This window comes from Varroa jacobsoni, unplaced genomic scaffold (genome assembly GCF_002532875.2).
Source record: "Varroa jacobsoni isolate VJ856 unplaced genomic scaffold, vjacob_1.0 scaffold_859, whole genome shotgun sequence".
Taxonomy (NCBI): Eukaryota; Metazoa; Arthropoda; class Arachnida; order Mesostigmata; family Varroidae; genus Varroa; species Varroa jacobsoni.
Genome location: NW_019213761.1, coordinates 415223 through 477648, shown reverse-complemented (window position 1 = coordinate 477648; position 62426 = coordinate 415223). Strand labels below are relative to the sequence as shown.

Sequence of the window (62426 nt, the reverse complement as noted above, 5' to 3'; positions counted from 1 at the left end):
TATATATATACTAATTATTGTAAACAGGTATATGTGAATCAATAAATTATAAATAAATAACATTTAATACATCTCATTTTCACTATGTACATACAACACGCTTAAGAACAATTCCTTAAGAAAGAGTTTAAGGCAGCTTAGGTTATTGCTCACAGGGGGATAACGTTCTTAAAATCAAGACGAAGGCTTCTCTATTATTATAGAAGAAAGAGCTGAAAAAAGCAGTGTCGGTTTCACAGGGAAACGATTTTGACCGGTGACCTTCAGCCCGAGTAGTCATATGATGGGTACATGCCACTCATTGAAGAATAACCGTAGCCCATGTTTAGGTTTTGCTGATAGAGCTGGTAAAGCTGAGGGTCAACTTTCTGGTCCTTAAAGGCCTGCTGAGCCAGCGCAGCTGGCAACGGTGGGGGTGAGTCTGAAGATTCCTTGGCCATTTCATCACACGACGAGTAGGCCGATTCCGGTGTACGGGGCTGAGGTGAAGCTGATGCAGAAGACGAGGACGCCTGATTTTGCATCTGGGGTAGACCCATATAGTTCATATAGGGAAGTGTGAACGGATTGTAAGGACTATTCTGGATATGTGACATCATGTTTTGTTGTTTGGCTGTCACGCTGTTGATGTCGTTGCAGAAACCGGGTGAACTGGCGTTTATCTGGCCGGACATAGTTTGAGCTGTGACTCCGATGGGGGACGACGCAGCGGGGCCAGCTGGCTTTGGCTTTCGGCGTGGCCGATATTTATATTCGGGGTGATCCCGCATATGCTGCTCACGCAATCGCTTGGCTTCATCGATAAACGGGCGTTTGTTCTCTTCCGTCAGTTCCTTCCATTCGTTTCCAAGGCGTTTCGAGATTTCGCTGTTATGCATTTTGGGATTTTCGAGCGCGATCTTGCGCCTTTGCGCTCGTGACCAAACCATGAAAGCGTTCATGGGTCGCCTGATATGATCAGGGCCACGACGAGAAGAGCCCACAAATTGGCTCAAATTTCCCATCGATAATGAATTCGTCTTGGCACTAACACTGGCTGGCGACGCAGGTGCACTATCCTCTGAGACATCGTAATCGAGAGGTGAGTTTACCAGTGCGGGCAACTGTTCTTGGTTCGAATGGGTCGGAACACCGGGGAACGCCATGGTATTCGCGCTCTGGGAAGGCTGTTGACCGGAGCTATTCTGAACATGATTGTTTGATATACAGGAAGAGTTGTTCGACTGAAACGATGGCTGACTGAGTTGCTGCTGATAGCCGGTCATTTGGCCCATATGGGACATCTGGCTCGCCATCAGGTGACCCATTTGCATGGGACCCATCAGACTCATAGGTCCCATTTGCATCGGAGGCATCATCATCTTCATGTAGGATTCAGAAGGTGAGCACTGGCGCAAACTAGTCGTTGGTAGCAAGTTGTGTCGGTGGCTGAGACTCACTGTCACTTTGTGGTACTAGATCTTGCAGGACGCATACACGTTTGAGCAAGCTGGCTAAACCGTGAGCACCAACTTCTAGACTGAAGTTCCTGGTGAAGTGCACTTTACTATATGCAACCTACCTCCTCTCCCTCGCTAGCTCCAGAAAGGCGGAGCCTGTGACGTCACGAAGAACCCCGGACCTTAACCTTCAGGTCTTCACATTATGATGGGGTGGAGATGCTGAAATGAAGCTCGCAGCGTTCTTTAGACTCTTTTATGGATGATCAATGCTATTTGCAGCAGGAATAGATTACTCTGTCCGTAATGTACACCTACTATGTACAATGTTCAGGATGGCTCGCGGCCATCCTATTTTCAGCAATAGTTGAAAGATCCAGAAGCGAGTCGAAATTGTCGATTGAGTTTGCTTCGTGCTTTGTAGCCTACAAAGCGTAAGATGACCGGACAACCACATCGGCTTGCTTCAGACGACTGCAGTTGTTTTGTTGAAAATTATAGAAATCGATCGCTACGACGTTAGCCCTGAATTGGAACGTAAATACACGATTTCGTACTCGAAATTGGCACACGTCGGCAGCCGCTTTTGTGGCATAATAACAATGATACGGTACAATCAAACACTTTTTATTAACCCCACGGCAAATGCAATAGCACGAATAACAGTTTATATAGATTTAACAGGTAGACGGTACAGACGAGAGCGATCTGGAAACATTTTGGGTGTATGTTATATTGTATGCTATATTAATGTGCTTCAACGAAATAGTAGTAATTAATAATTAAACTATACTTATAAACCCTCATCCGAAGCAGGAAAACAATAAGGTTTTGAAACTTGTCCTGTGTTCTCGGCTACTAATTTAGCTCCGCTTCATAATAGCTTCAAATTTATGTACACAATGTTCGCTATGAGGCGATTATATGATCGCTACGAAATTTTACAGGCTCACCTAGGCAACATCTTAGTAAGCCGAGTATTCATTTAAATTGACAGTCAGGTAAATGTTATAAAAGGCAAAACGTATTAGAGGCAAAGATAGTAATTTTTTTGTTTAGATCACACGTGGTTGTACACAAGCTGTGTTCAATAGAACGCAAAGAAAAATCGATCTATCAGCTCAGTGGGGCCCTATTGATATTTCGACTTGTTACTTAACTTGCTACGGATGTTCCTGTCTTCATTTAGGAACAACTAATTAGCTTGAGCCGATCGGGGATGCAAATGATCAATGAAACCATGATTTTACGGGTGACACGCCGTTTCCGCTAGAAGCACGTTCTCAAAAGCCAGGAAGCTATTATGGCCAATCACTGGCAATAGCCAGCAGTCCACGAGCCCAATGAAGCTGCTTGCCATTGCTGTATCGCCTAACATTTCCCCTATTTTCGCTTCAGCTTTTCAGTAGCCGCTCAAGGGACGCTTGACGGTGCAGGTTGCACTTAGGGTGCTCGCATACACCTCACTAGTTGGCCCGTGTTCAATTCTACCCTCAATTCCCTTCGGCGCAGGCACAGCGGGGTGTTCACGGGGCTGGGGATCGTCGAGTGACACCGTCCGATCTGCGCAGGGCTGAAGATGTCGAGCAGAGCGATCCGACCAGAGCTAGAATGCAACGGCACCCCGTGGGACGCCAATCGATCGCGTTGCTTTATCCTTTCTCCTATCGTGTGCAATGACCGTTGCAATTGGCGCACCATGAACTCGAGGTAGTTTCGAAGTTCGAATGAGTTAAGATAGCTCCTTTGCAGTAAGGACTTCAAACTCGAATTTCGATCTTGAGCAAACCGACTTCTATGACGCTGAGGGCATAAGGTCTGAGCCAAAAATATTCTGCAGAATGGATTGCATATATGGCGTTAACGTCGGATGATGGTGTTGACCCATTAGACCCATGACCCATTGGGCGAGACACATCTATTGATAAGGTAAGCTTTGTGGGAATGCAGACATTTTTATTATAAAATCGTTAACTTATAGGCACGCTAGTTAGATGTGCTTATGAATTGGATGGTAAGGCTCCCCATGCCTTTAATTTACACACAATTATAGAACCTTAGCTTTCGCTTTTAAGCACAATTGGAATCGTTAATTATGTCTTCCTTTGATCTAGATCAATGACTGACAAAGTACGCAAAATACTCGCTTATTTTCCTATCCCATACTTTCTGCTAGACTAGTTGGCGCTTAACAATGAGGCACCCTTAACAACTGAGTATTAAAAACATCATACACTCAGGTTGAATATTGCCTTTCTTCTGCACGTGTTTATTTTTCCATCTAGTTCATTTTTTTGAGATAAGTGCTCAATAAACTGAAATGCTAGAGCTGAAATCTTGGTCAATTGACTGTCCTACATCGAAGGTAAATGAGACGTAAAGGAATACATACATTTGGCTTCGTAAAAGCATCAACGGCCTTCTGGGGAGGTGCTGACTATTTCATATTGTTATTATTATATTATATTCATATATATAAGTCTATCATCATGCGAGATTTTGAAATGGCCATTTTTATTTGGCTTGGTTTAGATGGATTAATTAATAGCTGCCCATTAGACCCAAGATGTGTGGTCACAATTGAAATAGTGTTCAACCTAAAATAGATGGTCTAAAGCGTTACAGATTTTAGTGATAGGTGTAAGACAAGGACTCCCGAGAAGTTGCCCTTGATGACGAATGTTTAGTCTGGTACCCGTCATTATATTCTGATAGTCCCAACTAGTTGAACTGCACTTTGAGCCACTTAATTAGATTGCACTATCCTTTTCACCCGCATAAGTGACCCGCTTGTCTGTGCAGTAAGTTACCTAAGGCATCGCTTTCTCCTACAATGTAGATCATAAACGTTAAACACGCCGCCGCCTTCACAAGCTCTGATCAATTTGGCTACAACGATTAAAAAGTGCTCAGAGTCTTCCATATTTCATAAAAAAAAAAACCTGAATAAGGGGTTGTGTTTCAATGGTATTCATCGTTGAGGTCGTCTTAACGGATTACTCTCGCCTGTTCTTCGGGTTGATCTACGAGCGAATGACAGCTAGCTCGTTGCTGGCTAACTGAAAACCCGGCAAACAGACTTGTTGGACGCACTTGCTGAGATAGTTCCTACCCTGTCGTAAGATCTAGCCTTCGGGTCCTAGAGCAAGTACAAGTCCTTCCTGGTTGATCCTCGAACGCTTCACGTCATCATCTCTTGCTTTTGGTGTCACTGCCGACCGTCGAAACAGCCAACGAAAGATGAACGAATGCGAAAAACACACGCCAATGTCGCGTGTGTCAATATTTATTTGACGACAAAATTACAGTAGCTACACGAAAGAACGAAGAAAGAGCAAAGGCAAATCGAGTTAGCAGGCCAAGAGAGGCCACACACAGTCACAGATGGCACAAATCGTGCTCTAGTTGAGCATGATCAACAAGCTGAACAAGCCCCAGAGTAGCTGTTTACCGATTACGGGGTGTACGCCGCTGTTTTTCAAACAAAACCCTTGACTGAGTGACTGCCTGACAGGTAAGTCCCTTCTGTTTTGATGTGCGAAGTGGATTTTGTGCCTTAACTGAATGGTATCGCGGAGCGGAAAATGCTGGCATCGTCTGCTAGCGTCGAATACGAGGACGTAATGATCAATTCCTAGATCTCGCGTGCGAACGTCAACAGTCGACACCTCGAACGCCGTACTTCTTGAGGTGTAAGTAACAAACACTCATTTGTCATGGCTTGGAGATGGCATATGTTTCATCATTGACGCTTTACGCCTCGGAAGGGAGACGGGCTCTTGGTTAAGTGGTCTACAAGTGTTAGTCTATACTCTTGCGATTAACCGATGGTGAGCTGCGAACAACATGAGCGTTAAATAAAGCATCAGGTTTGGAGAGGCTTGAAGCCTTAAGGGGTTTATCAGCGGACTTTTTCCCACGGCAAAAAACTACTCCATTTCTGATTTACGACATTGATAGTTATAGGTTTTCGGTGCAGCAGTACCCACCGCGCTAGGCAAAATTCCTCAGTAAAATGCTACGAACTACCTACTATAAAAGTCTACATTCTGCACGTAAAGGGCACTTACAAGTAGGACTTGTATAAGCCAACAAATAGCCTAAAACTGATGTTAAGCCTGTCTATTCGTTTTTTTTTTTATACCGCGTGTTAGTAAAATAGATATAAGAGATATTAGTGTTCCGCAAAAAGCAAATATTTGCTGATCGGGTCAGTATCTCGGAAAGTTCTCGGTTGCGGTCAGCCTGAACGGGGGCTTGTGTAGGATGATCTCAAGCGGCACAGTTTTAAACACATGAATGACGCGTTGATTGAAAGCTTCCGTGTTCCATGTTGGCGTCAGGTATTACCGGTTTCTTTTCCGCATTTATCGCACTCAGCATGCACTGGTTAAACGGTAAGGTGAGTGCTACTGCTCGTAATATTAGTAGCTGTCGTAGAGAAAGCCCGAAGACGGTAATGGGTGCTCTCCCTAGCCTTAGGCACACAGTCGTAAAACGTAAGTTTCAGTCGGCCAGAATGACCAGCTGAAACTAGATAGACGCTAGTTTAGTAGTATCGCACGCGATGCATTACACGGTAGGTTATCTCAATAGGCGAGTGATCGAAAGGCGTCGAATAGTCAGAACTGCCACACTAGTCAGCAGAGTCCTCATCCAATCTAGTTGTTATACTTGGAAGTGACCAGCAGTTGTCAGCAGGAGTAATTTTAGAGAAGCAACACCGGCTGTTCTTTGTTGCTGTCGTTGTCAATTGATGACAGGACAGGAGAGGTCGTTTGGGTCAGAGCCCACGGTTGTACCATGGTGCAGGCCAGAGTTACGACCAAAAAGAGCCAAATAACCAAAAGCTCATAGCTCCATCGCTTAAAGAGGGCATTGTCGAACGCTAAGTGACAATAACGAAAAAGACTTCTGACTGATCTCCGGTTAGTGACATACGTAAGTGAGTGAAGTTAACCATGCCGACGACCGAGCTCAGTCAAATATTTAAATGCAAAATATAGCAGCAGTTCACAATATTAAGTAGACAAAATTTATGTAGTATTTATTAATAGATAATTAACGTATTTCGCCGGAAAAAAACGTATCTAATAATTGTCGCCCCAAAATTCTGCCGGAGCAAAAACAAAATAGCAAATTCTCTTTGCGTAATAAGGTAGTCATTAAGTAAGTTTTTACTCCGTTATGGTAATTCCAGTATTTGTAAGAACGCTGCCAGAACGTAAGATCAACACAGTCGTTGAAACATCTATGTAATGTAAAACAACTTTTGGCTCTATAGAATGTATACTATTAACATTAATTATTTGGCCCATTTTAGACGTTTGCGGGTACTACTAAGTGAATAGTTTGAGGAGGAACCCCACAACGCATATAAAGTACGGAGCCGTTGACTAATCTGACATGCAGTTAGAACATTTTAGAGAAATTTCTATCTATATTTACCTAGTATTGCTATTATCGAACGTGCGAACGTGCCTCAAATGTCAGGAATGCCCAAACAGCAACAGGACAACCGTTTTAGTGTGTCCATTGTAGTACGATAAAGTTATCGTGATAATAGACTACAGATGTTATTAGGAAAACAGGACAATATTTATGTGTGTACTCATAACGTCCAACGCCGCCCAGTCGGGAAACGCTTCCAAGTCGGAATGTCGCCGTAATCTACGAAATTTCTCCAGGCCGGTTTCTTTAGCCGGCAAATAACCCGATAACCTACCATCGCCACTGTGGCCTTTCTCCAGTTCAGATTTCTCTCTCTCTCTTCGAGAGAGATACGCCTTTCGGCTTGTTGCCTGATCGCGTACTGCTTGATGAAGACGTTGTTCAGATTTTTCGACGCTCCTGCACTCCTACTGGCCTGCGGTCAGATCAGATCGCAGCTTCCCGTATAAACATCGTTCGCTGCTGGAGCTCATACTAATGGAGCAAGAGATGCAGGGCAAACAGCTCGTGTAACAAGTAACGGCGACCATTCCTTCTTTCGATACTCGTACACATCTAAGCACAAGATAACATCGATACGCGCTTATTCTACGACGCAACCAGGCGCTTTATTACGCTTGCCATAAATTTGTCACGCGCAGCAGATCGTTGACGATAACATAACCAACAGAACCTAAAGGAATACTATTAATAAATGAGAACTAAAGAATAGGAAGTCGTAGAAGAAGCTGAGATCGTACGATGTCGAGCTTGGAAATCAATTCAGCTACGTAATTCGGAACTATGCTTACCGCAGAAATAATATGACGTTACATACGAAATGAGACTTTTTGACTGGATATGACAGACTTGACTCGAAGCATGAGAGGACTTCGCGGTATATAGACACTCAATTGCTACCGACTTGAAAATGCTAAAGAAACTTTAGGTTTTTCGTATAGCCATGCTTCGGTAGAGTACAGAGTCGCGCTCCTACCTTCGTACCATAAAATGTGTACAGTATACAAAAAATCTATTGAATTTTAAATCTAGTTTACGTACATTAGGGAAGGCTCGCACTCCTTTGAAACTGTGGCAAAAAAGGCCAAAATTTGAATTTTCCATTCTACCGATACCTACCTTTTAGGTATCGTGGCACAGAACGTAATTGTAGTCCGGCCTGAAAAGCCAACTTATTGATCACTGTACATTCTAATTGAAAGGAGGAAAACAACTTAAGCCTTCTGACAGCATTGTCACCTCGTAGCCCTGCTAACCTTGAAGGGAACTATTCCGAGCGAGTGCAATTGAATAAAGAACAGTAATCGGATTGAAGTACTTATATGAATAACCGAAAATCACCGTGTTTTCTTACTTCTCATAACGTAATTCTTAAATGTATTGAAAATAAATTTCCAATATGTCGGTAATAAATCACTCGTAGACAGTACCGTGTCCAAGTGCCGTAAAGTGTACAAAAGTCAACATCTGTGTTGTGGAAGGATGCATTGTTTCCATACAACCGAGCCACTGTGAGGCGTCAGTTTCAAGAATTAGAACGTTAATGGCACACCGCTGTAGCCGGTGGCTTTGTACGGGTTCGACCAGGAACCAGTCCCTAAAAGCCTTAATTGACCTGACTTTACGATCCACACAATGCAACATATAAAGACTGCCCAAATCGGGAGTAACTCACCAAGACATACCATTGTAACAAGGACAGAAGAAATCATCTACCAAATGTTTCATTAAAAGTCGGTAAAAAGCTTTCAACAATGGATAATCTGCGAATATTGCTTTGCAAATGCACACTGATACGCTCTCCAGTACATAAGCGCCAAAGCACATTTATAGGAAAGATTAGTACTTAGGTGTACAAAGGAAAAAGCGTTATCGAAAGGTCTCAAGTGAAACCGAAAGTATCATTCTTGCTTGATACACGTTTGTTTCTACGAATCGTTCTAGACATCGTGCAAGCCTATTGTGCTTAAGTGTTATTAGATATTAATATAGTTATTATAAGGTAGACAGAGCATGCGAAGTGTTTAGAGAGAAACAGCATTCTAGGGTGCTGGGTAGTATCTTGAAAGAACTTAAAACGAACTGCAGTCCTCGACACGTTAGGTATTATCCCTATAGCCGCCTGCGTAACTTTGTTGGCCATTAAAAAATTGCGTGAGCTTGTATAGCGATGACTGCAGCTTTACTACAACCACAGTAACACTTCACAGCTCGTCTCTGTTTTATGATATATTTTGTTGAACAGGTAGCCAGTGGCCAATCAAAGCGCAGCTTGGCACTAAATGCGGCCAGTATAGCTCACCATCAATAGTTGGCGGGTATGAAGCTTATCAGTGTGAACACCTCTTCGTAACGCGATGTCTTTATGACTTCACCGTCCTATCGCAAATTTAAGCTTCTCCGGTTTAAGTAGAATGCAAGTATAAAGACGAGCGACGTTCTGGCGACCAGCAATTCCTGATGTTGTCTGTGCAGCCCGCTTGACCGGCAGTGCAAGACGCTTGCATATACTCCCCTGCAGCGTGTCAGTGTTTCGATAGGAGAACTCCCGGAGAGTGACGAGGCAACGTGTTGTCATCGCTATGATTGAAGGCTGTCTCCGGACCACAAAGAGAAGGTTGTCAGTCGGCTATTTTGTTTGCGAAACCTGGTATTTTTCTATGACAACATCCATCGGGCGCCGCGGGTGTCGAGAATCACATGCGGAGGAGATGAATCCATAAATGTGAAAAGCTTTTTTTGACGAGAAACAATATTCGGTTTGTCAACTGTGCCGTTGCTCACGGTTTAGCCTGTTTAACTGAACAAAAATTCACTACTGAATTAACTAACACCCCCTATAAATTGTCCGAAATTCGAATAGATTGAATAACTTCGACGTTCAAATGACGAATGCTTAGTGATGGAAGCTTCAAGGTTAACTTAGGAAATTAAGAAAAAAATATTTCTCTTTTACCTACACCAACTTATCGGCTATCGTCTTCACGAAAGTTCCGTGCAGAAGCCGTATATAAAATGACAACTAAAGTAGCATTATCTAATCGCTCAGGTTGACTTATTCTCAAAAAGCTTGTATTTAATAATCATAACTGCTAAAAGGTGGGAAAGCTATTTAGAATTATCGTACTTAACGGAGCTGGAATCTCGTGACCAGCGTATCGCAAGCTAAAAAGTACGCAAAGCTAAAAGGTTTTACATCCAGTGTTGCCGTTGAGCCTTCTTTCAGGTGGGAAAAAGACTCGGTTCCGACTATCTCAAAATCTCATTCCGACTATCCCGAATTCAGTAGAAATTTATTAACATCTGTCCCATATAAACAGTCTTGAATGAAAATAAAACGCTTATGTCAATAAAAAAAGATTGTTATTTGAAGCCCATTAAGTGTTACAAGATTTCAAAAACGATAATACATTAGGCTAAAAGTAGGACAACTTATCTGCGCCACAGTATTTTATAACTTAATATGCATATTTCTTAGGTAATAATATAGCGCAAGTCCACGAGAAGGCCGTGCGTAAGACGACGCATGGATATGCGAACATGATAGCTTACCGGTAATCGTTGACCAGAAGATCAGTTTTTAATGATAACCTCAGTACGACATGCTTTTATATTCCGCATACGGCACTGTTTCCATTGTGTCTTAAAAGCTTTTACTTTTTACAGTTTTTCAGTGAATGTAAAATGTAACTTTTAACCACTAAGTCGTTAACTAAGTCGATCTTTTATTCGGAGCTTTTTTGAATTATTATGCCTCCTGTTGCTGTTTGTGCTGCTGCTGTTGTTGTCGCGAGATCGTCAAGCAGCAAATCTTATAGACGGCCAACGCGAGAAGGTCCGTCCCGCTGCGCTGATCCCTTTGCTCTGTAAAGACCTATTTCCTATACATAGCTTCACTTCGCCATATCAAGACCTTTCTGATTTAGGCAAACCTGTACTACTGTTACTGTCGTCATTATAGCCGCTGCTGCTCTACGATGCATTGTGCCTCGATGACAATGCACACCTTGGGTAGAGTTAGGTTAGGTTGGGTTGTCGGCCATCTGGAGTGCCCCTACCCTGGTCCGGCGGCAGTAGGGACCGACTACGAAACCATCCGGGCTAAACTAAAACGAGAAGGATCCATCGGAACTCTCTGCCCTCCGCTACCTGCTTCTGAAGCGCTCCCGATTGCGCTCGTCGACCGGCAAGCAGGATCATTTCTGCATTCAGACTGATCGCCGACCCTCTACTGCGGCCAACGACAACAGCGCCGCGCAGACGGGGCTCTATGCGTACTTCAAACGAATGACGCATTTCTGCAGCGCACAGAAATTATGGGTCGACCGTCTGCGGACCAACCGTGTCGTTTGGTCCGGTCCGACTGTGTAAGCGCTAGCATTAGCGAACATGCCCGTTGCGTTAAATTTTACTCTGGGCAGCTCGTACCAACTGGATATTGAGTTGCAGTAGTAGTGCCGAGAACTATCAAGAGTCTCTACCCGTCTCGGCCATCGAGCAGTGGCGAACGTACCGGAAGTTCGAGGCTGAACATGATGGTCATTAGCGGTACCCTTCTTATCGAAGAGTACACGTATGTGTGCGTCGAGCGCTAGCGACATGTAGCAAAATTGAATATCACACACACACATATATGTATACACAACTGTACCTATATATATATATATATATATATATATATATAGTTACAGTTGTTTAAATTAATACACTAAGGGTTTGAGCGAACTCGATTAAGTGCAGCTCATACGTAACGGAAGGAGTAACTTAAGGAAAATAATAATGATGTTATTGCTTACCTTAACTTTACCTACCCAAACTTGAATAAAATATATAACTATTATTGCCGGAATTAATTTCATATTGCCCGCACTTTCGTGGCTTTTTTAGGTGGCTGCAGTACCTCCATATGCTTCATCAAAATCCGCGTTCTTATATCATGCAAACTCTAGTCGTCTTCAGAGGCAAAACAATGATCTTCAGAGTTTAGATTTCATTGTATAGGCTTACATCCGTCAAGTTCGACGCTGCACCAATCAGCCAAGTTAGCGACGAAGGAAATACTGGCCGGCCGGCGGGCCGGCCGGCCAGGTGTACGATGTCTTCGGCAAAATTCTATGACGCCGGACCTTTAGGGTCCATGTCGTCTTTGCTGGAGATCTGTTTCTCTGTCACAGCGTTCTCTCGGTCAACAGTAAAGAACAGGCTGGGCGATCAACCAAACGGTCACATAAATACCCTATCGACGATAGATACACGCTATATGCGAATCCTTTATTGTGAATAAAAGGGGTAGTACATAATTTGCAGTTATTAATTTACATGTACCTTAATCGAACAAGCAATCAACGAGAAATCTCATACCTAGGCAGTGGCTTGTTGAATCTCTCAAATATCCGATCAGGGCCATGCATGCATTAGGAAAATTTATATATGTCTATACAAAGGCTGCAGTATGTACCTGCCTACAACATGCAAGCTCACTCATGAGTGAATCGAGTACTATTAACTTATCATATTTGACGATGTAGCGATGAGCGGTGGTCAAGTAAATACCTAACGATAACTAATACGATAAACGATAAATAATAACTAATATTTAACTCTTAGATAACTATATACCTTTACATTTTGCTGATTAGACATGATGTTTGTTATCTTTTATTTTTTGCTTGCGTTAAACCTGAGTGTTTATTAAAAGGAATAAAATGTGTACTGGTCAGCTCATAGTAAAGTTAGAAGTTAAACCAACCTACTGGTTTCCGGAATTTCAATTAATTTCAATTCAAAATCAAAAGCAATCAAACTCGCGCCAAAATACGCAACGGCATCTATAAAGTGAAACGGAAATAGATTACTTTTGTCATTACCCAAAGTAATAACTAATTCAATTTAAGTTCCAAAACACCAACAATAGATGTGCGCAGTACAATCTAATGCAGTTTCTTGAAGAAATCGAAGGAAGATGTTCTTTCAAGGCGAGATCTTTCGTGTAAGAACACAATACATACGGCCAATTGAAGTCTTAAATCTCTCAACCTATAAGCAGATAATGCATAGATAGGCCGAACATATTTAATTTATACAAACGACTATGGAAATTTCGTAAAGTGGCTGTTTTAAAACGGTTTCGACTTCAATCCACTATGAGTAACTTTTTTTCACCAAGATAACGTATGGTATCTTGTGTTTAACTACGCTGCCGCTATATTTTCAAAGGATATTTTCGACCGATTTTTAGGTTTTTTTTTTCTATAGACGGACACCTGTTGTTTGCAATTACAGTATGTGTACACAGTTATATTAGGCGTCTGTTATTTTGTTTATTAAATTTCTATCAAACATTAGGGCAGGAAAGTGACGATCATTTGAGCAAAGGTGGCCTGCAGTCCTCTGCATGACCCTGTAATCCTGAATAAAGTTGGCTAAAAATAATAATTCGAATAAGGTCTGGTCGACTAAAGAAAGGTTTTTTGAAAATGGGCTTCCTACTCCAGCTTCTTCAGTTTTGGTGATCTGATTCTCACAAATAATTCAGTTTTTCTCTTTTTTTTTTCTCATCTTTTTCGACTTCTCGTTAAGGGTAGCCATTATCGGCTTTTTCATGGAGGCTCATTTGACCTTAACTCGAAGGGATAGATTCGTACGAATTCTCTACGATTGGAACTTGTATCGGTAGATTGAGCGAATATCCGATTTCCTAGACTTCAGCAGAATAGCTATATAATTAGCTTAAACGAGGCTACAATAACCCGATCAATTCAAGCAACACGATAGAAGCTATACGACAAAAAAATAGGTCGCAAATATTACACGAGTGCTCGGATGACCCATATTTTAAGTTTCGAGACGTATTTCTCGAATCTTTTTTTTATTGATCAACCCAATCTCGAAACAGCTATATATTAGGTTTAATTACTAGAGATCTAATTATTTACTGTGTACATATATATACACTGTCTTTATTATTGATATTATTTTAACGCTTATGTATTTTATCACTTATGTACAAAGAGACGTCCTTTAATAAATATACCTATTTTATGGGTTATGGGTCACATAATAGACAGTTTTAGTTTGCAATTATCAACAATCAGATTCGAACTGAACGTGCGGGTCCTGCTCTAAATAACTTGATGCATGCGCCACATTTTCTGCGACGAACTACGCTCGGCACCGAAGTCATTAATTAATGTTGTGTGTCATTTACCGTTATAGATACCACCCTAGAACACAGCTATCTTCTTGTAGCTGAAGCTCGTGCTTTTTTTTTGTTAGCAGTAAAAATAGTAGGCAACAAACTCGCCACTCGACGATAATTAGTTGTGCTATCAACTGAGGTAATGTCACTTCTAAATGAAGCTCCCACAATTGCGCATAGCAGAGATAAGTTTCGAGTGATTCCAATCCTTTGGCTACGTAAGTTTGTTAATTCAAAATTACGCGGCTTCAAGTGCCACCATACAGCACGGCGAAATTTGGTGGCTTACACTGAACAGTAAGTATCCAAGTTCTACACTGTCAGGAGCAGAAGTAGACACTTCTTGGAGCTGTTGCATAACCCTGAAAACGGGTCATTAACTACCAAATGCCGATAATCTGTCGGCGATTACTCCTGTCATTTGTGATTTTGGCTATGAATGTTATGAGTAAATTATTCTATTTAGATTTGTGTTTATTAATTCACTTAGGAGTAGTTAGAAGAAAAGTAGTCCGCTTGTATCACGAAATCACGCTGTAGGATTGGCAAGTTAAGGATATTCCGGCATGTAGACACCTAAATTAGAGTCATGATGTCCGCCATATATGAAATGTTTGTATAGTTTAAGTGGTTTCCACGAGGCTTTTTCAAAATTGGATCATTACGTTTACCTTTTTACCATTTACATAGCTAATCGATAAAGCGAACCGGAGCTCTGTTTCTGCTCGCCTGTTACCTAACAGATTTTGTCCGACATTTTAATCTCAGCTGGCGGAAAAATTAGATATTAAGAGCTAAATTTTTAATATGTTAACTAGCTGTCCTCATTGCATGGCTATAGCAATTTAACAAGTAAAATAACAAAACAGGTACAGCTACTGTAGTTTACCTATCTTGTTGACCTAAGAACCTCCGTCTTGTCTTGCCGTCAACTTACCTCTTGTTGCTCCCACTGAATTAGCTATTAATCTATCATCGCCTTACACCTCATCATTACACCACTCGTACGAAAACCTGGGATAATTTTCTATCTTTAAAGAACGAAGTACTTCGAGGCAGAAACGTCTCGCACTAACCATTTCCTAATTTTACAAATAACACTTATTTAATAATGGCACTTCACTACACCCTTCCTAACTAAACTACAATTATGCGGGTTTATCAACATGCTAGACGCCAGCATCGTAAAATTATAGAAATTGTTATAATAATTGTTATAATAATAAGATTATTTCATTCAAAACACTTTTTAAACGTTTCTAACATCTAAAAAAATAATATGCGATAATAAGTGAATTATGCGACATTTAGGACTCAATTTTAAGAAAATGAGGGGAGGTGATATCAAACGGTCCATATGTGCGTCTATATTCATTAAACTCACTTCTTCAAGAAGATCTAACTCCAATAAATGCCTTTATCAACAGAAAACGACAATGTAGGTATGTCTGAAAAGTAAGGAATAGTGCAACATGAGTACGTGCATCTTCGGTACGGTCGAAAGCTTTTTTTCGAATTGTAAAAGCTAGTTGCTCCATTTTTCGCTAGTTTTAAACATAAATGTCAAGGAATCACAGTATAAATAGTCTTAGTAGAAACAACGAAATTTGACTCACATGTTTATGTGAGTTTTTTAATCGCTACACCCTAAAAACGGCGACCAATGTGACACACTCGGGCACAATATCGATATATAACTGTTACCATCAAAGCTCTAATAACGATAGTTTTTCTATTTCATAACAGCTGGAGCAACTGAATCCCAAGGGTAGCACTGCATCATTTCTCTCATTACAAAGACCTTTTATAAAGGTTTTATAAACAGAATCGTGTGTCTGGTGCAATTACTCGACTTCTCGGGACTTTCGACATTTATTGAAAATGTAAAAATGTCGATTTGTTTAAATATAAGATATTGTGGATATAATGCAAAATAAAAATTCAAAAAAATCGATTTGACGATTACCGGATCGCCTATCCGATCTTGAGATATGGTAAGCTATTTGTAAGGCTCAGCGTTTTACTATAATAAACATAAGAACAAAGTGTTACATGTTTTTCCCGAAATACCGACGACTCTTGTCCTATACGATCAGTGATGCCTGATTCGTCAGCTGGCGATTAAACGAGCATATTAAAAACCACCCGGGATTACCATATATTTATTCAGGGCACACATCCACGCTAATTTAAGAACTAACAGAGAAAAAAGCAATCAGTACTATGTGCATTTATTAATTGGTATTTATGGCTTCTTGATATGTTGCAGTCTTCTACTTGAAACCGACAAGGATCGCAGAAAATTTCGACTACCTTAAAGATTTGTGGGTAATGTACTTTTATTTTCATTTTACAGGTAATTAGTTCGTTATGTTCTTATTTCAATGAGCGATTCATAATTTATAGATTATATGGCTTTCTTTTATTTTTCCAACAGAATCGCTACGGCCAAAATGTTTGTCGTTTCTGTCAATTAACTTAGCAGACGATGTTTTGGCATCGTTAGAGTTTCGAAGCTATGACCTACATGTATCGAACTGTATTTGGTTGAAATGGTCGGACAAGCATTAGGCGTGGACCCATTGGGCTTAGCATTGTCGTTGCTTTGCGCATAGCGACATCCAAAAATGCCTTCCTATTAATAATAAATAATAAAATAAAAAGCCGGCAAAAGCAGCGCTGTGGAAAACGGAAACGCGTTCTGTGTCTCGGTTGTAGCTGATTCGGGGAGAAGTTAATTTACTCAAAAATACAATTATTCTACATAATCTACACATACATAGTAAATTTACATAACATAGTAAATAAGATGGTCCAACAATATATGGCAAAATTGATTAAAAAATCAAATACAATACTAGGCTTTTCTAATGGTCACTTCTTGGTCTCCTAACCTGACGAATAATTAAGGCATAAATTAGATGACTAACAATAGTGATATCGCAATAGCTTTCAAGCTTAAGTGGGGTACGTGCCGATGACTTGGCCTACGCAGATGACTGAGGCAAATTTCAATTAAAAATACTGTCAGCGATGTAGGTATAGGCTCGGGATATGGTAATTTCTGAAATATGGAGCGGACCCTTTTCAATTTTCCAGCTAAGGGTCTTTCCAGAGGAAAGAAACATAAGGAAACCATATAAACGAAAATCAGTCAATTCAGATTACATACAGGACCCATGATGTTGTACACTGCTAATCACGTTATTGTATATCGAATCGGTGTGTTCTAATACTCCAACATTCTTTTTTTACCGTGCATCAACTGAGTTCAATTTGGCTTTCATTTCATATAGGTGAAGCCAGTTAATTCGTATTCACGGTACCTCAACGATCCGCTCGACCGATGTTCATTGATCCATTCGTTTTCATTTCGTGATAATTTTGAATAAAGCCACGTGTGGACGTAATATAAAATTTTTCTATTTCGTCTACGTTACCACGAACCAAAGGCCGGAAAACTTTTATATTGGCGTTTTATAGACACCATTACCACGCGGCGTCAATACCAGTCTTCGGGTATTCGTGATCGTCGGTTATTGTTGATACATCGCTGGGAGCACCGCACAAACACTTCCGAGAAGACCACCTTCATACCGCTGTGACCTCAATTTGTTATACCATAGTTCTAAATCAACTGAATTCACCTACTTACTATATCTTTATCGAACGCCAACCCTATCTAAAGTTGTTGCTTTGGCATTTCAAAGATCCTGTTATTTCGATCAGGCAGAAGGAAACCGGTGCTTGTTAAGGAGGCCTTATAATTTCGACTAAATAGCTGGTAGCGCTGTTCGATTAATGTTACTTTCGGTAGTCGTGGCGCTATGGCCACTCCAGGATCGAGTCAGTGCACCGCTCCATCGTACACCTATAGAAATATAGTTATAAATGCGCCTACAAATGAACACTCGCCCATTTGTTCAATCTACTTGACTTCTTAGATACACACCTATATCTTCTTCTCTTTCATTCGCATTCGTTTTTCGGCTTCGTTGTACTAAACCGTACCGGTTACTATAACAAAACCATCATCTGAACAGTAGAGTATCACCATACTCGCTGACAATGCTCCAGTTAGGCCAGGGTATATCTTCTACAAATAGAACAGTCGTTACTTACAGAACCATCGATACAATGTGGTGCAGTAGAGTCGCAGGCTATCCAATCGAGGACTTACTTCTTGAACAATACACCTGGCCGGAAGAAGCACTAAGTTGACGGTAAGCACAATCGAACAGCAGCTTTTTTTCTTGCTTCGATTCGCAAATGTATGTTTGTAGGTCACGAGTACCTCTAGGTGAAAATAAAATCAAAAGTGACAACGATGCGGCGCACTAGGACTCCGCACGCTTACATTTTCTAAACGATTTACAATTATGAAAATCGCATAATTATAAATCTATGAAAAAAACTAGCTGAGTTCTAAGGGTCTGCTTAACTTTTAACAGCCGCCTTGTATTAATTGTACCAAAGTTTTCAGATCCACGACAGATAAAACGTTTTTAGATTTCGGAGAACGCCGACTAAATCTAGGATTTATTGTGTCCTTTTGACTCCGTCTGCCCTAGATCAGATTAATGTAGAAAATAATATATACATTTAATTACATTACAATTAAGAGCTGACTAACTGCCAGAATATCAGAGTTTTTAGTGCGTACCTCTTACGGTAGGTTTCAGCTTACGACATTGTTGTTTTGAGTATTTTATAATCTATACTCTCTGATGTCTTTTAAGACGTACTGCTTTTTTGTTACACGCGTCATTTCTGCACTGGCACAAAAAAATGTATCCCAAGAAATCGGAATACTAGTATATGAAGACGACTGAAAGATCCATTTGAAGCTCACAGAAAATCCTTCGACATGTTATAGGTGACTGCTTCGTTCATTCGTTAGCGTGCGATGGCTATGCAATTTTGCAGTAAAAACATGTTAAGAAGTGGAGCTTCTAATGTTGGCTAGGTACAATGATATTGAGGCGCTATCGTACACCGTATCTACAGAACAACATGTCATCAATTCTTAGCATTTAAAATATTGCATTTTAACAAACGCTTTTGTCAACTAGTTCGCGCTGCTCGCATTGTTTTATAATAAAAAATAGAGATGTATAGCTTCAATTGTACAGAGCCACTTTCCTATCCCAACGACAAATCTGCGAAGTTTACAAATATAACAAGTCATAATTTCGAATTTACAGTCAATCATCTTCGTAGCAAATTTATTCTAGCTCGCGAAACCATTGAGTCAACCGAATGTATAAACAATGGATATGTGTGGAGAATGTGTAGGTAATTATCTGCATTCTTTGCTAATTAATCTATATTACACAATACGTTTTTCATGTGCCATACATTCTCGTTGGTATTAGTAAAGGTGTAAATCAATTGAATATATAATTCATACACTTACGTGCATAGTATAACCTAAACGACTTCTATTAGAGATGAAGGAAAATTGTCAGAGAGAACAAAGGGTTGTTTTCTCAATTGAATTCTTGTTCTCTGCATAATACTATTCTAATAAAACATCTCAGACGCTCATTTACATACACTAGCTAATGCTTATCGATGACTTATAGTCCTGTATGTCTGCCCCACCAGGCTGCGCCGACTACCAGCAGCAATGGTGTCACCGTTGAAATCAGCAGCCCGCTTAAATCGCGCTCAGTCGCACTATTCGTTCGTGCATTCTAGTACGTACGTTAGTCTATGTCAGCGTCACAGAGCTTCCATGTGATTTTACTACGCCACTATAACTACTATGTTTGATACGAGAAATAAACACGAGTGTTTACGCCCATTCAGAAAAAAGCTCTTATCCATTCGTCTTTTCTTTTTGTCCATCTATCTTTCCTGTGTTCTCTTCTTTAAGTCTACCGCTATGTCACAATGGTGGCTGGCGTTATCCTACTTCACATACGAATTTCATAGCCGCTTTGTATTGTGCTACTTTGCCCCTGCGTCCCGAATCGCCCCCGAGCATAGTCTGTCCTTCGTTTACCCGCCGGAACGATGCAGATCTAACGCAATCGTTGTCCGTCGAGGCAGCGGGGGGCAGCGACCCATCCGATGAGGCTATTCATCGATATCAACTTCGGCTATGAAATCGCTTCGCGTGGAGACATACATACAATGGCTGCCCTATAGGAACACAACAGAAAGCATATCGTGTGGACTAACCCCTCGATAAGGGGCTAGCAACTAGGGCTCCAAAGGACAAGTTATCGGCCTATTTTAGTCTCTGCCCCGGCCTACTTTGATCGGGGTTTGAGTGATCTGCGTTTTTCGCCTTGATACAAGTACTACTATAACTACGACTGTTGCTGATAGTTGTAATGTCACCGTAGATGTACAGTAACGGCAAGCTTTGGACAGCCGCTTCAGCCAGCCGCGGTATATCTATCCTGGATTCCACAGCCGTCGGTACGGTACGAACCGGTAGCCCAGGTGGGCTGGCGCCAGCCTGTCTGTGTTTGGCTAGAGTTAGGGCGATAGGCGGCGGCTGGCCAGCATGGGTCGAGAACGAAAAATCACTCGATTTACTCCTTACAGTTGCATTCGTCCCCGAAGAAGTTCCTTGGTCCGTAGAGATTGCCGAGGAGAGAAAGAAAGTAGGTAATGGGGCGTCTGTTGATGCGGCGAGCGAACGAAGGGGAGTAGAAAAATCACTTAGATCCGAAACAAATCTTCGCCAAGACAGAGATCAGCACAAAAATGCCTGAGAGCGCGCGGAATGATAATCATCTGGAGCAGAGTGGAGTCGACCCGCGTTGGAAGTATCTCGAGGTGCAACCGACTGGTACGATTTCTGCCGGCGGAAACGCCATCAATGAACGGGAATGAATCGTGAAGTTTGCGGTTGTCGCTGACGACAAAGAAGTAAAATCAAAGTGGCAAAAACAACGTTAGTCAGATAAGAAGGAGAACTCTACTCCTAGGCTGAGACGTGCGGAGGATAAAGTCAGTTTGATTCATTGAAGTATATGTAACTATACTAACACTTTCCAGTGTACAAGCGAAGTTGGCTGGCTGGCTGGCTGCAAATTTCCAACGCGTTTGGCTAATGTCATCGACTTGTTTCATAAGCGTATGTGACGGCTTCTTATAGATTACTCGCAGAGAAAATAATTTTTTTGCCTATTCTCTATGATTCTAGTTAAAAAGATAAAGACACTTTCATCACTACATATCGAAAGAAAAAATAATATGTCCAGTTTCTGTAGCCTACGAGACCATAACTTGAATCTCTCTATTACGCTAGTCAGAATGCAACCGAAAGCAACGCTTGATTGATACGAACGCATGCTTCTCTCACATTTATTAAGGCAACGTGTAGCCATACACACTTGCTGAATACTACAGGCTGAATACCAATGATAATGCTAATAAAGAATAAATTAAAAACGAAAAATCTAGAAAGATGTTTCATTGCGAGCTTCGTAGATGCCTTTGCCTTCCGCATGCAATTTGAAAATTAACCCGTTAGTAGGCTTTTATGCAATAATTCGTAGAAAATTGCAGAGAAAACGGCATACGACAAAATCCATGTATCATTATTATTATTAACTCAACTTACAAATTTGATAGACAAGAACGTTAATTATGTAACTTAGCACAGGTGTATAAACAACTGCAGGTGGTACAGATCGGAATTTTTCTATCGGAGACCTCTAAAGGTTTCGCTGTTAGAGAACTAACTTATAATAGTAATAATATAATACTGTCAGTAATATAATATAGATAAAATAAAGAGTATAAAATAAGTAATAAATAAACTAAATTTAAATGAGTTGAATAGGACAAGAAATCGGAAATTTAATAAATATTGCCACTGATCAGAGATTTTTTTCAAGCAGCCCATAGCGAACGTTTCAGTAGTCTCTGCCTTTCCCACAGGCTTTCAATGGGTCATGCTCCTAGATCTCACTTTGAAAGCAATACAGTCAGTCCGCATGTGTATCGGACGTTGACGGCAGACATTTCTACAAATAAATTACCGTACTCAATTAAAAATCACAAAATTCCTTGTCATTTCCTTGACAAGAGAACTCTTTGCTTTCGTATAAAATCGCTACGGCTTTAAATATATCAACATTTGCATACGCAACGGCTATAATAGTTTTTCAATCATTTTGATTGATCTAATGTTATCTGCTTAGTCACGGTGATTGAGAAGGTCGCGCCCGGGGCACCGGCGTCAACATTATCGCCGATGTAAGGTGATTTCGTAGATGAGCTTGTACACTGCATGACAAAGCAATTCTGGGTGTGCATGTGGGAATTATGCAAATCAGTAGTACTAGAGTCACGACAATTGCGCTCTGCCTCTGTCTATCGAGGACAAATTTGATGCTGGTATGCAATTTCGAAAGTGAAATTAGGACTGAATAGCAACATAGTACGCTACTATACTTGCGTCAGTTCAATGTGGAATTACATACGTATAAGGCTACGTAATGAGAACGTTTTTTATAACTGCATTATCAACTTCATAAAATAAATCACGAATCGATCGCTAAAATGGCGGCACCCATGCAAAATTCCGGTGCTTGAGAAAATCAAATTTAGAAATAAAGCACCTGTCCTAACGAAACGATGAATTACCGGTACTAATGATACTGTTAAAGTTGAAAGTTTTTCTATAACTTTCTGGCAGATACAATTTCGGAGAGTACGGTAATAGCGCGAGGAATACTCATATATTGCTCAATTCATTTTTGTTATGTCCGGAGGCCTAGGGCTATGTGCGGGAAGCTCTGCTCTTTTTTGTTTGCTGTTACCGATATGCCCATCGCACTGGCAGGATGCTAAAGCGAGCTTAGTCGTAAAGAGTAATCATGTCACATTTTCGGTTTATACAGTTCTTCAGATCGCAGAAGCCATAGAGCAGTCAATTTTTTAGTCAGGTTGCCTGTGATGTCACGAAAATCGAGGCAAATAGCGACCGTTCATCATAACAAACTAACTCTCGGGTATTCACAGCTTAAGACTGCCTTAGACAAAGGGACTGCCTTTACAGATAATTCAGAAAAACCTAGATGAGGTCTTTACACGATGCTAATCATTAGTCTTTAAAAAACATTTCCTAGGCCAGACAATAAAGTGGTTTCGTAATGGGTCCATATAATCGAATCAATTGATCCGGAGCTCTTACATTCGAGTCGGCACAACAGCAACATCTCAACAATATCTATTGAATCAGTTTGCTATAACTATGATAAGCTATAATAACTAACCTGCTTACTCCTATTGCGGGAGTACTCAATACCCTCTGTATTACGCGTGTTAACGGGCGACGTCTCAAGTAGTTTTGGAGTAGTTACCGACAATCTAGCTAGAAATTGACTATTTCTCGAAATCAGCCACCAAATATTTGATTGTGCCCAAAGAAATCACGTTACGACCCGCAGCAACTAAAACGTTATTATAGTCCCGTAAAAATATTTTTAAATACATGGCACTAACGATAAGTTTATATATATATATATAAAGTTGAAAAATCAAACGAGATCAATCAAAGTTCGTTCTTTATGATTACTAATGAGTATCAGCCAACTAATTTGAATAGACGTGAAGAAAAATGTATTTTTTTCTATGTACAGATGTCCCTGCTCCTTCAGTTACAACAGGTTCTCCCTTTCACAAAGTAATATTTGCCAAATATTTTTTCGTTTCAGGTTGAAGCGATTAATTAATATTGGTCTCGTTGGGGTACATACTTCGTTTCAAGAATTGTTTTCGAATTGTTTTCTCGGCTATTTATTCTCAAGGTTCTACTCCGTAGACTTGCATAATTCACATTTAATATAGCAGCCAGCCAACTACTACTCCCAAAGCTTTACTATATCAAAAAAACTACGTCTTATAGCTAGATTTTTGCCACAAATTGTAACTAGATGCAAGTACCTTTTAGAAATTATTCAGGTTAAAGAACTCCCATTCGACAAGCTCTATACCATCAATAAAAAGAACTTCTACTGACCCATGAGTTCCTAAGCGTCCGTTTCTACCCTAAGGTCGTTGATATCAATTAGCTTACTCTGGCGTTTACGTGCTACAAATTGCGCAATGCATACATGAGCAATACAGTAAAAGGTATGTGCAACAATCGGCCAGCTTTTTGTCTCGACTGGCCACTGTTGTTCATCGGGGTTTCACAGCTGCTGGTCCGCCAAACAGGTGCCAAACGAAAGTTTCGTCGGGACGAAGGGAGGGGATTTGGTGGCTAGCTAGACAACTATGTCAGAATCTTTCTGGACTACTTTTTACCGCAAAGCATAACACCATACTCCCAGCCTAAACCACTTCAGCATTGTCCGATCGTCCGTTATCGTTTCAGGAGCTTACTGTCGTACAATACATCTATGCGCACTTGTATACTTACCACAATGCCACGGGCCACCGACGATAGACCACGATGACAATGCAGTAAGCTACGAACTACCGGTGTCCAAAACCTGCCCAAACGTTCCCAACTCACCTGTGACAATTGGTCTCCATGTAGAGCGATTACACTAGGATATACACCAACACCTAGGCTGCTGAAGCCTAATGCGTGACTCACTGCATTATATAGTATACACAATACACACAATAACACTTCGATTTCGAAATAAATGTATACAAAATACGCGCGAAGAACAACGGTTTTCATATATATACCTATATATACACATACACAACACTGCTAGTCAATATATAGCGATATGAAATCAAGTTCTCATGAGTTTTTATTTTGTTTTTGCCGTGATTAAATACCACGGCGGATCAACGACGAGGCGGATGCGAACTGTGCAGTGTTTGTTTCTTGTCAGTTCTGGCGACGACATAGACACTGCCTATGAGTACCTTGATAGTGCCTCTTGATGGTCAACAACTATAACACCAGGAGGAGAAAACTTGTGGCAGGAACTTCTGATGTTAATATTAATCTAATGCCATTAAACGAGAATATGAAGGAGTCGCTTTACGCCCGTTAACGATCTTAAAGCTGCTGCTGCTGTTGTCGTGATTGTTGTTGTTATCGTCGTCGTTCAAGTTCCGGGTTCTCTTAGCCGTCGTAACCTTCGGTAGCACTTAAGGGAGGGCCTCAGTCTGCGGGTCAAAGCAGGCCGTTCCCTGTCGGTGATGATCCGCCTACCTACTACTAACGAGGCTGTCGCCTTTCCATTGACTCTCCCCAATCCACTCAATGACACACCCATTCACCCGTTCACCCACACATTCACATATATGAAAAGCTACGCCAACTGCCACTGCTAATAATAGTATCTTTAAGAGGAACACACGACTACTCGACACTAACGTGTTCCCTCTACCTTCACATGCATCTGTTCCGCTACAGAAAGTGATTACAGGAACGTATCAGCTTGTCTTTCTCCTTCTCTCGGTTAGTGTCAGCGTTAGTCCTAGCCTGTGTGTCGATCTGCATCAGCCCTTGTTGGTTGTTTTGCACATAAAAATCTCAATCCACAACTTTGTCTTTAAAAGCGATAGCTGCTCAAGTAGTCCTCTAAATACACAATGCACCAGCCACCCGCAAGGATCGACGCGGCGACGAGGACGGCGGTACCGAAGGCTGCAGTGATCTCAGCGCACTCGGTGCACCCGATAAGTCTGCTGGCCCAGTAGCAGTATCAGTATTCGTGCGAGTTCTGTATTGTAGACAGTTCTCATGCGTCGTGCACTACTAGACTCGTGCCGCCGTCGCTCCAGCAGCCTTCAATAGAACTTGCTCCGTCCCCATTCTCATGTCTCGAACCCCCTGCATTCTTTCTGTGGGTCGCCGTTTGTTCGGATGCTCCTTCTGCTTCAGGCCAACACTACTATCAGCAACAGTAACGATTGAGCAACATCGATTGAGACGAGACGATCAACAACGCGACCGCCGCAGCGCAGCGCTATCGGAGCAACACTCAGTGGCGAAGTTCTGAAGTGTTGCGGTGTGTGTCAGACGCCGCTACTTCCGCGTTCCACGCCTTTATATCAGCCTTCATAGCAGCCACCTAAATACACGGCAACATATAGGTGGGTAAAGCGTTGTTTCTCTTAACATACTCTAGCTCTTCATCAATCTCCCAGTCTGTCTCAGACATCACCACTTTCTCTCTTACCTAGATGCTATCATCATGCAGGGTAGACGGCCAGTCCAGGCTTAAGACTTGCAAGGACCTCTCGCGAAGTGGTGCCATCGACTGAGGGACCCAATTTTTTTGCAACTTTTTAGCCTTCTAGCCGCTGCCGCCTCCTCCGCTTCGCACTCCCCGTCCAACCGTACGACAGTTTTTTTCACTCAACTCTTATGTTTTTCGCCACTTTTTCCTACTGTTGCAATTTCTTAAACGGAACTGCAACCTGGTTGCATCTCTCCGTTGTTTATTTCTCGCGGGCTTCTGCTGCTTAAGGTCAAACGGTGTAGGGACAATAGTAGCTGACTATGTACGGCGGTACCAATCACTACTCACGGAAGTTAGTCGACCATTATAAGAAGAGAAATCAAATCATTTTGATCCCTTTCTTCCCAGCCACCATAGCCGTTGTTATTGTTATTACTGTCGTTATCGTCATCTGATTCGGGGTGGGGAAGATGGGAATACACATACTTCTGTCACTTCTATACCAGAAGCTATTTTAGATAAACGCGTGACAAGGGAACCAAAAAATAGATGCCTCAAACTACTTACTTGAAAATGACCCATTATGTCTCATATGGTAAACATATTGATACTTCAGTAACAGAAGCTCCTAATTTATCATTATTTTGAGACCTTCATATCGCTGCATAGAAGAAAGCCAACGCTGTGTAAAGCTGCTGGCCTTCAGTACGCAATAAGACGTACCGTAGGAACGGCGTACCGACGTAGGAACGGGACCTATTCGCTGTATAAGACGCCACAAATATCACATGGGTAAATGAACCGCAAAACAAGTATGGGAATGGAATGACTATATTGACTTACAGCGTAATAAGGAGTTCGTAACGATACGCCAAGCTCGACTTGATACCTACTCAGGATTATTATCTATCTATAATGAAAACGATATATGTAAATTATAAAATTATTATCAAGAAATTATTGAAATTTTCAGGTACGCTATATCTTCTGATGTTGGCCGAGGCTATCAGCCTCACGGTTTTTCCCTTACATCCGAAGAACAAACCACATCCAGGATCACGTCTAGTCCGTTACTTCAATTCTTTTGTGGGATTTTAATGGTTACCTAAAGATATAGAAAACGCTTTTACATGTCAACAAACGTTCCTCTTTTACGAGATTCTACTCGAAAAAATTATCTACATTTGCTTAAAATAGCATTCTGTGTAACAGAAACGCATTCTAAGAAATTGCACAAAAACGAATACTCACCGTCTTCATTTCTAGATACTCGTATATACCGGCGTAACCTCTGCAAAAAAAATCTTCCTGTCAGAAACTAATTGACCAAATATTTCGATTTCAGCTAATTGACGAAGCATGTACGTGTACGCATACGATAAAGGTACAAAAATTATTAAGCCATGCTTACAATTCACGTCCGTGACCGCTTTGCTTAAAACCACCGAACGGTGTTTGAACCATGGTAGCATCATAGCAGTTAACCCAAACGGAACCAGCTTCGATACCCTAAAAATGAGACAAATTCTCTATGAAAACGATATGGTGTTTGCGATTACGTTATAATATGTTGATTAGCTGCAATGCGAATAAAGTGAAGGAACGGTCTTAATTTAGTCGATATACCTGAGCAAAGGTGAGAGCACGATCAATGCTTTTGGTGATCACACCGGAACCTAACCCATATTGTGTATCGTTGCAGCGCCTCAAAACCTCTTCCATTGTCGAGAACTTCAGGATCTGCTGAACCGGTCCAAAGATCTCTTCGCGAGCTTAAATAATAAAAGTAGTGATGCAAGCAACGGCAAAAGTGAAATTCTGCGCTTTCTTCCATGTATTGCGATAGCTGCTCTTTCTCTTGCTTCGTTAATCGGCTACAAAATTTTTCGGGTGTCTCAAAGCCTAGTTGCGCTTTAGAGTTTAAGAGAATTAGAAACAAGAAAAATCAGCACTGACCCCAAAGCTCACTAGTTACTAACCAATGCGCATATGGTCTTCAACATCTGCGAATACTGTTGGCTGAATGAAAAAGCCTTTGCCAGGGAGACGAGCTCCTCCAGCGACGCAACGCGCGCCCTCCTGTTTGCCACTCTCGATTAGAGCCATGATCCTTTTAGTCTTCCGGATATCGATCTGCAAGATAAAGTTAATGACGCAAACCTCGGCCAACCCGCAGATCAGATAATACTGATGCTTAACATTTAGATATGTAGACGCTAAAATTTGTACATAATGCATAATAAGCTTACATAATGCATAATGCTTAATAATACTACACTGGGAACAGGATTAGATGAATGACGATACCTGTGGGCCCTGAACTACGTCTTTGTCGAACGGAGAGCCAACTTTGCGTTTCTCTGCTAGTTCCTGAGCCTTCTTGACAAACGCATCGTAGATACCTGTAATCGTACATGATATGAACTTATCAGAATTGCCTTCTACCGAAAACTTTTCCGCCCATTAGTTTGAACATTCTGCCTAGATAGAGCCTAGACAACTATCTGTCATCTATCTCGTAGCTCATGTATGTAGCTGACCTTCCTGAACGAAGGTCCTTGTGCCTGCACAACAGCATTGCCCCATATTGGCAAACACAGCGGCGTGTGCAATGTTGGCGGCGTCTTCAACATCGGCATCATCAAAAATTACCAAAGGACTTTTCCCACCCAGCTCCAACGTTACCTGATGAAACCGAATAAAAACACTAAAATTTAGCTTTGGTCGCTATGGATGAGTTGGATTAAACTATTGATACCATTAAACCATAATTCAATAGTATATATATATATATATATATATATATATATACATACACAATGCGTTAGTGCAAGATTATATAGTGATGTTGCATTACACGATGTTCGTTCTTTTCATCCATTGTACCGTTGTGATCGCTAGCACTCGTATATGATACTCACTCTTTTTAAATTTGATTCTCCAGACGCCTTCTGAATCAGTCGCCCAACGACAGTAGAACCCGTAAAGGCAACCTAAGAATGATGCAATAAACATAAGTCTGTTGCACCGCGTATAAGTAAAAAAGTATGAACCGTCAAGGAAAAACAACCTCGTTGAGAAAATATAAGAAATATAAGAGTGCTCTGATGGCTGTTGATGTATCGTTTTACCTTAGCGATGTCATTATGATGGGAAATTGCAGCACCAGCAGTAGGACCGAATCCGGGTACTATGTTGACGACTCCGGCAGGAAAACCGGCCTCCTATAAAATTATGTTTATTGTAAAAATGCTGTAAAATCGTAGACGTTTTATCGTTCCAGGATGAAATTACCCGGAATTTGAAATCAGATGAGAAAAGTAAATCTAAAGGATATCTAGTATAGTACCTTAATGAGGGCCCCTATATAAAGGGCGGTCAAGGGTGTCTGCTCAGCCGGCTTTAGGACACAACAATTTCCACTAGCGAGCGCCGGTGCCAGTTTCCAAGAAACCATCAGGACCGGGTAGTTCCACTGCAGTTCAGGAAATAGCAACACGTTATAAGCAAGACGCAGTGTACACTTGTTACTAACAAGTACACGTATGGAATGTATGACGAGTTTGCGCGAGACATGTAAGTTAAGAGATGGGATTTTCGTACTTACTGGAATAATTTGGCCACAAACACCAATGGGCTCAAGACGAGTCATGCTCATAACAAGTCCATCTGCAACATCCAGAAATTTGTGTAGAGCATTTATCTGGTCTCTAAAGATTTAACGTAATTATTTGAATTCTTATGCACAAACCTAAATTTTAATTTATCCATGCCAAGATACTACACAATCACTCTAAAATAGGTCCAAAACCCCTTTTTTTACCTGCAGGGATTGTCTTTCCGTGAATCTTGTCACTCCAACCGGCATAGTATCTAAACGTGGCAATTGCGCAGTCCATATCGAAATCTGCCTCCGCATATGGCTTACCGTTATCGAGTACCTCCAAATTCTGAAAATGTAAGACAAATGCTCGGAATGGGTACCAAAATTTATTATTTCGAGTTCTTTAATAACACATTTCGTCAGGCCTTGTATAAACAAAAGGCCTGTATAATAAAATACTTACAGTCAAATAATCCTTATCACGAGCGATTAGGTCGGCAAGCTTGTTGAGGAGAACTCCGCGTTGCGATGCATCCATTGTTCTAATTCGCATAGTAAAGGCAAGAAAGTCATTAACAAGACGAGATCGCTTCATTGTACTACGTGAAGTGCTATTCTAATATTATTTTTGTTAGAATTAAAGGGAAATCATTGAATGTTGCTCCAGTCTGTGTTTGCTAAAAACACTTGGTAGCGCGATCAAAGTTACATATAAGCTAGCATAATGTGCATGTCAATCTTCTACATATCACATTGACCTACTGCAAATATTTTAGACACGAAAATACATCCTGGTGTTCGTTCATTCATTCATTCGACAAGTTGCAATTATTGAATTCGACTATACCTCCAGGGGCTACCGCGTTTGAATGCGGCCTTCGCAGCCGCAACGGCACGATCGACATCGGCGGCATCGGCCTCACTGACCTGCAATAAGCACCAAAGACACACGCAATCACCTGCCATGCTCATGCTATACCGACAATTTGTACTCACTGACCACGAAGAAAATACCCACGCTGTGTGCAGTACTTCTACATTCCTATACGGATATATAGTTTCGTCTGCAAATATCTGTAGCGTTTAGCAAGATAAATACCGCCCAAAGTTTTCGCTTATTTTTTTTTGTTTATTTATTCGATCTATCAAGATTTCTGATGTTTGCAAAAGAATGCTTTATTGCCCCCGGCGCGAAGAAACAAGTTTCTTCGTCCGATACGACTATATTCTACTTCAACCATGACACTGCAAAGGACACCGCCTGACGTAATAATGACAGGACACACAGGCGAGCACTTCTTCCACCAATACGATCCAACATAGTATTATTCTGACAGCTAATGATGTTCCACAAGGCCAGTCTAGAATTTAGAACCGCCCATAGTTGCAAAAATGCGCGCAAAAAATTTCTATTAAGGGTTACTTTTCTCACAACGAATTTTCCCAATAATCAAATCCAGAGAGCAAATAGAAGAAGAATCTAACAAATTATCACAGATATTTTGTAACAACATATGTGTACACAGTAAGTAGTGAAAGATGTATTTGGATCAAATTTGGTATGTATCCAACCTCGGTAATGAGCTCCTCGTTGGTCGGGTTAAAAGTACTAAACCTTTTCCCCGAAACAGAGTCGACAAATTCATTGTTGATGAACAACTGTAACCATTTGCAATATAAACATACATTTAATTAGAGAAATTTAATAAATGTAGAAGTTCTCTCAAATATGTGTACGTTGCATGTAATCGACGGTTATCTGTATCTGACGTGAGCGCTCTTCATTATAATCATCGTGCACGCGTGGCACAGAAATTCGATTTTGATGAAATAAGGAACAAATGTACTACATATAAGCTTATCTATCGTTTGCGCTAAATATTGTGTATATTATTAGCACACGTCGAAATAAAGCTTAAATCAATGATATGTACCTTGTTCTACTAACCTGGGTATACTTAATGGTGGGCTTTACCATTGTAGACGATTCGTCGGTCCCGGTCATTGTAGATAATTCCTTAGTTCAATCTATAATATTTTTTGTAAAGTCGCGATTTAGAAAAATATTTACAATATCAAAACACTTCTCAAAAATGCCTTTCTGTTATTAATAATAGCGAAAGCGATAATCAGAGTCGGTAACGCACAAAATCCAGTCAGTGACCTGTCATGTCAAGCCATTTAAAAAAATCCTTAAAAAAGAAAATCCATCTGATACATCCAACTAGATGTATATATTCACGTATGCAATGTCGTACCATGACGTCTATATCTAAGTGTTCTTGTACATCCCGCCTCCTGATCCCCTGGCACTCACAGAGACAGTGAAAGAGCTCTCCTCCCGCACGACATCACGGCAGCTTTGTTTTAGTCGATAGCATGAGAATATCTATGATACTGCTATTTATTTTCTATTGTTTTATCTGTTTATTGATTTTATATAGGGCGAACAATTTAGAATCTAGCAAATTAATTCTACGTTTAGCTTGACATGTGTGGCAGGTTCTTATTCGATCAAACAATGACTTGGTGACAGCTAAAAAATGATAGAAATAGTACGTTATGTCTAGAGTTAAGGCTATGATTAATGGAGACTATAGTAATAGACTACGCTGCGAAGTGTAAATTTCACGGTAACTGTTAGAAGCGCCATATAAGTTCTCATCGTAACACCTCCATATTGGTCCTTCATAGGAGAAAACTTATGCGTCAAGCCAGATCAAAGATTGGATCTAACATAACACGAATGCATCTAAATGCAAAGACTTACATCTTAGACCAGAAAGCAATTCATTCAAAAAAGGGTCAATCTATTCCACCAACAGCTGGTAAACTGCAATTATGCTCGACTAAGCGTAATCGGTGACTAAATATAAACGGTTTTCATAAGGCAGACATTGAAGGCAGAATACATATTCCCACTCTTATTTTCTCGATTAGTAACGGTAAGTGTTCATCTATCCAATTTGGCAGTGCATTATTATAGTTCATACACTGTTATGTGAGCCATAAAAAACTCATCATTTGTATATAGAACTCTGCAATCCTACGCGTCTCGGTGTTACCTAAACCTGTTTTCTCCAACCAGGCCAATGACGGCGTGTGTCAATCGTGCACTTTGGTGGACATAAAAAATCGTCTATATCGCCGGAAAGCGCCATAAAACTACCACGTTAAAGTCACGCGAATAGTATGAAATACATTGAGCGATTCACACGATTGAAACACATTCGCGATCATTCGTGACCATTTCATGGTCACGAGTGATCGCGAAAATTCCCAAGCACATGTCACTTCTGTATCTCAGGTCATCTGCATACTCATCGTAAATGAGACTATAACTTCATATATAAAACAAGTTTGGCTAAACAGAATCTGCTCTCTAATAAATAACTAATGGTATTTACCAACCTACCGATCTGAATAAATTTTGAATTAAAAATGCTCCGGAATCAACTCTACTTACATGACATACTACAGTATATAATTTCGGTAAGTTAGTCATTACAGGGAAAAGAAAACGATACATTACTTCAAAACTACAGAGCGAAGAACTATTACCCGTGCCTGCTGTCACAAACGCATACACAATCGCGTTTGTCTGCCGGAATAGATTATAGATTGAAAGGTGCCTATCATTACCGGATACCGCTTACCGTCAAATGTGAACAGGGAAACGCCACGCAATCACTAACGCTAACTGACAGTAGAATATAGGACAGAAATCAACGATTGGCATCAAAAATCATCTCTAGAAGCCACAAGTAGTTGACTAATTCGTGTACGCACCACAGGCAATCGAACAGCACCAGCTCGTCTGCTGTAGTTGCTAAGTCATGAGATTGTTTTCATTCGATAATTTATATAATCAGAGAAAGGGACATTCACCCTCACCCAGATACAACAAGAGGGTCACCTTCGCAAAGATCACTCAGTTTAGGATCATAGTGAACATAAACAGCATAAAGAAATTGTAATCGACGCAGGTACTCTTTTGACTGTTAACTCTGTCCAGCCACGTAGAATTGGCAAATAATACAGAGACTTGATATTTAGTTTCATTAGCTAAATGGAAATCTTTCATTAATGTATAGGCTAAATTTATGAGGCAACTTTTCGCTCGGAGGCCGCGATCTATTAAAAAATGACAGGATTTGCTGTGCTGTAACCCTATCCCTGCTGTAAGGTTAAAAATTATATCTGGGGTAATTTTAAGCTTCCATTAAAGTTCCGACTACTAACAACCCGCTGCGAAAAACAGAACAATACTCATTGTATTTTATTTACTATTCAGCGTTAAGTGCCTCTACTCTACACTTCTTCACATAAACCCTATGTAATAATGGCAGTGATCAGTGAATTTTTTTGACGTTTAAAATAGTAGGCACTACTCGTTATATATACTTATTTATATATATATAAGTAAGTATATATATAAGTAAGCAGACTGGCTTAGCTTTATCGTTGGTTGGCGAAAACGAGCACTTCACAGCCACTTGCTCTGTATTTATACACTTGCAGATATGTACTTATATATATTATTATATATTAATATTACAATATTTGATCTGTTTAAACTTAACCACGCTGACCTAGCGAATGTTCTCAGTTGCAACTGGTGTAGTTTACCAAGAAGCATAGGTAGCTACCTCTGACGTCCCCTGAAGTACCTTACGCGGGTCCGTGCTTTTCTGCGCTTCGGTGACCGTAATGACACTTTGGTTGGCAATTTTTTTGAGTCAAAACGGTACAGGGTGCTTTATCTGAGCAAGAAGCCGCGAAATTGAATTTTTTTTGCACTACACTGATTACTAGCACCCATTAATTAATGGCTTGCCCATTGATGTGCCTTGAGGTTGACATTATAAAATTTTCGGTGGTAGAAATAATGAGCCGACAAGTACCTCAGACTGCACTAGGGTAGTCAATTCCGATTGTGCGCACATAATACGAAGTTAACACAGTTCACTTGGAAAGTTTTACCAGTAAGTGCCATGTTCCTATAGAATATAGTCTCTCAGCGCAGGGACTAACTCAGCATAGGTTATGTTCGGTGCGGCAAAAAAGTTAGCAAAAGGTGCTTTTTCTAATGCTATATAAGAATACACCAAAATTTTACAACCTGCTCATCTAACAGAGATTGCTAGGCATTAGTAAGCTCACTGAGCGTCTTATCGCGACTGAAGAACTGTTGTGGTAAGCTGGCCTCCTCCGGAAAATGCTCGCACAATTTTTTCTTGTACGTTTGCCAGGTATTGATATCCCAGTCGAACACGGGCCACTCCTCCGTTTTCCTGAGCATTTTATACTCATTCCACTGCTTAAATATCCTCTTTTCGAATCCCACAAAACGGTGACTCCCAATTAACCAGCCGTTCGAACAACTCCTCCCGACTCTGATCATTTCGCCATATTGTTCACGCCGGTTTATAGGTGTCATGATGACAACGTGCATGGCTATGTATGGAAGGTCACAGTTTCATGTGGTTGTGATCCGATAAATTAGAGGCGATCGAAGGTGGAACATTAGGCTATTTTGGCTAGAGCGTCGGTTTTACGAAGCCACCTAATCTGCTACCAGCATCTCAGTTTGATTAAAATATCTTTATTGATTAACTAACAAAATTAGAAAATCCTTATGATTTATATATCTCAGCATTGACATATAGTTGGAGCTTTAAAAAAGATTATGGTGAAATATAGACATATAACCGTTTTTCTAGCTTTCGATAAATGGCTACGGTGAAATAGCCAGCCCTAAGTTACTTATTGTTTTTTTACATATTCGTTTTTCAATTCTTTCTTTAGAGCGAATCTCTACCCTTCATTAACGAATTGCCTCCACTTAATCAAGTTGGTAGTTATTAACCCAGAGCACAATGGAACCTTCCCTTAATGGTGGGACCCAATTCTGCTTGGATCCATGGCTATCAGCGCATGTTATCATTCCTAGCTTCATTCTTTACTAAGTCGAGTCTTCACTTAATGGTATTATGGACTCTTCTTTATTATACATACAAAGACTTCACTCGTACGCGTATTTGAAGCCAATCTTATCTTACATGGCATTTATGAAACGTTTGATTCCAAAATGATACCTATTGAAGGTCGTAAAATGTCGGCCATTTTTTCCCAAACCTGTTCCATATAAAAAAAAAAACTTATGTGTTTATTAGTAAACTGCGACAAAGTCACGAAAAAGCTGCTGCACAATTAACTATCTCATTGTGCGCTACTAAATGGCGCCGTCGGCATTTGATCTGAGAACTAATTGCAACTGTTTTGCTACTAACGTACAATAGAGCGACGGTTATCATGAGAGCTTCCTAGACGGCATAAAACTGAGATGAACTTAGCTGGAACAAAACGTCTTCAAAGTTTATTTAAACATTTCTAGCCTCATAGCGTTAAACTGATGACAGTTAGGCTTAGACATTACTTATGACATTAAGGCATTGTAGTTCCGTGGCTCTGCGTTTGTCCAGATGTTGTTTATTGCCATCCAGTATAAATGAGTGCCGTTCAATGAAATTTATGAAGGCGACGAACGCATTTCTAACTCATAAATAGAAGGGTAAACTAGTTCCATTGGTTCATCAGTAGTAGTTCGCCACCTGTATGTATGCAGCCTGCTTTAAGGACAGTGCTTCCGCGCCATCCGCAGCAGACGATTTGGCCACTTCGCGTAAAGGCGGTTGTTGGTAAACAATCACGAGCTCGACCTAGTTAAATGTTTGATTCGCCCAAGGTACACGTTGTTCGAATATTGACAAAACTGCACGACTGCGTTTAGTGAACTTACGTAAAATACTTGACGGTTGGGCTATTGTTATGCTTACACACGAGAACGTGTGTTATAGCTGTCTGGTTAAAGTTGGTGAGCTATGATGGTTTTTTGATAGTACCCCAGAAAGCTTATTTACTTAATACACACACAGGGTCATTCGGTGAAAATGTACATTGGTGCAGTGTAGCTTGCCTGTGAAAATTTAAATGCCACTGAATTTTTGTCATACTGGTGTTGATAGAGTGCTTTAATGACTTTCGGGTTAGATAGCGGTTACAGGTAACAGTTTGACGGAGAATAGGCCGGAGAATGAAGTGTGTTCGGTGCGTGGCAAATACTCATATATTCGGTCAGTCACACACCTCTGTCGGGTAGGTTCCTGATAATCTACCGAGTCTTTCATCATACAGAGAACGGAAATTATCCAGAATTGATACTGTGAGAAGTTAAGCATGGCATTTCTTAGTGCATAGCATGGAAAAATGCAGAAGCCAATATCTGATGTAGAAAATCAATTGAATATGGAACGTAAAGAGGGAGGGGAAGGGGGGTGGGGTGAAAACTACTCTATTTTTTATTATTAGACGATAGTTTGGTCACAGGTTTAGCGGCAATACATAATATGCTATAAATGTTTGAGAAATTAGAAAACAAATGAATTAAGTGAACTCATCTGTTGCTTAGTAATAGAATCTGGCTACTAAGTTCGCGGTCGCTCGTTATAATAAATTTTAGTATAGCTTGTATTGTCTTATTTGAGCGTATACTTCGTAGCGTTTTCTGCTACTCAATAAGGACGACATTTTTGTTTCTTACCTTGTTCGATGTGAGTTTAGGACAGAGAGATTCATAAAGATACGTAATTTTAACCAAATCTAGATCAATAGTTTTTTTGGGCCTAGCAAAGCCAAAAAGTTTATTACGCTTTTTACCATTTATGTAATGGCCGTGAATTTAGTCTTACCGTTATTATGATCTTGCCTCACGTATTCAAAACTCCGCATATTTTTATATGACAATAGAAAAGCGGTCTCATGCACTAATAATTATGAACAGCAATAATACTTCATATATGCGTTCTATTTCAATCTTATGTTTATTTGGTTGCTCGTCCCAGAGAACGAAGTCTTCGTGCTAGACTAAAATGAGGCCCGTTTTCTTGATGTGGGATCCTGGTCGAGCTTTCCTTCTGATTATCTCTGCCGTGAACATCTGCGTCGGGCAGCTATCAATTAAAAACTCTCTCTTAGCCGAACGAAAAGACTGGATAGAGCCGAGCAGTCGATTCGAGAACACAGCGATCGATGAGATTCGTACGGAGGAAGCAAGGCAACATGAACAAGCGGATGAACTCACGCCAGATAGGCATGCGATTCTTGACTCAGGTATTTTACATAAACTTCTGAATTCGCTATTTATTCCTTTAATGAGACGACAGAATGTTTAATAAAAAAGAGTGGACATATGAATTCGATCCAACTGCATCTGCTATAATTGTTGTCTATAGACTGTTCATGTGTTCGTCAGCCACGCCGAATTGCGTACCGTATCATGCTTTAATTTTTTTGTAGCACGTTATACACGCAAAATACGGGGCTCTTATGTTCTGCTTTCGGGAACACTTCTAATAGCATGCGGATTAAAATTCACTGGTCTTGTTACATATAGATACGTATAGATACCTCAGAGGTATTTCACTTATCATTGATTCATATAACGATTATTCCTCCGATAATGTAACGTAACACGTGTCTGTTTTAAAATATGAGTTAGCTTGCATATCATCTCCGTATGTATATGTGTATGTACTTACACGACGTCCGGCCGTGAACACACTTTGTTTCTTGCTGGGTGTAGTAGTCTAAGAACTGAACGCAAGATTCGAAACGTTAGTGCTAGACATTACGTAGTGCACCCACTCCTCCTAATTAAAATGTGATCCCAAATGTTATTTATTCGCGACCACTTAACTTCAGGAAGTAAAAAGTGCAGTAAGTTGTTGGGGACGTGCGAACAGTCGTTGTCAAAATGCGAGGCACAGCTGTTACGATATCAGATGCTGGCAGATGCAACAAATAACGGAAAGCTCTCCACTGATATGGTGTACCTTCGCAAATGGGTGAAGAATATAATGACACGCCTCGAGGGTGGCTACCTTGATCAAAAAGGTTAATGTTAGCAGGATTATTTTGAAATCAGGTGTTTGATCACATTGACCTCATTAGGCCAGTGCCAATGATAAGTTCTATCTACCAACTAAATATCTGTCGTAGAATTTTCCTTTGAATTGAATTATCAGTTAACGAAACTTCTAAAAACAAACTCTAAAAGTAAGCGTGTAATTAAATGCTGTTATTAAAATCGATTCCGAAGCCATCAGTACACTACAATATTTAGCAGTAGAACAAATCTGTGAAGTAAGTAGGAAATATTCAGAAAAAACTACCTGTAATAGTAGGAGTTTAAAACGTCACCTTACAACATTTAGCACATTCTAGTTCTTTAGCAACCTACTGAATGTTTCTCTTATCTGAATATATAGATACTCCCGGACGGTTGGAGCTCGCGTTTAGCACGGAGGATATTGAAGAGCTTCGCATATTGCTCAATAAACTGGACGCTCGATCTGCAAGTCGGATCAGTATAAAAATGAATGATATCGTGACCAATGCTGAGGTCTTCTTTGACTACCGGGAAAGACCATCGAAGGTTCAGCTGTTCTGGCTAAGTGTTATGTGCGTTGAAAGCTCTGTGCATAAGCATGCTTAAATGCTTGTTATATGAATTTTAGTGAATTGTAGATATGTCACCCCGGTGCTTATTTTCTAACATTTTTTGATTTCCAGTGGTCTCTTATCGGAAGTGAATCTTCTCGTTGTAATACGCGTTACAATTCTACTGCTTGGAGTCCTCTTTATTGTGATTATATTGATCTCGCGCTCTCGAGTCGTCACCTATGGTTACAGTTTGTTCTTCCTCTTCTGGTTATCCTACTTCTGGTACTGGCAGAACCTGCTAAGGCATTCCGAGGCTGACCTCTACCTACTGAATCAAAAAAGCCCTTGTGAGGACGGTAGGGCATGGTACAATCCGTCGAGGTATGTCAGCTCGGAGTCAAAAGAGTGTCAGGAGTATATGCGTAGGCAATTTACGCCCGCCCACATGGAATATTCGCCCATAGAGGTAAATACCAGACTAGCCATTTTGATAATTATTATAATTTTTGCATAAAAATGTCGGGCTCTAGTAAATGTATATATATAAAGCTGCTTCATATTCCAATGATGGTTATGCACAAGCAAACATACTTAGTATGTTAAGCGGTTCTTATCTTTAAATTTGGTATTAAAACGTTTCTTTGATGTTATATGCATGTTTGTTTTCATAGGTCTTGCTTCGTATGGTCTCTGAATACTCATCAAAGGCTATCTCGTTGGGCATTGCAAATCTGCTTTCAGGGCTGGGTGTGGCAATTAGAGAATTTGCCGATCAACAATCTTGGTTTAGCGTCGTGCCAGCCTTTATATTACTGTTTGGAGTACTTGTAATTTTAGCTTTTAAGGTAAATTACGTCCTAGCCGTTAACCACAATTATTGCAAAATAAGACTAAATGCAAAAATAGCACATTCACATACTAAAGATAGTAGTCCCTACATTATTATCCTAAAATTCTAGCTAGCTGTTAATCTTCTTACTATGGCGTTTTATGTAGGCATCAGGGATGTCACTGTCTTTTTTTGGGTTACGGATGGAAGCCTCTGGAAAGAGAGGAACGCAGCATTTTGAGCCGATAGTAATGCAGCGAGGAAATTATATCCATGAGATGTCAGAACAATTCGATCTAGATGAAAGCAGAGGAGGTTTTCCGGAGTCGAGAATGCGTTCGCAATATGTGAAAGATTTACATGCAGCGCAGCTTTCGCGAAACACGTTACAACAGTACAGGTAGTACAAGTACATCGTGAAAACTCCAGGAAACTATAAGCTTTATTCAAATATTGAACATATTGAGAAAAAAAAAACTAATAACAAATCAAAAATGCGATTTAGAACACAAACCTTTTATTTAATGACGATAAAACTGTATGACTGTTTGTTGTTCAGATTTTGCAGTGCATTATTTGACCGAATTTTTGAATCTGTGTGGATTGGATACTTCTTGTGCTGGAATGCTTCGAATAGCTCTTGCATTGTATTTAGCGAAGCATCTCACTACAGAATATATCAATATGTTCTGATTGCTCTAATTTTTAATACATTAGGTTGTCTTCAATGCCTGCCACTTTGCGGCTTATTGAGATGCCACCGCCCTCAGATACCACTGTTCTTAAAAGAGCACGGCAGGACCGTGTACGTGCCTCTCAACGACTTCCAGTGAACAGAGCTAGAAGTGATTGCAGTCCTAGCAAACACGACGATGAAGACCAATACGATACAGCGAACGATGATAACGATTCTTGAGGATACCCACTGTCGTTTGTATAATTTTCATTTTGTGCTATAGACCCTTCTGTTTATTTAAGATACATAGCTAGCTACTACTGAGGCAGAGTAATGTATTTCAATTATATATCATAGTCGCACTCTCCTTGTCATGCCGTACATAAAACTTGACTGTACATCGTAAATTGTCCATACAAATATTCAGGTTTTTTAATATTTTTTCGTTTAATTTTTTTATAATTTTTTATAATCTTATCAAGAATTTTAATAAATTCTATTAAATTTTCCATTATTAGAGGCGACTATACGTAACCCGATAGTACTAAAAAAATTCTTACGTTTGCTCGATGCAGAAGCAAAAAGGAATTTGTAAGCGTATTTGATTTTAGGCCATGCATATGCTTCATTAGCTGTTCCTTATTCCGTACGCATGAGAAATTGCTGCGCCCCTGTGGCTGAACTTGTTGTATCTTAATGGTTATGTAAAGCTCTATTACATCAATGTTTTTTTAAATCTGAAGGATACTTTTTTTAGTTTTGTTGTAGATACGACGTTTTCGCAAGGCTTGTGAATAGATTTATTAACATTTTTTTAGAGACTTCACCTAGCTTTCTTAGTAATAATAAGCCTGTTTAGCTTGTGATCTAGTTATTTTTAAACTTGACCCAACGTACTTGAAACCGCTATTTTGTATATCGGTTATATGAACGGCCTTGTATGTAAGTGCGCAACATTTACACATGTTCTATGCGTTAGGTCTTTAATGAAAATAAAGTACCAGTGTTGAATTTAATACTTTGAAGCCTGTTATGTTCGACTGATTCAGCTAATTCTCAAGCGAACACATCGTAGTACTTACTCTACTGCTATGTCTAACACGGCCGGAAGACTATTACATTTAAATCAAGTGTTCGTTTTTGATGTTTGTTTCCTTCCTTTCGGTAATGTCGTTTTTCAATGACGGGTCAAAATGTCATGCTGCTTTTCCTAGAAAACAGCACCAAAAGAAATTCGAATTTGCAACACCTACAATACGATAAATGCGTGGCCTGATGCTTGTGGGTCAAACATGAAATAGTTTTATTCAACATAGACCCTGTTTAAACATTCTTAATGGTACCACAATTTTTTCATATTACCTTTATCGCCTTTCGTTGACGTCTCTTTACTTTTAAATCATATACAGATGAACAGACAAGAACCTTCGTATGAGTCGAAGTTCATATGAATCTTCAAATCAAAAATGGACTATAGTTTTTCTCGATAATGACTACATGACAAATTATTGTTTATTCTTACGTAGTGACAACTTTAACAAATAGACTGCCATTAGAAAAAATTACGAAATTATTTTTTTGAGAGAATTTGAGATGGGCTCCCTTACATTCTACCTCCGAATATGTTGTTGCAGACAACGTACCTTGCCCAGTTTGATAGATTAAATTCAACTCTAACTTATAGAATGTTCTATAATTCTTTCTTCGTGTGGGTTTCTGCACTGTTTTAGCGGTATATATGGGTAATCCTATTAGTAAACATAATTCCTGTACTTTAGAGCCACATGGATATTTAATTTAAATATATAATTTTACAAAACAGAATCTTTGTTTCTAAAAACAAACCATAATTGATAGAGAGACTTTTAGGGATCGGTTTGCGGTGAAAATCAAATCAACATTCTCATTACATTATCTCTGGTCTCTTGATTCAGAGAAAAGGCGCTGAAACACTTGTGACCATAGTTCCTCAAATTTCAGGTGCAACCGGGAATTTGGTTGTAGATGGTTAGCAAGATATCGGTGCGGCTGAGGTCTCCCCTTAAGGTCCTTGTAGAAATTGTGCAGAAACACACCATTCATTACCTGCAAGATTGTGAGCGAAATGCGTACAATAATACAACAAACGTTCTTGTCGCTCGTATGCAAGTATATTAAGATATTTTGATCTGATTTACCCTTTGAAAAAGGTTTCCACGAAAATTTTGCCACCCACTAGATGCAGGACCCATTCCGGGAGAAATTAGCGATTACAACGAAATAATCCGCAACTCAAATATGCTGTCGATGCGATGTAATGAATAAACTGCTGGTGTCGAGTTATCATTTTTGATTCAGGCTTCAGAAAATTAATGGTGTGATTTTTACATACTGCTTAACCTTTAATTTAGTTGGTGTACGAAGTCTGTTATTCCCGCCATCTGCACCCAAAAACTACTCGTATGAGAGAGTAGCATTTATGTCTATTTTGCTTTGCCCTAAAAAATGAATTTGTTCACCGCATATCGGTAAGTTTTTATGCCAGTTAGCTATAGGACGCTTTCGGCCCACAATAATACTGATTAGCCGAAACCAATTATACAACCGCAATCGAACCAATTAGCCGTAGCAATGTTGTGGCTCTTGAACAGTTGCCGTTGTATTGTCCGTTAAATTGAGCTTAGTCACGCCGAGTCAGATATCTTTATACGAGAGTGAGCACAAAGTAGTTATATACAGCGCGTTACTCACCAAATGAAATTTAAAATTAATCTTGTGGGCGCCAAGCACTTGATTTAGCGCGTGGATTGTATCCAAACATCCTGTGTACTGATTTGTCTTGTAGATAAGATCGAGATCAAGGCGTTGCCCGGATGTCGGTTTCTTGTAGAAACTAGAAAAACCTTGTACCTAAATCAAAGTTAAATCATTTAGTTCAACATTATATATATATATATATATATATATATATATATTATACTCAGTATATCCTAATCCGGTATATATCTAATCCGAGATTAGAGACGTGGGTAGATAAATTCTGCCATCTTAGATGACCGCTATTGGCAATGTAAATCGCTTTTCCCTCTTCTGTATGGCTATGAGTTTGTGCAAATATTTCAAATAGATTGCACACACGGACTACTTATATATCTGGCATACCTGTTTAGAGTTCACGTATATTCCTAACAAATAATTTACACGTTCGGTCATCGTTCGTGCCGCTGTCGCCTGTACCGCCACGTGCATCACAAGTAATGACAAAGCAAACTCCCATTCGATCATCGTATTAAGAACCTGCCAATGGAAAATTAGGCAAACTATGGAATAATAACTAGAGTTCACATATATTGGGGGATCATGTATCGCATAATAGGTGTCAACGATTGTACTCTAATCAAGCCACAACAAGTCTGACAATTGAGGTTACTACAAAGGTCCGTTTACGGGAAAAGTCTCTGAAGTAGCAATTGCTACGATGGGTAGATTTTCATATCGTTAGTACAATTTACCGTCATTTATGAAACGACGGATTGAAAAAGAATCCTTATCGCATGCGTATTTCATGCCCACGATACTTACCAAATATTCAAGTGCATACATCAGCAATTTCCCCGCAGGAAGTTTTACAAGGTCAGCACAATGAACTTTTGGTTGAATACAATTAATTAAAATGGTACGGCGTTGATCCGCGCTCAAGTCGGGAATTTCCGATAAGCCAACTTCTCCTAAATAGAAGCATGAGTTAACATGTCAGTGACAGCTCTACCATTACTGCCACCTTTGTTTTAAAAATGATCCGCAGAATAAATAAAGGCTGCGGCACCTGGATCCGAATAATCCAATCACTTTCAAAATTCGCTGCTTCATGCAAACGTTAAACTTTTTTCCGTGTTTTCACTACTTTTGGCAAAGTATATCTGACAAAAACGACGAACGAGTCTTGATCAGATACGCCCCCATACGACAGCCTTAAATATGGGCAGCTAAGTTGGCTAAAAATTCCTTGTTTCGCCGAAACGCCTGTCAATCTGATGATTTTGTCTTTTAAGGTTGCTTTCTACAACGGAAATATTCTGGGAGAAATAACCTAATTGGCGGTCATTCTTTCGACCAATAATTGCATCTATCGTAGGAACTTTTTTCGAAGAAAGAATAATAATAATTGAAGATGGTTGAAAGACTTAAAAACAACGACAATAAAGCTTCTTGCCTTTAACTCTTTTCAAAAGCAGCTGTCCGACTTTTTTTCACACTTTTTTTTAGAAGATTTAGTAACCCTTGTTAGCTAAATAGCTGTTAGATTTTTAATTAAGGTAGCGGTCGGATCATATTGAGCACGCAACGTTCATGCTTCGGCAAATGTAAGTGTTATGCATTTGTATCGATGGGAAAGCTACCGTTAGCTCCAACCAGTTGGTCATTGCCGACGCTGAATTTAGCGTAGGAATTTCGTATGCTTAGAAAATCTCTCGAATTTATCTGCCAGACTATGTCCACTCCATGAGATGTCTACATAGCCATAGCGATAACCTTGAATATTTAGAAATATTCGATCGATTAAAAAGGACAGTCATTAACAAATGTATTACCTGTCGTGAATTCGATATCCTGGAATTGCATATCATGTCCGCTTCGGTCCAACTCTTGAACCATACTGGCATGACCCTTAAATACTAACCTATACAACGATTTTCGGAGAAGTAATGACACCTAAAAATAACAATGTAGGCAATACGAACAGCAATAAAATCAAGTTTTGATCGACGAACTTTAACGAACTGTTACAACAGGCAGTTCGAATTTTCTCGTATGGGAATAGGAAATTATCTAAAAACTGACTGGGTACTTCTTGTTATAAAGCATGTCGCATATATTTAAAGATTACAACATATAAAAGTTTTTCAGTCAGACAATGGTTACCCACGTTCAAATAAAGACTACAATAATGGACGTCAACGGTGTGAGTGTAATTAGTTGCTCCATGAAGCGTACCTGGTACGAGCTAATCATGCTGACCACTTCAACTTTGACAAACAGAAAATGGATGCCTGTAGTCGCCATCGTAATGACTTCTGACGGCACTTCGCCAGCTCTGAATTTCTGTACAACCCAGTCAGGCATAGGTACTCCTGCAAAAACAGAATTTAACAAACAATTGGTCATATAGACTTAAGGGTTTCAAAACAATGGACCCATTTACGGGAGTTACGAACCTAGTGATTACTAATGAAACGTGTGATGAAATAGGCTTAATCAAATTAAAATAACGCAACCCTGTCTGCGAATTATTGGCAAAGATGCCATCTACCGACTTTTTTTGCGTCGACCCTCCATAAAATCGATACGACTGTGTTGGTTTTTATGGGGAAAACTGTCTCACGCTGGAAAAAATCCTTCTGGTGCGAAAACCACATCGATTAGTTTATTTAGACTCTTAAAATCTGTATTTTTGTGCCTTAGTATTGAATTTAATTTTAGAAGTTTTCATAGTTGGCAACGGTAAACCTAACACATTTTTTCTCTAAGTAAAGATATGCTTGACACCCAAAAATGTTTTGTATTGATCATGGAGAATCAAACATTTTTAAACGAATAGTTTGAATAACGTACAAAGCATTTTGTGCTTTTCAGGCGTAGCAGATGTCTTGCACAGTGTACTTTCCAAAATTAAATGTTATATATAAATATTTTCCAAGTAAGCACTATCCATTAGTATCCATTAGTCAAACTCACCATTTTTGTAAGTGACCCGCTCATCAGAGAACTCTGACCTATACCTAGCGATCCCATCTTTCATTAGGTTGTGTAGTTTGTCGCGACGCTCTTTTGGAGTACATCTGTAACATAGTGAGTATGCAGAAAAGTATTTAAGAAACAAAGAAAGAAAAAGAAGTATTTAATTCGCCTTTCCGCTAAACCGTTTAAAAAAAAATCACTTTTCTATGAAAAAAAGAGGGCGAGGTTGGGATTCAGCAAAAAATCAACTAAAACAAAAGCGACAAATAAACATTACCTATCTAAACAACGAATAAAACTAGATTGCTAACAAATATCTGTTATTCTACACACCTTAGCACAATGTCTATACACTCTTCAAGCGATTTCTGTCGCGATAGAAAGCTGAGCATGGCTACCATTGTTGCGTGTGGCGGGTTATAGTGTAGCCTACAGTCGCGCGGTGCACGTATTGTTTGGAAAAAATGAGAAAACGTATCCTATTTGTCGTATTTGTCGAAACGTATCGTAATTTGTCATCCGTATCATGTACAGTAGACATATGAAAGGTTGGAAGGAATGAACAGAAATTTCGGAAGAGTAATTAGTTGGTGAACTTTATTTTTGTTAGCAATAATAATAATTGTGGTTCTTAAGCCACTCGTTTATAGTAAACCTTAATCGACGATACTTTAACATTATTATTATTATAAAGACCTTATATTAATTGACTAATGTATGCAGCGAAACAGTTTAGAATAAAATACTAAAGATAAGGCATTGCTTTGCGATACGGTAATAATAATTTGCGATAATACAGTTACCTCTGCCACAAAATCGTTGCCAACAATGGTGCCGAAGAGTGGAAGCAGTTCCCGATTGAATTCGGGGTTGAACTTGTTGAGTAGATTTTCGACTTTGTATATTTTGCAATCAATGCCTGAATTCAAAATACAAAGCATTTAATTTAGATGGCAATCTCAGTATAGAAATACAAATCACAGCGTAGAATTGATAAAATAAGGAAAAAGGCGTACCTCAATTGCAAAGGAACTTATGATTAATGTTTACGATGCACAGTGATATATTTGAAGTCTTTGGCGAAACTTCAAGCCGCATCTTCAAAGTAATTATCGAGCTTGCATAAAAAGCTTATGTAGCTGCACTTCAAGGGCTGCCCATGTCGCGCGTACGATTTGATTAATATTCAAATGAAATATCGTTCTACTCTTTTACAGAGATTTTAGGTGAGCTAATATACGTTAGTAATATTACTCAGATACTCTTGTAAATTAACTTTTTCATTTTATTTCACTATAAATGATGCCTATGTATGGCGTCTTTTGGGCATGGTTTACCTTTAACAGTCGGCCCGTTCGGGTTCAACTGTTTCATAGTCGTTTCGCGGTTAAGCGAGCTTAATGGAATTAAGCCACCCTTCAAATCATAAACAAAAAAGTCAGAGTCATCAGAAATGACAGGACAATTTAGTTGATTTGCTCGACGAGCAATGTGTTCGTCTGCTTCAAAAACACACTGAATCATCTGAAAAGGGAACGCAGGATACACAATTCGTTATTCTCTTAATGGTTAAATTTTTATGTAAAGCTGGGTCCACTGAAACAGCTTCTCAATCACAACAGGTGTCTACATGTTCATCTCGGCTATCAGTAACGATCTTGTTTTTTTACAAACTAATTTAGAGTGTAACCTCTGTGCTACAAATGATGAAAGTTCAGTGGTAGTTCTGTAGTTTCTGTGTGCTAAGCTATAAAACCAGACGTATAAACTTCGACTTTCGTTTTGTATATATTGAATAGTTGGTTAGGCTAGAAAAACTCTAGATCCCTTTATAATCACAGCGGATCAATCAATGAAACTGATCAAGACTAACATAAGTAAAAATCTAACTTTGTTATTAGTGTCCAATATACATATGTGAGGTCTGTGAAGTTTTTTCTGAGTAATTCATTGAATGCAACTTGTATTGAATAAGTTTGTATACCTCGACGTCTAAATCGGCAAGAACTGTTCTGTACACATCCGTGGCCAATGGCGGCATAACTTTAATTTTCTCAGCATCGGCCCCCTTGTTACCGGAAACCAAGTCAGACAAACGCAGGTATATTTACGTTTAACTTTTTCTATTAGATAAATACAACAGTGAGTGTACATGAAACGACGATGTAAAATTTTGCGGTAAACAGGCGCATGAGAATTAAACTTCATAGAAGACTGATATAAATATTTAATATACAGTCGTATTGGTTTGACGGCATGCAATTCGGTACCTTCAGACGCTTCATTTGACTAATACGATCCATATTGCGTTTTTGAATAGTTCGAAGTTTGCTATTTGATGGATCATACGCGCCGTCCAGCATTACCACACAGTGGACATTCGCGTCCTTATATAACCGGAAGTAACTGGAACAGAATAAAGAAGACGTGTAAACACAATTATCGAGATATGAAAACCTTTTTCGTATAATCCGTGATTGAAGATTTCTAATCATTGTGCGGCTTATAATCGTATTTTGAAGGTGAAACTCGTTTAAAACTGAACTAAGCGGGAAACAAAGCTTTATGTAACAGGAGATGGTGCTTCTAAATGAGTGCGATGCAATGTATATGGTCAATTGTTTTTATTATCCTGAGACTTGTTCTTACCGGCTTTATGTCAGTCGAAATGTTTCAAGCAGATTCGTATTGAACGAATCCGCCTTTGTGCCTTTGCCGAGAGAAAAAATGATATTTTAACGAACAGTTTAGTTTTTAAGTGAAGTAAAATATGCTACGGTAAAGAATTAGCGCTAAAAAATCTACCAACCAACGGACTGCGTCGGCGTACCGAGAGTACTCGCCTCCGAGTATACAATCGAATGAGGCTTCGAGATATAAACGAAATGCAAGATTCCAGCTGAAACATAATACAAAATCAAAAGCTTAGTAGAACGTTTCCGAATCATCTGTTCCTTTTACCGACAAGATATCTGGTATAATACCATACATAGTTATAAAATTCTTTCCCATAAAAGATAAAAAAAGAGAAAAGATGACAAGATTATCAGATTAAATTAGACAAAATAAGCTTTGAAGAACAGGTGCAAAAAAACCAACTATGTATTAACTATAAACAAACCTGTTATAATTGCTTATAGCTAGTAGCTTGCTTACCCGTCAATAACCACGGTGCCACCATGAAGGAAGTGTCGTTGTTGTAGAGAAGGATTACATTCTATCAACCCACGAAGATTTTTTACGCCCATTTTCGCAATTTGTACCTAGAAATAGTCGAAAAAAAGCTTTGTTGGTGTTATAATATAACTATCACATTCTTTTCGCTTTTTTAGGTCTCTGTGAACACACATATTAAACGTCAAGAAGCTTTAAATGGAGAGGCATTACTGTGGGAACGTTTGACTATAATTCGGACCGTTTCGAAAATGATTCTGGTACTCCCTATTGCTCTGATGTTCTAGCATACAGACGTTTCTTTTTATTCGCAAAGATTGAATTTATAAATCTTACCAACACATATTACAGATAGCATGTCATAAAGCACAATAACCAACCTCTGGCGACAACAGCGAAGATATTGTTCTAGCCATAGTGCTTGATAGAATATTTGGTAATAGAGACAGTCTATAACTGAATTTAAAACCTGCGATTAAACCTGTTGAAAATAGAGGTATATTGGAACCTAATAGAATGTATTCAATTTTAATACTTCCAAATTTCTCTGCCAGATATTTAGAGCATCCGTAAAAGTGCCCACACCCCAAGACATAACCCAAATAAGCCCCAGAACGATATATATTTAAAGGTCTAAAACCCTTTTGCGAACGTCCATACGACAGAAACCTTTATCTACAGATAAACCTAGACAGCTCTTAATGATTGTACAATGGCATGAGAGAAAACAAAAATAACTTGCATGTAATATTTCAAAAGGACCAGGCAGATCAATTGCTTTGATAGTTAGTACTTTCAGTAATAAGTAAAAGTATTATTAACGCATTCATATATAGGTTAGGTGCATGTCTAGTCAATAAATATGCGACGAGATGCACATAAACAGAAGTGTGCCAAAAAAAAAAATGAAAATGAAAGACTTAGCAGTATGTTGACTACTTTAATTTGAGTAATAAAGATTGCACTACGAAAAACTTATTATTCATAATGAACAAATCGAGAGCCGAATCTCCGCGTCTTGGGTTAGTGTTTTTTGTATTTCTTAATTAGAACAGAGATACTGATTAAACTTAAGAAAGAAATATTAAATTAAACATAGTTATTATAACCATACTTTGATGTTCCTGGAAGTTTGCAATCTCTGTCATACTTTCTTCTGACCTGGCCTAAATTGTGATTTCACGATTATCGAAGAGTAGCTAAAGGGGTAACCTCCGTTATACCTTGACAACGCAGGGTTAACTTCAGATCAGGGAACGCTGGTGATACAAAAAAAAGAACGAGGCTTGCAAGGATCAAAATAACAACTCACAATTTAATTAGAAGCTATCATATCCGTATCCAATCTAAAGAAGGGTCACATTAGTTCACTGCTTGAATAATGGTAGATACGCGATGACACACATGAAGCGCAATACTGTACAAAGCGTTTTGCGTTCCATTTATGGAACAGTCAACAGAGAGAATGCACCTAACACAAAGGTTTTCGTCCTCTATTTTTGACTAAAGCAAGTATCCAGTCAAGGCGGTATTATTCGGTTTGTTTACTAGAGAAATATAGGCACTCTTACAATTTATTGTACAGCATTATTTATAATAAAAAGCTGTTACGCCCACCCCTTCTATGCAATTAGTTGAAGTCATGTGCAGTACCTCGTATGTATGTATTGTGTGGTTGTATTTACAGTAGAACACGCTCCCTCCGCCTCATCCTTTCCACTCATGGATCCTCTCCCAGTTGGCGCGGAGTTTTCGTTTCGGCACTGGGCGGGGACTACGTGCAAATCAAGAGCAAATCAAAGCACGTAAAAATAAAACGAGGGCTAACGAATATTATTCTCTGGGCAGTACATATTCCGTAAACAATAATCAAATAATTTGATAAATGAAAGAGCTGGACCCTCTTTCCCAACCCACAGGTCGGCTCACACTAAAGCCTACCTTTCAGTAACGCCGTTTTCTGCCATTCTGCTACTAAGTCTCTGTTTCGTTCACTAAATTTACCCGCTTTCTCGAGATACTATCTAAGAAGCACTTCAGAAGAGATCTGAAGAACGATGATTATCGTGATCCGTTCCATTAATGAGCTCAATATGTGCATCTTGTGGGTTCCTGTACAAAACGGCTACAATTAATTAAGTCAGTTTTGAGTTGCGTCAGTTCTTTTAGTTCTATTAAAGCCAACGATAAGCTGAGAGATCATCTCGGAAAAGTAAGCACTATGATTACTCCAAACGTTTTTTTAATAAAACGCAATCACAAAGGCGAATTGGGCTCACCTATGCCAATTCTTGTCGGCTAAAGGCAATTTGTTGTTGATTTTGAAATATATATTTTCTAGACATACTTTCTTGATGCGCAAAGAAACTTGAAGGTATATATTTGAATATAAAAATAGACTAAAAAAATGGATTTATGTGCAAAAAAGTAAAGCCAGTTCAGTATATGCTATTACCGCAGAACCGACAGACCAAAGACAGGCCAAACTCGCCCTAAGGACGCAATTTAGGTCCACTAGTAGTTCATCCAAAAAAACCTAAATAACTCAATAACTGAACCATCTACGGACCTGAAATATATTTTGGATCAAACTTGGCGGATCTCGCCCTTGTATTTGTTCATCACATGAAAAGCTATTCTCATTAGCATCAGCTTAAACTGTCCTATTAGGAATTAGAACTCCATCATCGATTCAAGTAATTTCTATCTGTTCCTTTGTGTAGTGCTCAGTTTGAAATTAAATTGTAAAAACCAGTTGAAAATCTATTATGTCGGCAATAGCAAAGAAGAGGCGCACATAGCATTTCCTACCCGACTGCTAAAGTCAAGGACAGGATCAATAAATATATATATGTACGGAATTAAATAGCATACTATAGGATCATATAGATAGATGCGTATACGGCTAGATAATGTTAAGTCGGGTGGCTATAGAACGCTCGCTTTTTCGAGCTAACAGCATAGGCTGCGACAATCCGCTCTGTTTTGGGTGGAAACGGTGGAGTGGCGGGAGACGTGGGCGATGCAGTGAGAGAACGTCTTGGTAATTCGGGCGTCACGAGCGTCCGCTTTCGCCTGGCCATATAAAATTTGAGAACTAAGTTCAGGCATATGAGCTTCCGACTGGGGGTCAGCAGCGACTGGCCAACCGCGTTGTGTTTGGAGTCGGATGATGATGATAAAGTCATCCCTATTCTGCGTTGATTTTGAGGTTACCAAAGCTGATGCTTTTCCAACGTTCATGGAACGAAACTGTACGAATCTGAAAAACAAAATCGCCGAAGAAATTTTTCTTGCAGATGCAGAAGCCAAAAGAGTTTATGCAGAAAAAATTAACGTTAGTCGATAAGCTGAGGCTTAACCTATACAATAAAATATCCGTAGCTAGTATCCAGATAAAAACGTATACGGGGTTAAGAAATGTAGTCCGGAGGTACCTGCCAGGCAGTAGTTCCACAAAGCACATCGCTGAATCAGTAAAGGTTAGTTGCTAGAAGTGTAGAAAGAGGGGCACGTTTAGGTACGCGCTTCGCAGGTGAGATCTTGGTACAGCGAAAAAAAATAAATCAGGATGCTGTACCGAACAGCAAAACGAGCTTCAGTAATCTGCTATTCCGATACGACGTCACGCTATGTATACGTCCAGTCAAGCTTGTTGGTTCACAACTCGACGCTGGTTGTTGCTAATAGCAGTACTGCAGAAAGGGTGAAAAATCAAGTGGTTCGTTCCTAAAAAAACCTTGCCATTCGGTCTGCTGTGCTTCTACAGCCTCTAGGGCCGTGGTATTATCTGCATGTCAAAGCCCATTAAAGCCCCGAGATTTTACTGAAAAAAGAATATAAATTTAAGCCTGTGGATAGATCGACAACTGTTATATCTATTTTCACATCAATGGTAATATTGGAAATCAGCCGCTTTAGACGTTTATAAGTCCAATAGCTAGCACTTCTCTCGATAAGGTGAAACCGATGAATTTCCGGCTTGGTCTGCGTTGGTCACCGCTAGGCCTCAGATACGTGAAGGTGTGAAATTCAGTAGGCGCCATTTAAACATGTAGCTACCGTTAAAACCTCATTAGCTGCATCAGTCCATTTTGTCCTACGACTCAATTGTATTATGGAATCAACTTCAGAAGAGCTTGGTCCTGGATAGCTCTGCATCGCATTAATTCGAAATAATTTAACAAATGACTGTAGCCGTACGAATACTTTTGTGTTCCTTTTATTACACCCCTACATATCTGATGTATATGTGTGTTTGCAGATATAAACAATGATATAGTGGTGAACGCAGTTTGATGAAAGCTTGTGCAATGGTACCATATGGTAAATCAGTTCGTTGTGACAGACTTCGTTTCGAAACAGTGTTACATTTGATTACTCTCTCTTTTGTTTTCTTTTTTCCTTTCTCTCGATATTATGCTCTACGTTGATCAGCATTTCTCTTCGCTCGCGGGTTTCCATCCCTTTCCTATTTGCTCTCGGCCGTTGGTTCTCGCCCCTCATCTTAACGTCTCGGCGCCTCCGCTGCGAGAGACGCACCGCCGTTTGTATCAGAGCGGGAAAAGGGAAGCCCACCTCTGCCACTAAGGGATCATCCCTCGCTAGCCGCAATGGACAACGGCGACAGCAGCCGATTCACTCACTACTCTCGAAAGATGTACAAAGCAATCGGTCGGGCAGATGGAGGAGATTCAGATCTCAACGACAGCAGCAGCGCCACTTGTGCTGTAAAATCCACCCTGTACTAAGCCTGTATAGATACGCTGTGCGTGCGTAGGTCAGTGTCGTATGATCGGGAATCATCGAGGGTCAATGCGCATCAGCAGTAATACGCTTGTCTGACTTCGGCCAACCGACATTCGACGAAGCGGCCGTAATAATAGATGACAGCTGGAAAAATATGAGAATTGCTTTGTTAATCCGTTTTGTCAAGTAGCAGTACTACAGCTGGTACTACATAAATCCTGCCAACGGTGTGAAGTGGTCGTCTCGATGTGCTGTTCTACCTTATCTTCGCTAAATCATGGATAACCTTTAACACAAAAAACATACTAGTCTGACGGAAGACAATCAAGTGAATTTCTAATATATTCCAAGAACTCTTAACAGAGATAACGATTAGCTTTTTCAGGGGCAGACTTTGAACACGGCTCTACTAAGGCAATGCCTAAATCAGTGCCATTTGAAGCGATGCAGGGTAAGCAGTGAAATTAGGCTGAGCTAATTTTGAGCGACTGCTGTCGAGCAACGACAGGGCTGGGTACCACTGTTGTTTACAATACAGTTTACGCTAATTTTGTAGCTGCGATCTTTCTATATTTTGTAGGCAGTGAAATCGTTACGAGGCTTACTACAAAGTCGCTGCGGTCAAAATGCAGTGTTTCCGCCGACATAGATGCGTATGACTCCTCGAACGACTACAGGTAGGCGATAAGCTGATCTGGCGGTATAAAGAAGTTGATAACAGGCTGCGCAGTAAAAGAATGAACCGCAGTCGACTACAGTGGGTAGAGGTTGAGGGAGCCAAGTTCATCAGGACGATCGATTTATCAGTAAATACTAGCCAATTCAACCTATGATGGTGCTTTTCGCGTTTGATTGTCGCATTTATTTTTCTTCAGCCATACACGCCTACTACGTACTGTTTCGTACCTTTGCGTCCTCCCGAGCCGTTTGGTGATGACTATCTAGTGATGGGCTGTGTGATAGGTCTTCAATTGGAGAAAAAAATGAACAACGATAACAATAACAACCAAATCTAGCCAAGGCAAGTAGTCAGAAAGTATTCACTCATTCAGCGTATTTCATGGGATTCCGACTGTCGAATAATCGCTGAAAGAGCTAAGGAGCGCGGCGGCCTAATCGAATACGTAGGAGGGAATTCCTGTGCCATAACGAAGCGGTGTTTTTCACAGCGTGTTTTGTTCATTTATGTTATTCACTGCCGATCGCTTCTATAGTTCCTAGCAGACAGCTAACCCAACAAAAAAAAAAAACTGATCGAAGGGCATGTTCTTCCTTCGGGCCCGACCGGAGTCCGAGTGGCGTGGAGCACGCGGCGTCAGTGAAGTAACAGTCCGTGAGGAAGTCTTATGTGAAGGTGAACGCGAATTTCAGGTTGGTGTTTTTTTTATGTACAACGATGCTAGTAGAGAGCGTTATGGATCTTTTGATGTCCGCCGACTAGGACGTTATCTTGATAAATTTCATGTTTATCTTAAAATGGATTTTGTTTCAACTGTCAGGAAGACGGCGACGTTTTTTATTCTATTATATATTACAGAAAACAGTGTTCCCGAATTAAATTCTACTAAGCACACACTAATTTATGTCAAGTCGTAAATTTAGTCAAAACCACAATGACGTTTTTAGAAATTGTTGTTATTAGTTGATTTTGTTGCAATAGACGCAAATCAATCCACCCATTAAATATGTTATTTTCTTGTATAAGAGTATATCTTTTCGCAAGTGCATTTGTCGCAATTATTGGCCGGTATAATTAAAATACAATCCACAATTCGTTTCAGCGGAGAACACATTTTTTTCTGGCAAATTTTTCTTGACTTTTACCATGGCAAGTTTAGCTCATAATACAGTAATAATGCCAGCCATAGTCCTTTGATACTACTTGTTACAAATATATTCACGTTGGCAGTTTCTGTTGCTTATAGAGGAAGAATAATTGTCCTGTTGGCAATTGCTTTCTAAGCAAGAAATGGACTTTAATATTAATGGACTGCACATCGGCACTCCTTACTAGCATTCGCTAAAATGAACGAAACGATGAAGATCTGCATATCCTGCTTGAACTGAGAACGTGTTTTCTTAGGCTTCCTTAACGACATATAATAAGGACGAGCGAAACTTATTTATAATTATGACTCAATTTTGTTTATTATTGCCGAGTCCATATCCTTGATTTATATAACTACGGTTAATGTTTCATTTTTAATAAAATTAATGATTAAATCAATAGCTGTATCCTCAGCACCAATAAAGCCCGAGAAAATTGTTTGTCGTTTTGTTGTTACGTAATGAGTTGACCCTACCACTTAACAAGTAACCACGCTATTACCGATATACAAGTAAATAGTTTTAATACAATACTGATTAATTTCCATCCATTTCAGAGCTTAGCAGAACAAAATACGTTTTGCAGCAGCTATCTAGGAATATAAAACCTGAATGTTTCCACATAAGCTTTCAGAAATGTTGAATGAATACTATTCTTTGCTTTACACAGTACAGTTAGATTTGTGAGACAGCGCTATCAGAAAGAAATTTTTATGCATACATTTATATCTATATAATTTTTGGCGCAGTCACTACATAACGATGCCTTTTGTTTTCCAGGCCATCCGGAATGACTTTGTTGTCGACACCTCACCACCGCCAGCGACACTTTTCACGCCGACCAATACGCCTGAATGTCAGAATAAACTTCGGAGAAGGCTCAACTTATTTCGGAGGCGGAAAGATGCCGCTCCGGTTGTCGAGGCCAAGCCAAGTGAAACGGCAGGAACAATTGAGCGACTTCGAAATATCAGCCTTCAGCCTCCTCCTACGCATTTAGAAAAACTAAATAATTTGCCTGAAGTGAAAGAATCCAACCGTGGTTTATTGTTTCGAAAAAAGGACTCAACCGAGTCTTTTACATGTACGTCCAAAATAGGTGGCATTTCGACCAAGGCTCAGTCCGACCACTTTGATCCCCTAACAACAAAGGCGCCAAATGGAACCCGAGAATCTTCAGAAGAGGCTCAGTCCACGAAAGACAGATCTATTAGTTACGGTAATTTTGGAGCTAAAAAAGCGCGAAGGTTTTTCTCCAAAAGAAAGTTCAACAGCAAGCCCACTAAAGAAGAAAGTAAAACACCTCCCCCGTTAAAACATGGAATCAAATCGCTTATGAAAGTGGCACAAGAGAATCCAGAAGATTCGCCTCTTCATGGATCTCCCATCGGACACGAGGGTACATCAATTTCAGAAAGTTTCTCATGGCGCTACAACGTAACTCGAAGTGGCGACTCGTCATTATGGAATCATTCATGGGTTGATTCACCCTCAAACGCCAGCTCAGCGAAGTCTACGTGGGAAGTTGTTCATGCACAGGATCCGGGGCTTGCCATGACATCGCCAAGTTCTGCGCAAACGACCTCAGACAGACGTCGAGGCCTGTTCACGTTTCGGCGTTACGGCTCTAACAAGCTTCTTTTCCTGGGAAGTGCACGAAAAACAGAACAAAAGCGATTTGCCAACAAAAATAAGAAAGGGCAGATGTGTGCCGATCTTGAGGCTACCGAACAGCTAAACCAGATGATTTCGCTCGTAGCGAGCACGGACGACGACGAGGACGAAGACGACGTGAACTCGAGATTCTTATGGGTGGACTCTCAGGGTCTATGGGCGCCAATTACACTGAACCCGCTAGGGCCTGACTCGTCACAAAAACTCCACGGTTGCGACTGCTCCACCAGTGTTCCGGAGGCTGAGGCCGATTGCCCTAGGAAGAGTTTCTACCTTGATGGCGACGGTCTGCCGTCACCTGGGAGCCCATCACACGCCCAGCCGCACGGTTCACCTAGCGCTTCGTTTGACAGCCTTCGAACGGCCAGCGCCGATAGCCAACAGCAGCTGTCAGCTGCCACAGATGATTGGGTAGCAGATTTCTCCGTTTTTGACAGTCCCCAATACAGTAATCGTAATTTAGAGCACGCAAACGAACAGCAATGCCAGCAGTGGCAGCAGCAGCAACAGCAGGAGCAACAACAACAACAAGAGCAGCAGCAACAACAGCCACAGTCAGCCGTAGAGCTACGGGCTCACCTTGCAACAGCCGAACGCCTTCTAAACACTTCCAAAGATTCGGTGGAAAGTATTACTTCACGGGACAACATGTCACCCCTTCCGTGGACCCCACAAAATACCCAACAGTACAATAGCCGTGGCGTGCCAACGCGTAAAGTAGCAGCAGGTATTAATAAAAGAGGACACCAACATCAAAATCGAACTGGCAGTACTTGTAGTGATGTTTCTGTGGTGGCAGAATTGACAGAGCGACGCAGCCGACAAAGGCCACGCTCCTGGTTTCAGGGAACAAAAGGAGACGCCGATGTTTTTCGGGAGGCGCAGACACTCCTTGATATACTTCACGAAACTTTCCCTGAAGGCGATATCGATTCACCAGGCAGCGACTTGCGAACAGTTTATTGATGCATTCTACGATGCTAGATGCAACGAGTGCCTGTTCAATCACTTTTATACGTAGCAGGTGATATTTAAGTTCAGCTAGTAGACGCCCCGTGCAATATATATATATATATATATATATATATATATATATATATATATATATCTTTTTCTTTTTATTAAGTATATTAACATCGCAACTATAATGGACTACCTATTTGGTGGCGTCTTACGTTGTTGATGACAAAAGAAAAACTAAACACTGAACGGTCGAATGGTCAGTGGAACTATTATGCAAATAAGAAGGATTACCTCTACAATGTGGGGATGCAAATTAAAATTGTATCCCCTAGCATTGTCCCATGTATCCCAGCTAGCGAATCGCGCGCGTTAAGCTTTACTGATACCTCCTGATATCTCCTTTCAAGTTCCAGGATGTTTGAAGTTGGCGTAAAGAGGATCGATCAATCGATATTTGCATATCGACGTGTGCGTGTTATCATTTTGTTTTGGCCATTCGTCACACCAAATGTACAGTCGTATATAGGTGTTGTACATAGATCAGACACGAGGACAAGTTCTAAAGCGAAGTACATAATTTATCTAACATGCTTGCTCATCTTTGTAATGAAACAAAAAAATTATCAGGTGCTTATTTATAGGTGAGAATGATCGATTGATTTTTCCATGTTCTCTCGATCTGAAACAGACAAATTACAGAGCACACATACCCTCTAAGCGACGTCCATAGTCTAACGTTCAATTTTAAATAAGAAAGCTGAAGAAAAAAATGTCCTTATGAAATCATCGATAGAACCAAAAACTGATTGGATTGCAATAGCCAATAAACTACTTCCCTGACGTGTTATTTCTAGTCCCCATTTCTTTTGGGTCTGGCTCTCTGAGGTCGCTCACTTTTAGAATTCCCCACTTCCCTGACACATCGATTCCGAGGCCAATGATATAAATATATGAATTATGTTCATAGCAAAGGCTGTGTTGGTGTTATGGTTGCAGCAGAAAATTGTCATGTGATGCCGATTCGAATTAGCAAAAAGGAGTTTCGTGGCTTTTCACAAGCCTGTACGCCGTAATATACTTCGACTTGAAAGGCTCAATTCAATGTAAATGTCTACTTGTATATTCGCCTATATGCAAGCACATTTTAACCACAAATATTGCGTTCTAAAGCAAGATATAACAATGATGTTTCCCCATTAGAAAGGGATGGTTCTTGCCTACAAAAGAAATCATAAATATAGGTTTATTTTTTCTCTTCATAATTTTGTTTCTCGAATATCCATGCTGGATTTTACTCGCCCCAAATTACTTTCATAGCAAAATTGTAAAAAAGAAAAGAAGTTTATTTGTTCCCAACAGTTGGTCTTGTAGCTGTTTTTGATTTTGAGACGCAATCTATGGACAGTTAATTGTTCCCTAAAGCTCTCCATAGCCTTGTTCAAGAAATTCGATCTTAAATCCGGATCTTTCGAACTCCAAGAATTAAAAAAGTAATTATGCTTAAAAAAAACATAAATTTTCAATCATCTTAATTCTTAAGAAATATGTATCGTAAGCTCTCTTTTCAACTGCATGTGAATAACTTTGCATATTGTTTTTCTAGAAATCCTCAACTTTTACTGTTATACTACTATTATAACCATTACTAATTCATAAATTACGTGGAAGTATCTTGTTGCTGAAAGCTGCCATCTGTTACCATTACATAAACAAATTTAGATGTAGACTTCATGAGAAGAGTTTCAGAGCCGTCCATAAAGACTATCTGTGAGTATATACTGATTCAGCAATTTCAGAGAATTCAAAATCAGAGAACGATTCCGATATTGTTCTTACGTCAACCTACGATGGATGCAATGCATACTTTTCTGATCCCTTGAAGCAGCATTCATCCACAAATACTCGGAGCACTTCACTAATGACTACTGTAGTATCGTGAAAACAAATGTCTAAGGATCATAAAAAAGAAAACTATACGAAAGCGAGGTACGTGAGAAGTATATCAGTACATTATTGTTCATAATAATATGATATATTTAAATAAAATAAGGTTAATGCAGGTACGTCATGGCTCGTACCTAAAGACATAAAAAAGAAATGCCTGTTCTTCTTGATATGCTCCTGATTATGTATAGATTTATAGCGTACATTTTGTACAGAATAGTAATGCAAAGTCTAACCTTCACACAATTCTTACGAAATGTTTTTGTCGATAGCAAAATTATAGGAGGTAAATTCCCTGCTGTCAAACTTCGTATTGGAACCGCTTATAGGACTAAATATTTATAAGGTTGCCTAAAAGCGTACGCACATATATGACAGAGGACGGAACTGGTCCGACCAACCCTATAAAAGCAAATTAAATCATCAGGCCTGTTGATTTGGCTATGATCGCGTGTTGCCGGTGGTGGTAAAGTCGTCAATGGTCAGTCACCACCGAGTCTTACATTTTTACAGCTTTCATTTACGGTGCAAGCTTACCAACTCGATGAATATTATAACAGCCCAATAATCGATATTTTAACCAATACTTGAAATAAGCTTTTCAGAGTTAACTAGTATAAGGCCGACGACGACAGTACAGAGCAACTCCGCACTAGATCCGCTCAGCTAGTTTAGACCCGCCACTCGAAGATATTCGAGGCCATAAAAGTAAATATGACTTTTGGAAAGGTTTTTTATATCAGCTCCACGCAAGAGACTTTTCGGAGAAAAGGATTTGATCGTTTGTCAACTGTGAACGACCTTTATGACAATCATCTACAGCATTTGCGGAAACTGACATTGAGAAATTATATTACCCATAGTCTTGGAGGTAGAAGATAAAACACAGTCATGAGGTTTTTGCGATCTTTGAAAGAAATATAATCTAACGGTTCCTTGGGTAATCAATACATTAAGTATGATCAACAAACAGGAATTATAAATTGTGGAACTCGATGCATTTCATATAGACGGACAGAGTACAATAAAGCAATATGTCATTGGTATTCCTTAGAATGCCGTTCAATGTACGAATAAACAAATGGAAAGTCCGGCACACAGAAAAAAAATAAGAGGAACCACTTATCGCTATTAACACATTCGCTCATTCAGAGCAGTTGGTTGAGCTCATTTGGCCCAAGTTCTCAGTCTATATATATATATATATACCACCACCAGTGCCACGCTGTCCGATCACTGATTTAATAGGTACTTAACGGTAGCGCAGATGTGGATATGGAGGTGGAATGAATAAATCAACCCAAACAATATATCATAAATGCCGTGAGTAGTAAATGGTACTACTTTTTAGACTGATGCACGACAAAACAACTCACGTAGTGAAGGGGTAGATTAGTTGATAAAATATGCGCTTTCTATATTCCTTTCAAAACAGCTCGTATGTTGCAATAGACCTATAGATCCGACTCTAAGTGAGCATTCATTTTCAATAATTTCATTATGGGAAAAAACCACTTACGACATCTAGCGGTTTACATAAAAATATCCACTTCA

General features: G+C 39.8%; 5 protein-coding genes and 2 long non-coding RNA genes across 17 annotated transcripts in view; 2 read left to right on the top strand and 5 right to left on the bottom strand.

The window, feature by feature from the left end:
* Positions 1-10888, bottom strand: part of LOC111264464 (uncharacterized) — an 18119-nt gene extending 7231 nt beyond the window's left edge. Inside the window, exon 1 of the long non-coding RNA XR_015312702.1 lies at positions 9193-10888. This is a non-coding gene — a long non-coding RNA (uncharacterized LOC111264464). The remainder of the gene's footprint in view (positions 1-9192) is intronic.
* LOC111264462 (uncharacterized) lies at positions 7-1710 on the bottom strand. The gene has a single exon (XM_022840398.2). It carries the CDS (start codon positions 1365-1367, stop codon positions 264-266), a length of 1104 nt encoding a protein of 367 aa, XP_022696133.1. The 5' UTR covers positions 1368-1710; the 3' UTR covers positions 7-263.
* Positions 10889-16303: 5415 nt separating the features above from the next.
* On the bottom strand, positions 16304-27026 carry LOC147752948 (uncharacterized). The gene is made up of 2 exons (XR_015312701.1): positions 24575-27026; positions 16304-20959 (listed from the first exon to the last, which is right to left on the bottom strand). It is a non-coding gene; the product is annotated as an uncharacterized LOC147752948 (long non-coding RNA).
* Positions 27027-27141: 115 nt separating this feature from the next.
* On the bottom strand, positions 27142-33635 carry LOC111264459 (aldehyde dehydrogenase 1A1). Its single transcript, XM_022840395.2, has 17 exons — positions 33471-33635; positions 31763-31842; positions 31387-31473; positions 30662-30741; positions 30278-30356; positions 30034-30160; positions 29818-29879; positions 29560-29685; positions 29342-29434; positions 29132-29203; positions 28751-28895; positions 28518-28612; positions 28190-28343; positions 27837-27982; positions 27622-27719; positions 27462-27501; positions 27142-27315 (listed from the first exon to the last, which is right to left on the bottom strand). Exons 2-17 carry the CDS (start codon positions 31817-31819, stop codon positions 27286-27288), a joined length of 1491 nt encoding a protein of 496 aa, XP_022696130.1. The 5' UTR covers positions 31820-31842; positions 33471-33635; the 3' UTR covers positions 27142-27285.
* A 2901-nt stretch (positions 33636-36536) lies between these two features.
* LOC111264446 (uncharacterized) lies at positions 36537-41839 on the top strand. Of its 4 annotated transcripts, none has more exons than XM_022840362.2 (9): positions 36537-36691; positions 36872-36972; positions 37719-37986; positions 38578-38769; positions 39144-39336; positions 39448-39784; positions 39990-40163; positions 40315-40547; positions 40865-41839. In XM_022840362.2, the coding sequence occupies exons 3-9, from the start codon at positions 37746-37748 to the stop codon at positions 41061-41063; spliced, it is 1569 nt and encodes a 522-aa protein (XP_022696097.1). In that variant the 5' UTR covers positions 36537-36691; positions 36872-36972; positions 37719-37745; the 3' UTR covers positions 41064-41839. The 4 variants fall into 4 exon arrangements, with proteins under 4 accessions (XP_022696097.1, XP_022696096.1, XP_022696100.1 ...); XM_022840361.2 differs by having other exon boundaries at positions 36868-36972; XM_022840365.2 differs by lacking the exon at positions 36872-36972.
* A 260-nt stretch (positions 41840-42099) lies between these two features.
* On the bottom strand, positions 42100-51469 carry ast (single-strand DNA endonuclease protein asteroid). Of its 5 annotated transcripts, none has more exons than XM_022840359.2 (15): positions 51369-51469; positions 49698-49804; positions 49351-49440; positions 48812-48947; positions 48526-48609; positions 47879-48065; positions 47345-47460; positions 46875-47020; positions 46539-46642; positions 45798-45934; positions 45395-45515; positions 44385-44530; positions 43965-44099; positions 43554-43712; positions 42100-42908 (listed from the first exon to the last, which is right to left on the bottom strand). In XM_022840359.2, exons 2-15 carry the CDS (start codon positions 49787-49789, stop codon positions 42735-42737), a joined length of 1827 nt encoding a protein of 608 aa, XP_022696094.1. In that variant the 5' UTR covers positions 49790-49804; positions 51369-51469; the 3' UTR covers positions 42100-42734. The 5 variants fall into 5 exon arrangements, with proteins under 5 accessions (XP_022696094.1, XP_022696091.1, XP_022696092.1 ...); XM_022840356.1 differs by lacking the exon at positions 51369-51469 and adding an exon at positions 51333-51365; XM_022840357.1 differs by lacking the exon at positions 51369-51469 and adding an exon at positions 51333-51365 and having other exon boundaries at positions 49372-49440.
* Positions 51470-53907: 2438 nt separating this feature from the next.
* Positions 53908-61026, top strand: LOC111264457 (uncharacterized). 4 transcript variants are annotated; one of them, XM_086970093.1, is made up of 4 exons: positions 53908-54915; positions 55045-55141; positions 55340-55835; positions 57072-61026. In XM_086970093.1, the coding sequence occupies exons 3-4, from the start codon at positions 55728-55730 to the stop codon at positions 58929-58931; spliced, it is 1968 nt and encodes a 655-aa protein (XP_086826219.1). In that variant the 5' UTR covers positions 53908-54915; positions 55045-55141; positions 55340-55727; the 3' UTR covers positions 58932-61026. The 4 variants fall into 4 exon arrangements, with proteins under 4 accessions (XP_086826219.1, XP_022696127.1, XP_022696126.1 ...); XM_022840392.2 differs by having other exon boundaries at positions 55045-55835; XM_022840391.2 differs by having other exon boundaries at positions 53908-55141.
* The last annotated feature ends 1400 nt before the right edge of the window (positions 61027-62426 follow it).

Bases quoted from the DNA above. Each gene is read 5' to 3' on its own strand.
- LOC111264462 (XM_022840398.2), bottom strand. From the start codon at position 1,367: ATGAAGATGATGATGCCTCCGATGCAAATGGGACCTATGAGTCTGATG.
- LOC111264459 (XM_022840395.2), bottom strand. From the start codon at position 31,819: ATGACCGGGACCGACGAATCGTCTACAATGGTAAAGCCCACCATTAAG. The intron at 29,435-29,559 runs GTACTATACTAG...ATAATTTTATAG, and splicing joins ATATAGGGGCCCTCATTAAG to GAGGCCGGTTTTCCTGCCGG. The intron at 27,502-27,621 runs GTAAGCATGGCT...TTTTTTTTGCAG, and splicing joins AGCGGTCACGGACGTGAATT to AGGTTACGCCGGTATATACG.
- LOC111264446 (XM_022840365.2), top strand. From the start codon at position 37,746: ATGAGGCCCGTTTTCTTGATGTGGGATCCTGGTCGAGCTTTCCTTCTG. The intron at 39,337-39,447 runs GTGCGTTGAAAG...TTTGATTTCCAG, and splicing joins CTGTTCTGGCTAAGTGTTAT to TGGTCTCTTATCGGAAGTGA. The intron at 40,164-40,314 runs GTAAATTACGTC...CGTTTTATGTAG, and splicing joins TTGTAATTTTAGCTTTTAAG to GCATCAGGGATGTCACTGTC.
- ast (XM_022840356.1), bottom strand. From the start codon at position 51,359: ATGACTTCAACTAATTGCATAGAAGGG. The intron at 48,066-48,525 runs GTATACAAACTT...TTCCCTTTTCAG, and splicing joins TTGCCGATTTAGACGTCGAG to ATGATTCAGTGTGTTTTTGA. The intron at 43,713-43,964 runs GTATGCCAGATA...ACTTTGATTTAG, and splicing joins TATACGTGAACTCTAAACAG to GTACAAGGTTTTTCTAGTTT.
- LOC111264457 (XM_086970093.1), top strand. From the start codon at position 55,728: ATGTTCTTCCTTCGGGCCCGACCGGAGTCCGAGTGGCGTGGAGCACGC. The intron at 55,836-57,071 runs GTTGGTGTTTTT...TTTGTTTTCCAG, and splicing joins AAGGTGAACGCGAATTTCAG to GCCATCCGGAATGACTTTGT.